Source organism: Budorcas taxicolor, chromosome 5 (genome assembly GCF_023091745.1).
Source record: "Budorcas taxicolor isolate Tak-1 chromosome 5, Takin1.1, whole genome shotgun sequence".
NCBI lineage: Eukaryota > Metazoa > Chordata > Mammalia > Artiodactyla > Bovidae > Budorcas > Budorcas taxicolor.
This window is the reverse complement of record NC_068914.1, coordinates 156,483,689-156,551,206: the sequence shown is the minus strand read 5'-3', so window position 1 is coordinate 156,551,206 and position 67,518 is coordinate 156,483,689. Positions and strand designations below refer to the sequence as shown.

Below are 67,518 nucleotides of genomic sequence, written 5' to 3'. Positions count from 1 at the left end.
AGGCTCAGAGACTTGTGAGATACCATGCAGCACAGACAGGAGAAGAGAAAGGGTGGAAGGATATAGAAACAATGGATGAAAACGTTGCATATTTGATGACTAATCTACACATCAAGGAGCTCAACAAACAACCAGCAGGGTAAAGTCAAGGATCCATATGTCAACACATCATAATCAAACTCTCAGAAGACAGTCTTCCCTGGTGGCTCAGCAGTAAAGAATTTACCTGCAATGCAGGAGACCCAGGTTCAACCCCTGGGTGGGGAAGATCCCTTGGAGGAGCAAATGGCAACCCACTCCAGTATTCTTGCCTGGGAAAAAAATCCCATGGACAAAGAAGCCTGGAGGGCTGCAGTCCAAAGGGTCACAAACAGTCAGACAGGGCTGAGCGACAGACCACACCACATGTCATAACCAGAAGATAAAGGGAAAATTTTGAAAGTCAGACAGAAGTGACTCATCACATACGAGGGAATATACTTCGAGATGAATGAGAATGAATATGAAACACCAAAAATACTAAAACAACATACTAAAGCTTATGGAGTCAAAGTAATAACCAGAGGGAAATTAATAGCTATAATTTGCCCATATTAAAATCAGTGAAAAGACAACCTACACAATGGGAGAAAATACCTGCAATTCATGTATCTGATAAGGGACTTGTATTTAAAATATATTAAGACATTGTAACTCAATAAAAAGGCAACCTAATTTCAAACTGGGCACAGGATCTGAATAGACATTTTTCCAAGGAAGATATGCAAACAGCCAATACTCACTAAATGTAAATGAAAACAGCAGTGAGATACCACTTCACCCCAAAAGGATGACTGGAAAGAGTCAGATAATAAGTGTTGGCAAGGATAAGGAGAAACTGGAACCTTCAAATGCTGCTGGTAGGAATGTAAAACCATATGTCAAGGGACCCAGAAGCCTTACCCATCCATGCATCAGGTAATAGGCATAGACTCCAGTCCTGACTGTAGAAAGTGGCCTCTGAACTGGCCCCAGTCCCTCTCAGCCACAGTCTGGGAGACCCCGGAGAATGAACGCTGTCTTAAGACAAGCACCCACAGACGGGAGAGCCTTTGTGGACGTCTAGGTTTCTAGTGGAGAATTTCCAGCGCACTGCTGCAGAAAGGCAACAGTAGTTTGGACACACTGGAGAGGAAAAGAGGAGTCAAAGTAATAACCAGAGGGAAATTAATAGCCACATCACCCCTCCCCCAAGGCAGCACAGCTCTGCCCAGGGAGGCGTTCTTGGCCCTTGATTTCTCCCACAGGGGAAGCGTGCGGGCGCACACCTGACGTCCTGGCTGTGCCGAAGAGGCACGCTTCTCTCGCTCCACCCAGAGGCCAGGGTCATGGCTGCCTGAGGCGGGGGCGGGAAAAGGCTGGGAGAGGGGCTGATAGGACTCGTGGGGGGCCCTAAAGGATGCAGATCCCACTACCCGTGCTGCAGGCTCCACGGAGCCTGCTGTGAGCTGCCGGGGACTCCCTGCCTGCAGGCCCCGCACCCGGCTCATAGGCCGCCCACCCCTCAACGCACCCCCACCCCCACCAGCACCCCCACTCACACCGCTACCCTGCGGCCAGCTCTCTGTGCACACCCCTGATGGTGGTGAGTGTGGCCTTTGGCAGATGGCTTTTGAGTGCATGTAGAAAGCCAGCCTGAGTCTGTAGGCCAGGGAGAGACCACAGACTTGAGCTTTAACTCAGAACTTGGGCAAACAAAGCGGAGGCTGTCAGCTCCGGGCCTGGTGTATTTCAGACCGAGGGAAGGCAAGCAAGCTTAAGAATTCTGCCACAAGGGGGAGCAACAAGTATGGTGGCGGTATTATCCATAGAGGTCTGGGAAAGCCTCAGATTCTAGCAGCACTGACCGAAGGGATTTCTCTCCCAAAGTCAGCTGGTAAACAATCTGGAGGGGAGACTGCCACTGCAAGTGTGAAGAAAACCACTCGAGACTTCAAGTGACATGAAAAACCGAAGGAACACGACACGACCAAAGGATCACAACCGTCTTCTAGGAACTGGCTTCCCTCCTTCAAGCGAGGCTCCAACAGTACATGAACTGAGAACTTCCAGAGGTACAAGCTGGGTTTAGAAAAGACAGAGGGACCAGAGATCAAAGTGCCAACATCCATTGGATCATAGAAAAAGGAAATTCCAAAAGAACATCTATGTCTGCTTCACTGACTGTGCTAAAGCCTTTGACTGTGTAGATCACAACAAACAGTGAAAAATTCTTAGAGACAGGAATACCAGAACATCCGCCCTGCCTCCTGAGAAACGTGTAACAATACAAGAAGCAACAGTTAGAACTGGACATGGAACAACAAACTGGTTCCAAACTGCAAGAAGTACATTAAGGCTGTATATTGTCATGCTGCCTGTTTAACTTATATGCAGAGTACATCATGCGAAATGCCAGACCGGATGAAGCACAAGCTGGAATCAAGATTGCTGGGAGAAATATCAATAACCTCAGATATGCAGATGATAACACTCGATGGATGGCAAGTGAAGAGGCTGAGAAAGACTGAAGGCAGGAGGAGAAGGGGCCCACAGAGGATGAGATGGTTGGTTGGATGGCAGCACTGACTCAATGGACATGAATTTGGGTGAACTCCGGGAGTTGGTGATGGACAGGGAGGCCTGGAGTGCTGCAGTCCATGGGGTCGCTAGAGTTGGGCACAACTGAGCAACTGGACTGAACTAAACTGAACTGAAGAGGAACTAAAGAGCCTGTTGATGAGGGTGAAAGAGGAATGTGAGAGGGTTGGCTTAAAACTCAGCATTCAAAAAACTAGGATCATGGCATCCAGTCCCATCACTTCATGGCAAATAGATGGGGGAAGAGTGGAAACAGTGACAGATTTTATTCCCTTAGGCTCCAAAACCATTGTGGATGGTGATTGCAGCCACAAAATTAAAAGATACTTGCTTCTTGGAAGAAAAACTATGACAAAACTAGACGTTGTATTAAAAAGCTGAGACATCACTTTGCCACAAATGTCCGTATAGTCAAAGCTATGATTTTTCCAGTAGTCATGGATGGATGGGAGACTTGGACCATAAAGAAGACTGAGCCCCAAAGAACTGATGCTTTCAAACTGTGGTGTTGGTGAAGACTCTTGAGAGTCCCTTGGACACCAAGAAGATCAAACCAGTCAGTCCTAAAGGAATTCAACTCTGAATATTCATTGGAAGGAATGATGCTGAAGCTGAAGCTTCAATGCTTTGGTCACCTGATACAAAAAGCTGATGCAAAAATCTTTTCAGTGGAAAAGATCCTGATGCTGGGGAAGATTGAGAGCAGGAGGAGAAGGGGATGACAAAGGATGAGATGGTTGGATGGCATCACTGATTCAATGGGCATGAGTTTGAGCAAACTCTGGAAGATAGTGAAGGACAAGGAAGCCCGGCATGATGCAGGCAATGGGGTGGCAAATAGCTAGACATGACTGAGTGGCTGAACAACAACAATAACAACTCAAAGGCATGGAGATCTGCAGTTTACCTGATGGAGAATTCAAAATAGCTGTTTTAAGGAAGGTCAATGAGTGACAAGAAAACAGAAAGGCAATTCAGCAAGGTCAAGAGAACAACACATGAGTAAAATGAGAAGTTTAATAGATAGAAATCATTTTTAAAAATAATCAACAGAAATTTTGGAGGTGAAGAATACAATGAATGAAATGAAAAATTCAATAGAGAGTGTCAGTGGACCAGCAGAATGATCTCTCTTCAAGTAACTGGTGTGGTTTCTGATTCCTGGCTGGACCTTAACAAGTACCCAGGGAGCCTGGAACTGGCCATTCAAAGATCCACGTGAGAGACAGGAAGACAGGGACGGGAGTGATTATAGTGAAGATGAAGAAAGAGGGACTGGCCAGACCCCCATGACTGAGTGGCAATGGACAGGAGACACTGGCGGTAAATAAAGACAGAAGTGTTAGGGAATGGTTGAAGATTCCTATTTCATAACACTGCCTCTAGCAACAGTTTAACATTTCTAGACTCCCCTGATAAAAACAATAAAACTGGATTCCTGTTTAAAGAAACTCAACCCGTTTTCGGAAACTGTTTCCCCATACAGTCCCTGGAGAGGCTGTACATGGGAGGGGTCCTGCAAAGACTGACCTCCCAGCTGAAAGAGATCCTATACTGCCCAGGTTGGAACAGAGGTTATTTATACTGAGTCAGGATGTGCAATATAATAAACTAGGATGATTTGCCTCACTAAAATGGACTGTCTAGTTTATAGAATGAGAAAAAAGTTGCATATGGTGATTTAGTTATATATTCTATTTCTAGATCTAAATCTTGGCTCCACTTACAGCAATCTTAAACAAGTTAATTTCTCTGTGCTTCCACTTCCTCTTCTATGAAGCACGGCTGTTAATAGTTCCTACCTCGTAGGATTGTGCTAGAGGATAAAATGAGATCATTCACGTAAAGCACTTTAGAAGGGCACCTGAATAAGTCATTATTTAGGCCTGACGTTTCCACATTGTGGTTTTTGCCACTAAGGCCAGAAGAGCTCTGTGGGAAGCCTTGGGAAGTGACAGGCTCTCGCTCTTAATGGGTTTCCCAGTTCTCATGTCTCCCCTCATCCCCTTTCTCAAAAGAGCAATTTTAGGCTTACTGAAAGATCGGGAAGAGAGTTTCCATACACCCTCTCTTCCCTCAGGTCTCCTGCAGTATCTTCACTGTTGACATATTGCATTAGTATGGTGCATCTGTTGTAACTGATGATGACATTGATGTATACAACTAGCTAAAGTCCTTAAGGGAATTTCCTGGTGGTTCAGTGCTTAGGTGCTTTCACTGACGTGACCAGAGTTCAATACCTGATTGGGGAACTAAGATCCCAAAAGCTGCATGGTGTGGACAAATTTTTAAAAATAAATAAAAATAAAGTCCATAATTTACATTGGAATTCACCTTCTGTGTTGTACATTCTATAGGTCTTGACCTGTAGCCACCATTACGGTCCTGCACGAAAGTTTCACTGCCCTAAACTCCTCTGTGCTCCATTTACTCATCCCTCCCTACCCCCATCTCAGCCCCCAAACGACCCATTTTTTCAGTCTCCATAATTTTGGCAGTCTTCGTAATTTTTCCTGTTCCAGAATGTAGAGAATTGAAGTGACTGCAACTATGTGGATATTGAATTTTTTTTAATGGATTGGGTATCCATTAAAATGGATTTGCTCAGCTATTTACATTAATGAGCATTTAAATTCAATAGATATCATTTCAGGTGACAACATGAATGAATAAAAGTCAATGCAATTGGATTTTTTTTTGTTTGAAAAAAAAGAATTGAAATTATACAGTATGTACCCTTTTCAGATCGACTTCTCTCACTTGGCAGTTTGCTTCAAGGTATGCTTTCATGGCTTGATAACTCATTTCCTTTTATAGCTGGAAATATTCCATTGTATGGATGTACCACTGTTTATCCACTCGAATACTGAAGAACAGCCATCCGGTTGCCTCTGTATCTTGGCAATTACGAATAAAGCTACTATAAACATTTATGTTGAGTTTTGTGAGGATATAGTTTTTCAACTCATTTGGATAGATACCAAGGAGCTCAATTGCTGGATCATGTGGTAAAAGTATGATTAGTTGTTTTTTATTTGTAGGGGTTTTTTTCTGCCAAGTCATGTGGCATGCAAGATCTCAGTTCCCCGACCAGGGATCAAGCCCAAACCCCCTGCATAGAAGCACGGAGTCTTAACCACTGGACTGCCAGGGAAGCCCCAAGTATGTTTAGTTTTATAAGAAACTACCAAACTGTATTCCAAGTGGCTATGCTATTTGTATTTCTACCAGCAAATGAATGGATGCTTCACATCCTTGCCAGCATTTGGTATGGACAGTGTTTTCAATTTTAGCCATTCTAATAGATGTGTAGTTGTAACTCATTGTTTGAATTTGCAGTTCCCTAGTGGGAAACCTGTATACAGGTCAGGAAGCAACAGTTAGAACTGGACATGGAACAACAGACTGGTTCCAAATAGGAAAAGGAGTACGTCAAGGCTGTATATTGTCACCCTGCTTATTTAACTTATATGCAGAGTACATCATGAGAAACGCTGGGCTGGAAGAGGCACATGCTGGAATCAAGATCGCCAGGAGAAATATCAATAACCTCAGATACGCAGATGACACCACCCTTATGGCAGAAAGTGAGGAGGAGCTAAAAAGCCTCTTGATGAAAGTGAAAGAGGAGAGTGAAAAGGTTGGCTTAAAGCTCAACATTCAGAAAACTAAGATCATGGCATCTGGTCCCATCACTTCATGGGAAGTAGATGGGGAAACAGTGGAAGCAGTGTCAGACTTTATTTTGGGGGGCTCCAAAATCACTGCAGATGGTGATTGCAGCCATGAAATTAAAAGATGCTTACTCTTTGGAAGGAAAGTTATGACCAACCTAGATAGCATATTAAAAAGCAGAGATATTACTTTGCCAACAAATGTCCGTCTAGTCAAGGCTATGGTTTTTCCACTAAGAGTTGGACTGTGAAGAAAACTGAGCGCCGAAGAATTGATGCTTTTGAACTGTGGTGTTGGAGAAGACTCTTGAGAGTCCCTTGGTCTGCAAGGAGATCCAACCAGTCCATCCTGAAGGAGATCAGTCCTGGGTGTTCATTGGAAGGACTGATGCTAAAGCTGAAACTCCAATACTTTGGCCACCTCATGTGAAGGGTTGACTCATTGGAAAAGACTCTGATGCTGGGAGGGATTGGGGGCAGGAGGAGAAGGAGACAACAGAGGATGAGATGGCTGGATGGCATCACTGACTCGATGGACATGAGTTTGGGTGAACTCCAGGAGTTGGTGATGGACAGGGAGGCCTGGCGTGCTGCGATTCATGGGGTCACAAAGAGTTGGACACGACTGAGCAACTGAACTGAACTGAATGACATATGATGCTGAGCATCTTTTTATATGCTTATTTGCCATCCGTATATCTTCTTTGATGACATAGCTGCTCAGATCTTGTACCCATTTTCTTTTTGGCTGTGCTGGGTCTTCATTGCTGTGCACGGGTTCTTTCTAGTTGTGTCAAGTAGGGGCTACTCTCTTGTTGCAGAGCACAGGCTCCAGAGTGTTAGGGCTTCAGCAGTTGTGGTGCACAGCACTTGGAAGATTCCACAAGATTCCGTGGCAGGTGGAATCCTCCCAGACTAGGGATCTAACCTGTGTCTTCTCCATTGGCAGGTGGATTCTTAACCACTGGGCCATCAGGAAAGTTCCTTCTGCCCATTTTTAATTGGGTCATTTTTCTTATTGTTCAGTTGTAGGAATTATTTCTATATTTTGGATATTAGTCCTTTACCAGATGTCTTTTGCAAATATTTTCTCCAAGTCTGTGGCTTTTTTCATTTTCTTAACAGTGTCCATCACAGAGCAGAGTTTTTTAATTTTAATAAAATCCAACTTAACAATTTTTTCTTTCATGGATAGTGATTTTTGGTGTTGTTTCTAAAAACTCTTGCAAAGCCAAGGTCATTAGTTGTTCTCTTATGTTATCTTCAGGAGTTTTATAGTTTAGCATTTACATTAGGTCTTTGATGCACAGTGAGTTAATTTTTGTAAAATATCTGTGTCTAGATTTTTTTTACACGTGCATATCCAGTTTTTCCAGTGCCATTTGTTGAAAAGACTGTCTTTTGCCCACTGAATTGTCTTTCTTTTTCAAAGATAAGTTGATTACATTTGTGTGGTCTGTTTGTAGGCTTTCTATTCTGTTTCATTGATGTTTGTCTATTCTTTCACCAACACCATACTGTCTTGATTATTGTAGCTTTATATAAAGTCTTGGAGTTGGACAGAGACAGTTTTCCAACTTTGTTGCCGTTCTTTGTTATTGGATTGGCTGTTACTGGTCTTTTGCTTCTTCATATAAAATCTAGGATCAGTTGGTTGATATCGACAAGATAACTTGCTAGAATTTTGATTAGGATTATGTTGAATCAATAGACCAAATTAGGAAGAACTGGCATCTTGACAACATTGATTTTTCCTATCCATGTACATGGACTAGTTTTCTTACTAAGACTGGACCATAAAGGCCTTCCTGGTTGGGGCATCAAAACAACACAGGGGAGGCTTCCCTGCTGGGTGGTTCAGTGGCTAAGAGTCCGAGCTCCCAAAGCAAGGGGCTGGGGTTCAATCTCTGGTCAGGGAACTAGATCCCACATGCTGCAACTAAAAGATCTTGCATGCAGCAACTAAGACTCAGTGCCATGAAATAAATAAAGAAGTATTTTTTAAAAACCAAACAACGCAGGCATCCCCTTCTTCAGGAAGCCTACAGAGCCAGCTCAAGCTGGCCAGAACTCCTCCTCCAAACCCTGTGCAGACCTCTATCAACTGCACTTTTGTCTGGAATTGGAAGTGTCTCTCTTACTGGTCATCAGGTTAAAGCCAGGAGTCTATGCCAGAATTAGGTCTAATGGAGAAACCCAAGCTTGAGCAGAAATATTTCTAAAATAGTTCCTATACTGAGGTATGCCAAGGCCATATCAGAGGTCTGAGGACCAGGGGAAATAAGACCAGCAGAGCAAGGCAACAGGTCTAGACAACCTCCCCGGGGGGACCACACGGAGGGCGCAGTACCTACCTGCTTCCACCTCACATTTTAGGGGGGGTGGAGTCCAGGATAAGGTGGACACTTGGGAAATGTAATGAAATTATCTATCTCTGGAGCAGTCTGTGTAGTCCTCAAGATCAGGCCGTGTCAGATTCCTTAGAGTACAGGACTGGCAGAAAGCAGCCTCAGTACATACTGAAGCTGAACTGATCCTTAGTGAGCTCATGGCAATACAGTATGGGGCAGTACAACAAACAAGTGGTCACTCCACAAGCTCTCACATCAATTTACTCTGGCCTGCCTCTCCACGGAGAGTCAGAGAATAGGCTTCCTTGACTTGCACAAGTGCTCCATCAAGATGATTCAGAGACCTCAGCACTAAGACCCAACTCTCTGGGAACCAGACAAGTGCGGTGCCCACCCTGAAGCTGAGAGCCTGGGTACATCCAAGCTGCCCTCCTGGGAACCCCCAAGGGACCAGCACCAGGAGATGCATGTTAGCGATGCCCTCAGAAACGGGGAGAGCCAGGGCCACGGCCGAGGTATGCAACAGCAAGCAGGCTTTAATCGAGGGTGTCTAAGCAGGTGACCCTAGCCTCTTTGGTTCCAGCGATTTCTCTCTTCTGCTCGGGTCAGAGGCAGGAAGAAGACCTGTTTTCTAAAGAGAGTCAGTCTCCATCCCCAAGCTGTTTTATGTGCCACTTCACAGCTCTCTCGCTCTAGTTGGCTTGCAGTCTGTTTTCAAGCATCTTCCTTCCTTGAGAACAGGAGTCATCTTCTCACCTTCATCTATGTTTTGAGGCACTAGGTATAAAGGAAGGCACCTGGAATTAAGCTGCCTTTACACTAGCCGTTCCCTCTGCCTCGGGCACTCTTCCCCAGATATCTGCATGGCCACCTCCCTCATCTCCTTCACCCTTCAGATCGTTACTGAAATGTCACCTTCTCAACAAGATACAATCTGCTCCCTCTGCCAACCCCCAGGGTTCCCAATCTCCCTTACTTTGCTCTATATTTTTCACAGCTCTCAATAAGTTCCCTGTCTTTGCTTTTTCTGCAGGTTGAATATGATATGCCTAGTTATATCATCACATTACATAACATATAATACATATAGTATATATACATATAGACAGTGTTTCAGTATTACTAGAATGTTAGCTCCATAAGAGCAGGAATTTTCGTTCATTTTGTTGAACACAAAGCGCACAGAGGGCTTCCCTATTGGCTCAGTGGTAAAGAATCTGCCTGCAATATAGGAGACTCGGGTTGGATCCCTGGGTTGGGAAGATCCCCTGAAGAAGGAAATGGCCACCCACTCCAGTATTCTTGTCTGGGAAATCCCATGGACAGAGGAGCCTGGCGGGCTACAGTCCATGGGGTCTCAAGAGTCAGACACGACATAGTGACTAAACCACCACCACCAAAGCTCTCAGAAATGGCACACAAACAGCACTCAACACACGAGCGTGGGAATGAAAAGGGAAACCCAAGTTCAGATCCTGCCCTGTCAGTTATTAGCCGGCTGTATGCCTTTGGCAATTTGCTTCTCCCTCAACCACAGTTTCTTCATTTATGAGATTGGAGTCCAAGCACCCACCTCACCGGATTATGCATGTGAAGTGCCTGCCAGGATGCTAGGCATGGAGAGATAGTTAAAACCATTTTGGCCAATTGATATAATCACTGCCTCTCAGACTCTTCAGCTTTCATCTGTTATAGGTACCTGTTACTCAGGGCCATCACAGAGGCAATTAATGCATCGGGGCCTTCAACTCTGAGGCTGTGATGAGGGCAGGAGGGCGTGAGGCCATGCATAGCCAAAGAGCGCGGGATTCTCTTTTTCCTAGGCTACTTGAGCTGACTCAGGGGCAGCTGACCCCGGATTCTCAGCTCTCAGTCACATGGCAGCCACAGATCTGGAGCCAGCCTTCTGGTCCTGTGAGGAATCTGAGCCCTCCTCTGACCTGCTAAACCACCTCTGACACACTCGATTTTCTAAGCCCTCTGATCAAGTCTGCAGCAGGGAAAGGGACTCCGCTCACCAGGACCTCACAGGTATGTGGAGAAGATCAGGCCACGGCGTGCACATGAACAGCTCATACCACTTGACACCTGTGGGATGAAAAGGAGATGCTCAAAAAGCAGTTCCCAAGTCAGAGGTTAGGGTCCTATATCCTGCCTCCACCGCTCAACAGTTGGGATTCTTTGGTTTCCTAAGGTCTCCGAGCTTCATCGTGCTTAGCAGTAACATGAAGACAGGAGCACCTCACTGGATTGTTACGGTGAGATACAGTTCTGAAGTGCTTTAGCATGTGCCTGGCGCCTCATTATGTCATCTTCAAACACCAGATGAGTTCTATAGGAACTCATAGGAACTCTATAGTGGCTCACCAGTGGTGGCTTAGGCCAGTAGGAAGCACACAAACTATGGCTGTGGGATAGGAAGGAGGGAAATGCATCATGCCTTCAGGACTGTTTAGCTCAGTTGACCAGAGAGGGAACAGCTTTCTCCAAAATCTGAGAAAATAATTTTTTTGTTTGTCAGTTTATTTTCTAATTTCTAATTGGGGTGTAGTTGATTTACAATATTATATGTTTCAGGGTACAACATAGTGATTCACAGTTTTTAAAGATTATACTCCATTTGGGAATTCCCTGGTGGTCCAGTAGTTAGAACTAGGCACTTTCAAGGCCAGGGCCCTGGTTCAATCCCTTCTTGGGGAATTAAGATCCCACAAGGCGTGCAGCGCAGCCAAGAAAAAAAGAAGATTATACTCCACTTATAGTTATGCTAAAATATTGGCTAAATTCTCTGTGCTGCACAGTATATCCTTGTAACTTATTTTATACATAGTAGTATGAACCCTACCCTTATCTTGCCCCCTCCCCTTCCCTCTCCCCAGTGATAACCACTAGTCTGTTCACTATATCTGTGAGTCTGTTTCTTTTTTCGTTATATTCATACTTTGTTTTATATTTTTGTTTTATCTTTTAGATTCCACATATGAGTGATATCATACAGTATTTGTCTTTGTCTGACCTAATTCACTTAGTATAATATCCTCTAGGTCCATTCATGTTGTTGCAAATGGCAACATTTCATTCTTTATTATGGTTGGGTAGTAGTCCCTCGTGTGTGTGTGTGTATATCACATCCTTTTTATTCATGCAACTGTTGATTGACACTTAGGTTGCTTCCATATCTTGGCTATTGTAAATAATGCTACTATGAACACTGGCATGTGTATATCTTTATGAAATAGTGTTTTCGTTTTCTTCAGGTAATGAAATTTCAGGAGTGAAATTGCTGGATCATACGGTAGTTCTACTTTCAGTTTTTCGAGGACACTCCATATGGTTTTCTAGAGTGGCTGCTGCTGCTGCTGCTGCTGCTGCTAAGTTGCTTCAGTCGTGTCCGACTCTGTGTGACCCCATAGACAGCAGCCCACTAGGCTCCCCCGTCCCTGGGATTCTCCAGGCAAGAACACTGGAGTGGGTTGCCATTTCCTTCTCCAATGCATGAAAGTGAAAAGTGAAAGTAAAGTCACTCAGTCGCATCCGACTCTTAGTGACCCCATGGACTGCAGCCCACCAGGCTCCTCCGTCCATGGGAGTTTCCAGGCAGGAGTACTGGAGTGGGGTGCCATTGCCTTCTCCTCTAGAGTGGCTACACCAATTTATATTCCCACGAATAGTTTATGAAGGTTCCCTTTTCTTCACATCCTCACCAACACTTGTGACAAAGTCTGAAATTTTAATTTCTTTTTAAAAAATATTTATTGATTTGGCTGCACCAGGTCTTAGTTGAGGCATGCAAGATCTTTGATCTTCATTGTGTCATGTAGGATCGTTAGTTGCAACATGAGAACTCTTATTTGCGGCATGTGGGATCTGGTTCTCCAAGCTGGGATGGAAACTGGGCCTTCTGCACTGGGTGCCTGGAGTCTTAGTCACTGCACTGGACCACGAGGGAAGTCCCTGAAATTTCAGTTTCTAATCCTGTCTGCCAAGCAAAACTGATTCTGCAAATTATAATCTTCAGTTGATGACCAGAACTCAGGGAGGTATGAATGTGTTGTATGTGTATATCGTAAACCAAGAAACACAATTTATTCACGTCTTTATTCACTCTAGGAATGTTTATTCACCCACTCTATGCTGTGCCTTCTGCTAGGGGCCCCTGCAATGAGATACAGGCTCTGCTTTCAAGGAGCTCACAGGTTATGGAGGAGATGAGCACACAAACGATCCCAATAAGACTGGCACGGTATTTCACGAGAAACACTCCAGGTTACAATACAAGTTCAGCAGAAGTGCAGTTATCCTGGAGGGGGTGTGTGTGTATGCGCGTGCACGCACACGCACACAGGCGCTCAGTTGTGTCCGACTCTTTGTGACCCTATGGACTCTAGTCATCCAGGCTCCTCTGTTCATGGGATTTCCCAGGCAGAACATTGGAGTGGGCTGCCACTTCCTACTCCAGGGGATATTCCCAACCCAGGGATGGAACCTGTGTCTCTTGTATCTCCTGCCCTGCAGGTGGATTCTTTACCGCTGAGCCACCAAGGAGGCCCAGTTAGGCTAGAAGAGGAGCTCAGAAAAAGCTCGTCTGGGCTCTTTTGAAAGATGAGTAGAACATGCAGAGAGGGAGGAAGAGGCAAAGGTCATGCGGAAGGGCTAGATCGTGCAGGGCCTTCAGTACTAAGGAGTATAATGTGCCAGTCTGGGCATACTGGCAGTGCTATTGACATTCCCCTTGTGCTACTGACATTCCCCTTGTTTCCTAGACTCATACATGACTCAATGCTGGTAACTTACAGAGGATCTTTTTTTATTTTAAAAAAGTTATTACTTTCCCCCAAATTTTTAATTTGGTGTGTTGTATTTTCATTTTTATTCAGTTCAAGAAATTATTTATTTATTTTTTTGGCCAAGTGGCATGCAGGAGCTTATTTCCCTGACCAGGGATCAAACTCATGCCCCCTGCAGTGAAACCGCTGGTCCATGCCATAGCATGGACATACTATAGTTTATTTAATATTTACTATTAACAGACATATAGGATATTTTTAATTCAGTGCTGTTAGAAACATTGAATGTAATGAAATCTTCCCACATTCAACTTTGTGCACATGTGGAAGTATTTCTTCAGTTCAGTCATTCAGTCGTGTCCGACTTTTTGCGACCCAGTGGACTGCAGCACACCAGGCTTCCCTGTCCATCACCAACTCCCAAGCTTACTCAAACTCATGTCCATCAAGTTGGTGATGCCATCCAACCATCTCATCCTCTGTCGTCCCCTTTTCCTCCCGCCATCAATCTTTCCCAGCATCAGGGTCTTTCCCAAGGAATCAGCTCTTCACATCAGGTGGCCAAAGTATTGGAGTTTCAGCTACAGCATCAGTGCTTCCAATGAGTATTCAGGGTTGATTTCCTTTAGGATTGAATAGTTTGATCTCCTTTCAGTCCAGGGGTCTCTCAAGAGTCTTCTCCAACACCACAGTTCAAAAGCATCAATTCTTTGGCACTCAGCTTTCTTTGTAGTCCAACTCTCACATCCATACATGTCTATTGGAAAAACCAGAGCTTTGGCTAGATGGACCTTTGTTGGCAAAGTGATGTCTCTGCTTTTTAATATGCTGTGCAGGTTGGTCATAACTTTTCTTCCAAGGAGTAAGCGTCTTATAATTTCATGGCTGCAGTCACCATCGGCAGTGATTTTGGAGACCAATAAAATAAAGGCTGTCACTGTTTCCATTGTTTCCCCATCTATTTGCCATGAAGTGACGGGACTGGGTGCCATGATCTTAGTTTTCTGAATGTTGAGCTTTAAGCCAACTTTTTCATTCTCCTCTTTCACTTTCATCAAGAGACTCTTTAGTTCTTCACTTTCTTCCATAAGGGTGTTGTCATCTGCATGTCTGAGGTTGTTGATATTTCTCCCAGCAGTCTTGATTCCAGCTTCTGCTTCATCCAGCACGGCACTTCTTGTGATGTACTCTGCATATAAGTTAAATAAGCAAGGTGACAATATACAGCCTTGATGTACTCCTTTCCTGATTTGGAGCCAGTCTGTTGTTCCATGTCCTATTCTAACTGTTGCTTCTTGACCTGCGTACAGATTTCTCAGGAGGCAGGTCAGATGGTCTGGTATTCCCACCTCTTTCAGAATTTTCCACAGTTTGTTGTGATCCACATAGTCAAAGGCTTTGGGGTGGTCAATAAAGCAGAAGTAGATGTTTTTCTAAAACTGTCATGCTTTTTAGATGATCCAGTGGATGTTGGCAATTTGATCTCTGGTTCCTCTGCCCTTTCTAAGTCCAGCTTGAACATCTGGAAGTTCACGGCTCACATACTGTTGAAGCCTACTTGGAGAATTTTGAGCATTACTTTGCTAGCATGTGAGATGAGTGCAATTGTGAGGTAGTTTGAGCATTCTTGGGCATTGCCTTGCTTTGGGATTGGAATGAAAACTGACCTTTTCCAGTCCTGTGGCCACTGCTGAGTTTTCCAAATTTGCTGGCATGTTGAGTGTAGCACTTTCACAGCATCATCTTTCAGGATTTGAAACAGCTCAACTGGAATTCCATCACCTCCACTAGGTTTGTTCATAGTGATGCTTCCTAAGGCCCATTTGACTTCACATTCCAGGATGTCTGGCTCTAGGTGAGTGACCACACTATAGTGGTTATCTGGGTCATGAAGATCTTTTTTGTACAGTTTTTCTGTATATTCTTGCCACATCTTCTTAATATCTTCTGCTTCTTTTAGGTCCATACCGTTTCTGTCCTTTATTGTGCTCATCTTTGCATGAAATGCTCCCTTGATATCTCTAATTTTCTTGAAGAGATCTCTAGTCTTTCCCATTCTATTGTTTTCCTCTATTTCTTTGCATTGATCACTGAGGAAGGCTTTCTTATCTCTCCTTGCTATTCTTTGGAACTTTGCATTTAAATGGGTATATCTTTCCCTTTCTTAGGGATGGATATTGAGTGAAGCTGCTAAATCAAGAGTAGAAATATTTTAAGTTTTAAAAGCTACTTGGGGAAGCTTCCCTGGTGCTCCAGTGGCTGAGACTGCACACTCTCAACACAGAGGCCCCAGGTTCAAGCCCTGGTCAGGGAATTATATTCCACATGCCAAAACTAACACTCAGTAGAGCCAAATAAATAAATATTTTAAAAAGAAATGGAATGGCCCAGTGAGACCAAGTTACTATAGTTCTCATTGCAGTACAACTTTGAACAGGGTTGAGAGATTCCAACTCATGCTGAAAGAACTCTGTGGCCACACACCTGAATATTATTGGTCCATGGGCCTTGGTTTTAGATCTGCAAGAGGTGGGTTCCTTTACTAGAAAAATACAGAGTCCAGAAACCCAGACCATCCCTTGCCAGCTGGGGCTACCTTTGTGCAGTGATTTTCATGGCAGCCTACACCAGTTTCTCACTTGGATGGATGCCACTCACAAGCAGTTTGTAACAAGGAGCATGGAAAAAGGCCCAAGGTGGAAGTCATCTCATCGACTGTCTCAATCTTTTTAATGCTTCTGAATCTTTAGAGATAAAAATTGTTTTTCATTTCAAGTTTCATTTATCTAACACAAGTCAAGTTCAACATCTTTTCATGCTCCTTGGCATGTGGAATTTTCCCAAGGATTGAACCCATGTCCCCTGCATTTGAAGGTGGACTCCTATCCACTGTGCCACCAAGGAAGTCCTCAAATGTTTCTTGAGGCTATTGCCTCAGTTAATTGAGAATTCACATCTTTTTCCATATTTTCTTTTGAGTTGATTTGTAAAGTTCTTCTTATACGTTGACTACAATTATTTTGTTTAATATATACATTGGCAGTTAGTTCCTCCTAGTCTAGTCGGAGAAGGCAATGGCACCCCACTCCAGTACTCTTGCCTGGAAAATCCCATGGACGGAGGAGCCTGGTAGGCTGCAGTCCATGGGGTCGCTAAGAGTCGAACATGACTGAGTGGCTTCACTTTCACTTTTCACTTTCATGCATTGGAGAAGGAAATGGCAACCCACTCCAGTGTTCTTGCCTGGAGAATCCCAGGGACAGGGGAGCCTGGTGGGCTGCTGTCTATGGGGTCGCACAGAGTCGGATACGACTGAAGCGACTTAGCAGCAGCAGCAGTCTATTGCCTATCTTCTAACTTTGGTCATACAGAAGTTTAAAATTTTGATATAGTCAAATTTATCACTGTTTTCCTCTATTGTTTCATTGTTTTTGGTCTTCTTAAAGAAGGCCTCCCCTACCTTTAGATGTCATTTTCAATGGCTGCACAACATTTCATTGTATAATTTGTGAAATTCTCTCTTACTACTGAAAATTTAAGTTGTTATATCCTTTCACTAATATAAATAATGCTATGTAAGTGTTCAACTTGATTTTTAAAAAAATTTTGGCCATGCCACATGGCATGTGGGATCTTAGTTTCCCAACCAGGGATCAAACCCATGCCCTTTGCATTGGAAGCATGAAGTCTTCAGTTCAGTTCAGTTCAGTTCAGTTCAGTCGCTCAGTCGTGTTCGACTCTTTGCGACCCCATGAATCACAGCACGCCAGGCCTCCCTGTCCATCACCATCTCCTGGAGTTCACTCAGACTCACGTCCATCGAGTCTGTGATGCCATCCAGCCATCTCATCCTGGTCATCCCCTTCTCCTCCTGCCCCCAATCCCTCCCAGCATCAGAGTCCTTTCCAATGAGTCAACTCTTCGCATGAGGTGGCCAAAGTACTGGAGCTTCAGCCTTGGCATCATTCCTTCCAAGGAAATCCCAGGGCTGATCTCCTTCAGAATGGACTGGTTGGATCTCCTTGCAGTCCAAGGGACTCTCAAGAGTCTTCTCCAACACCACAGTTCAAAAGCATCCATTCTTCGGCGCTCAGCCTTCTTCACAGTCCAACTCTCACATCCATACATGACCACAGGAAAAGCCATAGCCTTGACTAGACGGACCTTAGTCGGCAAAGTAATGTCTCTGCTTTTGAATATACTATCTAGGTTGCTCATAACTTTTCTTCCAAGGAGTAAGCGTCTTTTAATTTCATGGCTGCAGTCACCATCTGCAGTGATTTTGGAGCTCCCCAAAATAAAGTCTGACACTGTTTCTACTGTTTCCCCATCTATTTCCCATGAAGTGATGGGACCAGATGCCATGATCTTAGTTTTCTGAATGTTGAGCTTTAAGCCAACTTTTTCGCTCTCCTCTTTCACTTTCATCAAGAGGCTTTTTAGCTCCTCCTCACTTTCTGCCATAAGGGTGGTGTCATCTGCATATCTGAGGTTGTTGATATTTCTCCCGGCAATCTTGATTCCAGCTTGTGTTTCTTCCAGTCCAGCGTTTCTCATGATATACTCTGCATATAAGTTAAATAAGCAGGGTGACAATATACAGCCTTGACGTACTCCTTTCCTGATTTGGAGCCAGTCTGTTGTTCCATGTCCAGTTCTAACTGTTGCTTCCTGACCTGCATACAGATTTCTCAAGAGGCAGGTTAGGTGGTCTGGTATTCCCATCTCTTTCAGAATTTTCCACAGTTTCTTGTGATCCACACAGTCAAAGGCTTTGGCATAGTCAATAAAGCAGAAATAGATGTTTTTCTGGAACTCTCTTGCTTTTTCGATGATCCAGTGGATGTTGGCAATTTGATCTCTGGTTCCTCTGCCTTTTCTAAATCCAGCTTGAACATCAGGGAGTTCACGGTTCACGTATTACTGAAGCCTGGCTTGGAGAATTTTGAGCATTACTTTACTAGCATGTGAGATGAGTGCAATTGTGTGGTAGTTTGAGCATTCTTTGGCATTGCCTTTCTTTGGGATTGGAATGAAAACTGACCTTTTCCAGTCCTGTGGCCACTGCTGAGTTTTCCAAATTTGCTGGCATATTGAGTGCAGCACTTTCACAGCATCATCTTTCAGGATTTGAAACAGCTCAACTGGAATTCCATCACCTCCACTAGCTTTGTTCATAGTCATGCTTTCTAAGGCCCACTTGACTTCACATTCCAAGATGTCTGGCTCTAGATTAGTGATCACATCACCATGAAACCCCTCAACTTGATATTTTTAACATATATCTTAGTTCCTAGCAAACTTAGGATAATGGATGTTTCTTGAATTGGAGAGGGGAAAATGCAGAACAGTTTTTCCAAACTGACTCAAGGCATGTTTAAAAAAATGTAATTTTTAAAAAAATGCAGCCAATGTCAACCAAATTGTTGGTGAATTAGCTGTATGAATGTACTTCTCCTTTAGCGCATCTAATCAAGAATTGGTGGTGGTGGTGGTGGTGGTGATGGTTTAGTCACTAAGTTGTGTCTGACTCTTTGCAACCCCATGGACTATAGCCTGCCAGGCTCCTCTGTCCATGGGATTTCCCAGGCAAGCATACTGGAGTGAGTTGCCATTTCCTTCTCCCAGAGGATCTTCCCGACCCAGGGATCAAACCTGCATCTCTTGCATTGCAGGCAGATTCTTCACCAACTGAGCCACCAGGGAAGCCCAATCAAGAACTGACTTGGCCTCTAAAATCTAGGCATGGAAGTAAAGCTTCATCTTCCCTCTAAGGTTGCCCTTCCAAAGGGTATGACAACTACCTGGGATGGGACTTCAGCCACCTACCTGAGTCTTCCTTCTTACTGTAACTTCAGTTTTAGGGTGCCCTTTGCTTGGTGAATCTTCAAGATTTAACTCTGAGAAGGTGGTAAATGGACCTGAGAAGATGAGGTAGAGGGAAGAGAAGTCTCCTGCTGAGCTGCCACAGATCTGTGAGAGGCAGCTGTATTTCCAGCAGATGGAGGTTCATATGCTGGGGGTAGGGCTTCATTTCCAGCTGGTGGGGCTCCATATCCTGCAGGTGGGGCTCCATATCCCCCAGGAGGGGCTCCATATCCCCCAGGTGGGACTCCATATCCCCCAGGTGGGACTCCATATCCCCCAGGTGGGGCTCCATATCCCCCAGGTGGGACTCCATATCCCACAGGTGGGGTTCCATATCCCCCAGGTGGGACTCCATATCCCCCAGGTGGGCCTCCATATCCCATAGGTGGGGCTCCATTTCCCCCTGGTTGGGCTCCATATCCTTCCTGTGGAGTTCCATATTCCCCTGGTTGGGCTCTATATCCTGGTGGTGGGGGTCCATAGATCACAATTGGATATGCTGAGAAGGAAAAGAAAAAATCAGTTACTCATTTTTTAGAGCAGACAAGGAATAAGTAAGAAAGAGGTGGAAGATAAAAAAAATACTGAAGCAGACTGACACAGGAAGAGAATTCAGACAGAACAATGCAAGAGCCTTATCCTTCAGTCATCACCAGTTGGATGCTTTAACATTTCCTGTTGTGGAGGAATCCAAATTAACATGAAAATAACCTATAGTTAAATCTCTACATACTAATAGTTGTACACAAATACATACTTAACTCAGTAAAGTTTGATTTGATAATAAAAAAAAATGCTCAATGAGGAATATGTATTTGGGAAATAGAGAAGAGATAAATTTTTAAAAGTCATCTATAATTTCATCATCAAAGACAAAAATTTATTATTTTGGTATATTTATAGGTAGGATCTCTGTTAATATTTTTTATACAGTCATGATTATGACAATCATATAATTTTTAAAAATCTGTCTCTTTTTACTTGACATTGTGAGAATGCTCTTTATATTATTTTTCTCTTTTTTTCCTGGCTGCTCTGCATGGCTTGTGGGATTCTTAGTTTCCCAACCAGGGACTGAATCTGGCCCTCAGCAATGAAAATGCCAAGTCCTAACCACTGGACTGCCAAGAAAGTTCTTTATATCATTAAAGTATTTCACAGATTAAAATCTGGACAATATTTTATCATATGGATAAATGCTACTTATGATAAGTGCTACCTGATTGTCAGAGAGTTATGTTGCTTCCAACTTTCCAATTAATATTATAATAAACATGGATTTTATTTATTTCCTTGGCTACTGCTACTGCTACTGCTAAGTCACCTCAGTTGTGTCCAACTCAGTGCGACCCCATAGATGGCAGCCCACCAGGCTCCACTGTCCCTGGGATTCTCCAGGCAAGAACACTGGAGTGGGTTGCCATTTCCTTCTCCAATGCAGGAAAGTGAAAAGTGGAAGTGAAGTTGCTCAGTCGTGTCCGACTCTTCACGATCCCATGGACTGCAGCCTACCAGGCTCCTCCATCCATGGGATTTTCCAGGCAAGAGTACTGGAGTGGGGTGCCATTGCCTTCTCCGTTCCCTGGCTACATTCCCAAAATTATTTAACTGTGTCAACATGAATGGATAACTGTCAAGTTATTTTTCTATAATCCATATTTAATATTTATGCTATCCAGAAAAAAATCAAAAGAATCATCATTAAGATGCTCAAAGAACACAAGGAAAAATGTATAAAAGTCAAGAAAAGTGATATATGAACAAAATAGAAACATCAGTAAAGAGACAGAAAACATAACAGGAAACCAAAACAAAGTTCTGGAGCTGAAAAGTGCAATAACTGAAATGAAAAATTCACTAGAGGGATTCAAATTCATATTTGAATAGGCAAAACAAAGAACCAGTAAACTTGAATATAGAACAATAAAAGCTGTAGATAGGAATAGAAAGAAAAAGATTGACGGAAAGTGAACAGAGCCCAAGGGACCAGTGGGACACTACCAAGGAGACCAACATATACATTGTGGAAGTTTCAGAAAAAGAAGAAAGAGAGAAAGATGTAGAGAAAGTATTTGAAGAAATAAAGACTGAAAACTTCTCAAACCTGATGAAACACATGAATATAAACATCCAAGAAGCTCAATAAACTCCAAATAAGATGAACTCAAAGGGATCCACACTGATACATTATAGTCAAACTTACAAAATAGAGACTCTTGACAGCAGCAAGTTCAGTTCAGTTTAGTCGCTCATTCGTGTCCAACTCTCTGTGACCCTATGAACCGCAGCATGCCAAGCCTCCCTGTCCATCACCAACTCCAGGAGTTCACCCAAACCCATGTCCATTGAGTTGGTGATGCCATCCAACCATCTCATGCTCTGTCGTCCTCTTCTCCTCCTGCCCTCAATCTTTCCCAGCATCAGGGTCTTTTCAAATGGGTCAGCTCTTCACATCAGGTGGCCAAAGTATTGGAGTTTCAGCTTCAGCATCAGTCCTTCCAATGAATATTCAGGACTGATTTCCTTTAGGATGGACCGTTTGGATCTCCTTGCAGTCCAAGGGACAGCAGCAAGAGAGAAGTGAATAATTACATACAAGAGATCCTCAACAAGAGGATTAGCAGATTTCTCTTCAGGAATGTTGGAGGCCAGAAATAAACTATCCAACAAGAATCCTATATCTGGCCAAACTCCTTTCAGATAGAGAAAGAAAGATGTTTCCAGATAAACAAAACCTGAGGGAGTTAATTACAACTAGACTTGTCCTGCAAGAAATGCTTAAGGGAATCAAATGAAAGGACACTAGATAATAATTTGAAGCCATATGAAAAAATACATATCTCAATAAAGGTAAATCATTGAGCAATTATAAAAGTCAATATTATTTTAACAAAGGTTTGTAATTTCATTTTTGTTTTCTACATAACTTAAGAGACTAATGCATTTAAAGGAAATATTAGATTATGTGTTTGGGGACACTGTATAGAGATATAATTTTGTGATATCAACTAAAAGGAGTGAGATGGAGGGCTTGTAAAGGTACAGAATATGTGTATGTTATTGAAGTTAAGATTGTAAAATTCAAATCAGTGCTATAACTTTAGGATGTTAAATGTAACCCCCATGGTAGGCACACCCAATATAAAGCTATACAATATAAACAAAAGGAAATGAGAAAGGAATTCAAACTTTTCACTATCAAAAAATCAACTAAACCACAAAAGAAGACAGTGATGCAGAAAATGAGGGGCAAAAAAGCTATAAGGCATATAAAAACCAAATAGTAAAACAGTAGAAGTACTTTGGCCACCTCATGCGAAGAGTTGACTCATTGGAAAAGACTTTGATGCTGGGAGGGATTGGGGGCAGGAGGAGAAGGGGACAACAGAGGATGAGATGGCTGGATGGCATCACTGACTTGATGGACATGAGTCTGACTGAACTCCGGGAGTTGGTGATAGACAGGGAGGCCTGGCGTGCTGCGATTTATGGGGTTGCAAAGAGTTGGATATGACTGAGCGACTGAACTGAACTGAAGGCTCCCATCATCAGTAATTACTTTAAATGCAAGTGGATTAAATTCCCCAATCAAAAGACAGAGATTGGCAGAATGAATGAAAATTCATGATTCAACTACATGCTATGTGTTTAAGAGACTTGTTCTAGATACAAAGACATAAATAAATTAAAATTAAAGGATGAAAAAAGATATTCCATGTAAATAGTAACCAAAAGAGAGCAAAAGTAACCATACTAATATCAGACAAAATAGACTTTACATCAAAATAGACTTAACATCATTAAGAAATAAAGAAGAAAATTACATGTTAATAAAACGTTCAGTACAGCAAAAGAATATAACAATTATAAACATTTGCACAGCTGATAACAGACCATCACATATACAAAGCAAAACTGACAGAATTGGAAGAAGCAATTTTACAGTAATTGTTGAAGACTTCAATATCCCTCACTCACACTGATGGATAGAACAACCAGAGAGAAGATAAATAAGAAGTAGAGGATCTGAAAAAGCAAGCCAACTGGATCTAACAAACATAGGACACTCTACCCAACAACAGAATGCACATTACTCTCAAATGCTCAGTTGATCAGCCGTGTCCAACTCTTTGTGACCCCATGGACTGTAGCCCACCAGGCTCCTCTGCCCATGGAATTTTCCCTTCTCCAGGGGATCTTCCTGACCCAGGGATCGAACCTACATCTCTTATGTCTCCTGCACTGGCAGGCGGATTCTTTACCACTAGTGCCACCTGGGACCCTGGTACTCTCGAGGACACATGTGATATTTTTCAGAATAGACCATATATTAGGCAACAAATTAAGTCTGGATAGATTTTAAAAGATAGATGTCATACAAAGTAGCTTCTCTCATCACAAAGGGATTAATTTATAAATCAACAACAGAAGTAAAACTGGAAAATTCACAAATTTCTGGAAATTAACCACCACACTTGGGCTTCCCTGGTGGTGCAGCGGGTAAGAATCCACCCGCCAATGCAGGTGACGTGGGTTCAGTCTCTGGCCCAGGAAGGTCCCACATGCTGCAGAGCAACGAGGCCTGTGCCCACACTCTCTAGGGCCCGTGCTCTTCAACAGGAGAAGCCACTGCAATGAGAAGCTGGCAAGGAAGCACAATGCAAAAGCAAGTGGCCCCTGCTTGCTGCCCAAGAGCAGCAACAAACACACAGTGTGGCCAAAAATGAATAAAATAAATATTTTTAAATGGGCAAAGGACTTGAATAGATACAGCTCCAGAGAAGATACACAAATGGTCAACAAGCACATGAAAAGAAATTCAATACCATTGGTCATTAAGAAAATGCAAGTTAAAATTATAATGAGATATCACCTCACCTCACTAGGGTGACTTTAATATAAACAACTAGCAAAAAGAAAGGAAAATAACAAGCCTTGACAACGATATGGAGAAATAGGAACTTGTACATTGCTGGTGAGAGTAAAAAAACAGTGCAGTTGCTGTGGAAAAAGAGTTTGGTGGTTTCTCAAACAAGTTAAACATTGAATTACCATATCACCCAATAATTCCAAACCTAAGTATGTACTCAAGAGAAATGAAAACTTATGTCTACAGAGAAACCTATATATAAATGATTATAACGGCTATTACTCATAATAATCAAAAGGTGGAAACAAGCCAAATGTGCATCAATGCACGGATGAAAAAACAAACTCTGATATAAACAGTGGAGCACTAGTCAGACACAGAGAGTGAAGCACTGATACATGCTACATCTTGGACGAGCCTTGAAAACATCATGTTAAGTGAGATAAGCCGAACACAAAGCCACATGTTGCTTGGCTTCTTTTATGTGATATACACAGAACAGGCAAATCCAAAAGGACAAAAAGCAGATTAGAGGAAACCAAGAGACAAAGGAGAGGAGACAACGAGGAATGATTACTTCGTGGTATGGGGTATTCTTATGGAGTAATGGAAAAGTTTTCCATTTGGTTTGTTTGTTTGCTTTTTGACTGTGCAGCACAGCATGCAGGATCTAAGTTCCCCGACCAGGGATCAAACCTGCACCCCCTAAGTGAAAGGGCAGATCAACCACTGGACTGCCAGCGAAGTCTTGGAAAAGTTTTGAAACTGGAGAGAGCTGATGGCTGCACAGCACTGTGATACACTAAATGCCATTGAATTGTACGTTTTAAAATGGTTAATTGTATGTTACACAAATTTCAACTTAAAAACATTTTTATAAAACCTTACCAATACTTACTTCAAAATTTTGAATGTCAGTTGATTAACACTTAAAGATTAAGGTAGCTACAAAGGCCAGAAATAACTACCCATCAGTTGTATACAAACTAAATGCTGATGGACATGCATGTCATGCTCCAAGGAAAACCCAAGAAATGGCCTGCATCTGGGGGTCTGTTGGCAGCCTGTTAGGAGACCTTTCGTTGTCCACCCACACACTGTGAACCACACTTGAGAGCTCTGATCCACATCTCTGGGGAACATGACTCAGCATCTGTGGACAGACACAACTGTTGCAGGAAAGAGTACAGGTCACAAAGCCCAGGATTGGAGTCTTCAGTGAGGACGAAGGGCGTGGACAAGCGTGATGGCTGTGCTTGTATGAGAGAGGAATGCGGAAGTATCCAAGAGCACACATTTCTGCTCAGGTTGTAAGCAGAAGTGACTTCCTACTGATGAGAGTTGCCCAATATCCCCCATATTTGTACATCAAAGTAAGCCTGAAATTGACGCTTTTGAACTGTGGTGTTGGAGAAGACTCTTGAGAGTCTCTAGGACTGCAAGGAGATCAAACCAGTCAATCCTAAAGGAGATCAATCCTGAATATTCATTGGAAGGACTGCTGCTGAAGCTGAACCTCTAATACTTTGGCCACCTGATGCGAAGAGCCAACTCAGAAGAAAATACTCTGATGCTGGGAAAATTGAAGGCAGGAGGAGAAGGGGATGACAGAGGACGAGATGGCTGGATGGCATCACTGACTCGATGGACATGAGCTTGAGCAAGCTCTGGGAGCTGGTGAAGGACAGGGAAGCCTGGCGTGCTGCAGTCCATGGGGTTGCAAAGAGTCGCACATGACTGAGTGACTGAACAACAAAGTCTGAAATGGAAAGCCGGTCACTTACTGGCTTGCCACTGGGTTTGAATCTGGAAATGAAATCATGGACTCAACTATTTTCCAACCTCCAAAACTCCGCTGCTTCTCCTGCAGCAGAGTTGGAGGCAAGCTATCCGTGATTAGATCTGTGAGCTCTGGGCACACCTTTCCACCTCCCAGGAAGAACCTCCCTGCCATACCTCACCTGGACAAGGTGTCTGTGAGGAGCACACTGCAGCCCCTGGGACAGTAATTATGTACAGTCCTGAAGTGTCAAACCAGTAATTTACACTTCCACGTGGAATTCCTCTGGCAGCTGAGAAGACAAATTTGGCAAAATAAGGGCTCTTTAATTCTTTTAAGACAGATATACAGCAACTATCAACCAAATAATTAACAGAGTTTTAACCAACATGTTACATGAGTGTCCGGCAATGCTCCCAGGATACAAGATTTAAAATATATTCTGTCCTTGTCCTCAACTGCATGCTTCCTGAAGACACTGATTGTGTACATTTTCCTGTGCTTATTGAAGGCCTAGCATAACACCCACCATAATAGGGATTCAGAAAAAATTTTCAAGTGAAGATTCTATCAAGTTGTCAAGATAACTCCATTAAAGGCCAACATAATGGCAGTACCCTGCAGGTGGTGACTGCAGCCATGAAATTAAGATGTTTGCTCCTTGGAAGAAAAGCTATGACAAACCTAGACAGTGTTTTAAAAAGCAGAGACATCACTTTGCCAACAAAGGTCTATATGATCAAAGCTATGGTTTTTCCAGTTGTCATGGATGGATGTGAGAGTTGGGCCATAAAGAAGGCTGAGCACCCTTGAAGAATTGATGCTTTTGAACTGTGGTGCTGGAGAAGACTCCTGAGAGTCCTTTGGACAGCAAGGAGATCAAACCCATCAATCCTAAAGGAAATCAACCCTGAATATGCATTGGAAGGACTGATATTGAAGCTGACACTCCAATACTTTGGCCACCTGATGCAAAGAGATGACTCATCGGAAAAGACCCTGATGCTGGGAAATGTTGAGGGCAGGAGGAGAAGGGAGCCACAGAGGATGAGATGCTTGGATGGCATTGACTCAGTGGGCATGAGTTTGAGCAAACTCTGGGAGAGAGTGAAGAACAGGGAAGCTTGGCATGCTGCAGTCCATGGGGTCATAAAGAGTTGGACATGACTTACCGACTGAACAACAACAATGACATTACCAAAGAAAGCTTCTGTTGGTCTCTGCATCTCTTTTATAAGGACACTTTAATGGTATTTAGTATTTGATGGTATTTGAGTAATCTAGAGTAATTCTCTCATCTCAAGATCCTTAATTATATCTGAAAAGCCTTTTTTTTTTTTTTTTACAAAGTAACATTCAAAGATTCTGAGGATTATATTTTCAGAACCATTGTCAACCTGCCACACTAATTTCTGCCCTATGGCATATGACCAGAAGCAATGTACACAGCTTCCGTGCCTGGCCCATGAAAACATCCCAGGTGAGATCTTTACTCTCTTCCTCACTCTGCTGACCACCCAAAGAGGCTGTGGAAGCCATGTGTTAATGATGAGACTCTACTACCCTGGGTCCCTGAAGGGCTGTGTGGAACAGAGGTCCCTTTAACCCCTGCTGATTGGCCTCTTTTTAAGGTTTATTTTGATGGGAGCCATTTTTAAAGTCTTTATTGAATTTGTTGCAATACTGCTTCTGTTTCATGCTTTGCTTTTTTGGCCCTGAGGCATGTGGGGTCTAAGCTACAGGCTAGGGATAGAACTCACACTGTCTGCGATGAAATGGGAAATTTTAACCACTGAACTGTCAGAGAAGTTCCCAACTGGCCTTTATATAAGCAGTAATATCTATTACCTTATTGTTGTTTGTTTAGTCGCTTAGTTATGTCTGATTTTTTGCCACCCCATGGATTGCAGCCAGCCAGGCTCCTCTGTCCATAGAATTTCCCAGGCAAGAATACTGGAATAGGTTGTCATTTCCTTCTCCACCACTATCTTAAGTCACTGATAATTTGGGGTTTATCTGTTTCAGTAGCTAGCATTATCTTAACTGGGTGGGATGTGCTCAGTTGTGTCCAACTCTTCGTGACCCCATGGACTGTAGCCCGCCAGGTTCCTCTGTCCATGGGGTCTCCAAGGCAAGAATACTGGAGTGGGTTGCCATTTCCTTCTCCAGAGGATCTTCCCAGCCCAGGGATCAAATCCACTTCTGTATTTCCTGCATTGCAAGCGGATTCTTTACCTCTGAGCCACCAGGAAAGCCCACCGTAAGATAGGATAATGTATTATTCTTGCATATGTCTATTTCCACCAGACCATGTGCAGCTTAACTAGACTGGAGTTGGTGGTGGAAAGCAAGGGAGAAAGAAGAGCATTCCAGACAGAGCAAATAGCCTGAAGGCTCAGAGATGGGAGAGCAAGGTACAAAGAAGTCCAGCTGGATTGGAATACAAAAACTGAGAGAGTGAGGGATACAAAGTGAAGCTACATTGAATTAAAAGATTACTTGTATTCTAAGTTTGAAAAGAGTCCTCTGGTACATCTATTAGATCAGTGCTGCAGGACTTGACAGTATCTCTTCCCATGCTTTAGTCCCGTGAAAAATGAGAATTAAACCCAAGAAGAGCAAAGCTATAGCCAGAGAGAAGACAAGAAGGCATGCCAGAGGAAGAAGAGCCAAGGTAACTCCACCAAAAACAAGAGTATTCAATGATGCAGCCACTTAAACGGACAAGAGACTATCCGAATGATTTACTAAGGTAAAATCACTCAGGTGTCTGACTGTAAATTCCCACTAGATTGTGAACTTCTTCAGGTTATGTTCCTAGCATGTAGTAGGGTACTTGGTTCATAGTCAGTAGGCTCAGGAAATACCCACTGAATACATGTGAAATGTGGAGAAGGAAATGGCAACCTGCTTTAGTATTCTTGCCTGGGAAATCCCACGGACAGAGGAGCCTGGCAGGCTACACAGTACATGAAGTTGAAAAAAGTCAGACACAGCTTAGCGACTAAACAACAACGTGGGGAAATACCACCATCCTGACCACAGAGGGCAGAAGTCTTCACTAGTTAACCATCCTATTCCAATTGTACAGGCCCCCAAATCCCAAAGAGCTTGATATCTTTACCAGCATCACTCACCAGCAGAGGCAGCTTTTATCATCAGTTGGGCAAATTCGATGGCACCTCCTTTCCTGAAGGATAACTTAAAAACAGCTTGTCCTTCCCAGCCACCTGGGGGGAGAAATGGCAGACACTCACTAAGAGGCTGGCACGCTGGTAACAGAAGCACTGCCAAAAGCATGGAGAGAAGCACCACCCAGTGGAGTCTGAATCTTAGACCTTCTATAAGCTTTTGAGAAAAAATACACTTCTGAGGGGGATACTTACCACCCGGAGCTGCCTGAATGGTTCCTTTAATGTAGTTGGGGGCAAAAATCGGTTGTTCAATGGTGCAATCACTCATCAGGTCAAAGGGCATCATAAAAGAAAGCATGGGGTCATTGACTAAATGTGAAGTCACGAAGACCACCTAAGAAAGGAAAGAAACTTTGGGAAAGGAATGCGATTCGTCCATGCGTTGAGACATAGAAGAACAATTCTAAAGTCGAGGCTGCTTTGGCATTCTGGCCTAATTGAGAAACATCACAGATTTTCTTCCATCACTCTTCAACAAGGAAAATCTCCAAGTGGTAACGTTTCAAAACATTTTGAAAGTCAAGGTTTAACCTCTCTCCCTTTTAAGGGAAATAAACGTAGAGTTAATTAGATCAAAGGAGAAGCAGAAATTACCTGTTATGGGACTTTCCTGGGGGTTCAATGGTTAGGAATCTGCCTGCCAATGCAGGGGACATGGGTTCGATTCCTAGTCCAAGAAGATTCCACATGCCACAGGGCAACTAAGCCTGTGTGCCACAACTCCTGAGCCGAAGTGCCCTAGAGCCTGTGCTCCTGAACAAGAGAAGCCACTGCAATGAGAAGCCCGAGCACCACAACTACAGAGTAACCCCAACTCACCACAACTAGAAAAAGCCCGGGCACAGCAATGAAGACCCAGCACAGTGAAAAAAATAAATAAATAAAATAAATTAGATTAAAAAGAGAGAAATTACCCGGTATGAAGTGAGAAACAACGTTCCTTTCTTTGTGCCATTAAAGAGATGGGATTCCACTGGTTTCTGCAGGAAGCAGAGGTCCACATCCTCACACTGCTTCAAGACACTGCAGAAAAGAAAGGCGGACAGCACGCAGTTTAGGAGTTATACGAAAAGACACAAACAAAGCTCTCGGTGCAGTTTCTAGCCTGGAGGGAGGTTATTGGCTGCTACTGGTGCTACTGCTACTATTTTATTAAAATAGAAAGGAATTAAAATGATCTTATTCTCTGACAACTCACACCTGTCTTCCTCTTTATCACTGGGTTCTTTTTTTTTTCTTTCTTAGCAAACCTAATTCTATTCTTAAAGTCCACTAATTCTTATACTTCTTGTGCATTTTATATAAAGCACTGTGTTAATGAAACTGTTTCTTGGACTCTGGTAAAGAAGGTGAGACATATGAAGTGAGCTACAGGATCCTCTGACATGTCTGCCATGTTCTCCCTTCACTCCTAACCTGAAAACCCTGGACCCATCCTACTCTTACAGAATCCTACTGGGGTTTTTTCTCTTTCTTAGTTATATATATATATATATATATATATATATATATATGCTATTAATATTTATTGAATGAATGAATGAAAACATGGATATAAGTAATAATGCAAGAAAAACATGATATGCATCACATAGGCAGAACAAAAATATCATGGCAGGTAGAGATCAGCTCTTGATAGAAGTAATTAGGAATGATTTTATAGAAAAATTGAAATTTGAGCTGATTCTTAAGAGATGAATAGTGTTTCACTGGGCAGAAGTAAGGGTAGGGGACGGCCATGATGGGATGCAAACAGCATTAGTGGAAAGAACACTGTATACTTGGGAGTAGCCTACCTGCGTGAATTTATCAAAACATCATGGAAGTGTGATTAGGAGGAATAGTGAGATAAAGCTGGGCCCGTGCTGGGACCAGAGCTAGAGACATCATTCAACAGGCAAGGCAGAACTGTGACCTGCAGCTGTCTCAGCAGGTAGGTCACATGATCAAGGAAATGGTGATATGTCAGAGGGATCCATTTAAGAACTAACATAGTCCTGATATGAGGTAATAAGAACTGGAATTAGGGTGATAGTATATGGCTAAAAAGTCCTTCTTAAAAGAGTATGAAAAAGTGGATGTCAGCAACAATAGTGGAACAGGGATCTCTAAAAGCCAGTCTAAAACTCTAGAATCTAACCAAAACTTATAGCAACCAGGGGAATGTTTAATCAAGAAAAAAAATAAGAGCGTCAAGAAGAGCTTCGTGCACTTCAACTTAGGCCAGTACTCCTCCACTCCCTAGCTTGGCACAGCTCTGAAAACAGCAACCCACATTCTCAGTATAAGTACAAAGTGCTGGGGCGAGGGGAGAAGAACAGACGTTACTGTGGTTTTCTGCTTTGACCTGTCCAGGGGTTCCCTGGAGGACTAGCTCAGAATTCTCTCAGGATTAAGGCAGCTACCAAGGGCACGTTTGTTAAACAACATTTCAAAATGTGTGAGAGCTGTTAAGTGGGGCAAAAGATGATTTTGGGGGGCAAACAATAAAAAACTTAAAAGACAGGAAGAAAAGACTGGGGAATGAGATGCTTTGAGAAATAAAGGCTTTGAAAACCTCTAACATGTTCATGGGAATCTAGAAAGCATCACAGACTGGGTGCTTTCACATATCAGGGCTGGGTTCATGCTCAGAAGAAACCTGAGAAGGCTCTAGAACAGTTACCTCTGGCTGACAATGAGGCTCTGCCCAATCAGGAAGTAAAAATTAAGACAGTTTTACATTGCCTGACTGAGTCACAAAGACTGGCTCACACACACACACACAGCCCATCTAGGATATATAAAGAACTCATACAACTCAGCAACAACAAATCTAATTTAAAAATGGCCAAGGGGTAACCAACAACGACCTACTGTATAGCACATGGAACTCTGCTCAGTGTTACGTGGTGGCCTGGATGGGAGGGGAGTCTGGGGGAGAATGGTTACATGTATATGCATGACTGAGTCTTTTTGCTTTTCACCTGAAACTATCACATTGTTAACTGGCTATACCTCAATACAAAATAAAAAGTTTAAAAGAAAAAAATTCTTTCAATGGACAGAGGATTTAAATAGACATTTCTCCAAAATAATATATAAATAGCAAAAAAAAAAACCAGAAGATGCTCAACATTATTAATCATCAGATAAGTGCAAATCAAAACCACAAATGAGATATCACCTCACACCTATTAGGATGACTACTATTGAAAAAGATATCCTAGGTGTTTGTGGCCTAGAATATTGACAGGTTGAAAATTCTGTGCACTCTTGGTGGGATTGTAAAGTGGTTCAGGCACTATGGAACCGTATGGAGTGGCCTCAAAAAATTAAAAATAGAATTACTCCATGGTCCAGAAATCCCACTTCTGGGTATATGTCAAAAAGAGTTGAAAACAAGGTCTCAAAAAGATATTTGTGCACTCATATTCATAATAGCCAAGAGGAGGAAGCAATCTAAAAGTCTATCAGTGAATGGAGAACCAAAATGTGGTATATACATACAATGGAATATTATTCAGGCTTAAAAAGGAAAGAATATTGTCACATGCCACAACATGGGTGAACCTTGAGGACACTGTGCTAAGTGCAATAGCAGAGACAAAGACAATTATACGATTTCACCCACATGTGGAACCTAAAACAAAATCAAATTCACAGAAGCAAAGAGTATAACAGTAGTTATTGGGGGTTGAGGGGATGAGGGAAATGGGGAAACGTTAGGCAAGGATACAAATTTAGAGTTATGTAGGATGAGTAAATTGAAGAAAGTAGGGAAAACCACTAGACCATTCAGGTATGACCTAAATCAAATCCCTTACGATTATACGCTGGAAGTGACAAATTGATTCAAGGGACTAGATCATGATAGAGTGCCTGAAGAACTATGGATGGAAGTTTGTAACATTGTATAGGAGGCGGTGACCAAAACTATCCCCAAGAAGAAATGCAAAAAGGCAAAATGGTTGTCTGAGGAGGCCTTACAAATAGCTGAGAAAAGAAGAGAAGCAAAAGGTAAAGGAGAAAAGGAAAGATACACCCTCTGAATGCAGAGTTCCAAACAATAGCAAGGAGAAATAAGAACACTTTCCTAAGTGATTAATGCAAAGAAACAGATGAAAACAATAGACTAGGAAAGACTAGAGATTTCTTCAAGTAAATCAAAGATACCAAGGGAACATTTCATGCAAAGATGGGCACAATAAAGGACAGAAATGGTATGGGCTTAATAGAAGCAGAAGATATTAAGAGGAGGTGGCAAGAATACGCATGAGAACTGTACAAAAAAGATCTGAATGACCCAGATAACCACGATGGTGTGATCAGTCATGTAGAGCCAGACACCCTGGAGTGCAAAGTCCAATTGGCCTTAAGAAGCATCACTACGAACAAAGGTAGTGGAAGTGATGGAATTCCAGCTCAGCTATTTCAAATCCTAAAAGATGATGCTGTGAAAGTGCTACACTCAATATGCCAGCAAATTTGGAAAACTCAGCAGTGGCCACAGGACTGGAAAAGGTCAGTTTTCATTCCAATCTCAAAGAAAGGCAATGGCAAACAATGCTCAAACTACGGCACAATTGCACTCGTCTCACACGCTAGCAAAGTAATGCTCAAAATTCTCCAAGCGAGGCTTCAACAGTACCTGAACCAAGAACTTCCAGATGTTCAAGCTGGTTTTAGAAAAGGCAGAGGAACCAGAGATCAAATTGCCAACATCTGCTGGATCATTGAAAAAGCAAGAGAGTTGAAAAACATCTACTTCTGCTTTACTGACTACCCCAAAGCCTTTGATTGTGTGGATCACAACAAACTGTGCAAAATTCTGAAAGAGATGGGAATAACAGACCACCTGACCTGCCTCCTGAGAAACCTGTATGCAGGTCAGGAAGCAACAGTTAGAACCGCACATGGAATAATGGACTGGTTCCAAATTGGGAAAGGAGTACATCAAGGCTGTATATTGTCACCCCGCTTATTTAACTTCTATGCAGAATACATCATGTGAAATGCCGGGCTGGATGAAGCACAAGCTGGAATCAGACTGCTGGGGAAAATATCAATAACCTCAGACATGCAGATGACAACACCCTTATGGTAGAAAGTGAAGAGGAACTAAAAAGCCTCTTGATGAAAGTGAAAGAAGAGAGTGAAAAAAGATGGCTTGAAACTCAACATTCAAAAAACAAAGATCATGGTATCTGGTCCTGTCACTTCATGGCAAATAGATGGGTAAACAATGGAAACAGTGACAGACTTTATTTTTGGGGGCTCCAAAATCACTGCAGATGGTGACTGCAGCCATGAAATTAAAAGACGCTTGCTCCTTGGAAGAAAAGCTATGACCAACCTAGACAGCATATTAAAAAGCAGAGACATTACTTTGCCAACAAAGGTCCATCTAGTCAAAGCTCTGGTTTTTCCAGTAGTCATGTATGGATGTGAGACTTGGACCATAAAGAAAGCTTAATGCAGAAGAACTGATGCTTTTGAACTGTGGTGTTGGAGAAGACTGTTGAGAGTCCCTTGGACTGAAAGGAGATCAAACTAGTCAGTCCTAAAGGAAATCAGTCCTGAATATTCACTGGAAGGACTGATGCTGAAGCTGAAGCTCCAATAGTCTGGCCACCTGATGTGAAGAACTGACTCTCTGGAAAAGACCCTGATGCTGGGAAAGATTGAAGGCAGCATGAGAAGGCGTCAACAGAGGATGAGACGATTGGATGGCATCACCGACTCGATGGACATGAGTTTGAGCAAGCTCTGGGAGTTGCTGATGGTCAGGGAAGCCTGGTGTGTTGCAGCCCATGGGGCTGCAAAGAGTCGGAAACGACTGAGGAACGCAACTGAACTGAAGATAAATAAGTCTAGAGATCTAATATGCAGGCGTGAAGACTATATTTAATAATACTGTACTGAACACTGGAAATATGCTAAGAGAGTAGATTTGAAGTGCTTTCATCACACTAAAACAAAAAGGTAATTATTTGAGGAAATGAAATGTTAACTAACTTGACTGCAATAATCATTTCACTGTGTACGTTACATTATTGTTATATACTTTATATACAATTTTTATTTTTTAATGGTTAAGATAGTAATTTTTGTTATGTGTTTTTACCACACAAAAATGATTGAACAAATTAGCCAAAAAGTGGAGGATATTTATGAACCAAGAAAATTCACCAAATACATATATAGTCGATAACCATAAGACAAAAATAATTTCATTAGCAATAAAACTTTAAAAAAAGATTTCATTATTTGGATTCCATTATCAGACTAGCTTCCCTGGTGGCTCAGATGGTAAAGTGTCTGCCTGCAACACGGGAGACTTGAGTTCAATCCCTGAGTCAGGAAGATCTTCTGGAGAAGGAAATGGAAACCCACTCCAGTACTCTTGCTTGGAAAATTCCATGGATGGAGGAGCCTGGTAAGCTACAGTCCATGGAGTCGCAAAGAGTCAGACATGACTGAGCAACTTCACTTTCCTTTCCTTTCCTATCAGACTGGCAGAGCTATCAAAGATAAACATTCAGTGTTGGCAAGGTGAAATTGGACACAAAGTATTAAAAAGAATGTAAATTGATACAGTTCTGTAGGGGGATTTTTCCAGTGGTCATGTATGGATGTGAGAATTGGACTATAAAGAAAGCTGAATGCAGAAGAATTGATGCTTTTGAACAGAGGTGTTGGAGAAGATTCTTGAGAGTCCCTTGGACTGCAAGGAGATCTAACCAGTCCATCCTAAAGGAGATCAGTCCTGAATATTCATTGGAAGGACTGATGCTGAAGCTGAAACTCCAATACTTTGGCCACCTGATGCGAAGAGCTGACTCATTTGAAAAGACCCTGATGCTGGGAAAGATTGAGGGCAGGAGGAGAAGGGGTCGGCAGAGGATGAGATGGTTGGATGGCATCACTGACTCAGTGGACATGGGTTTGGGTGGACCCCGAGAGTTGGTGATGGACAGGGAGGCCTGGCATGCTGTGGTTCACAGGATCGCAAAGAGTCAGACACGACTGAACAACTGAACTGAAACTGAAACCGTAGGGGGAATTTGCAATAAATATATTTCCATTTATAAATATGTTAAATATAAAATATGTGTAATATTTAAAAATATTTTTACAAGGATTTTTATATAAATATGTAAAAAAAAAATTTTTAAGTCTATGTCCTCTGGGGACTTCCCTGGTGGTCCAGCAGTTAAGACTTTAAGCTCCCAATGCAGGCCTGGGTTCAATTCCTGGTCCAGGAACTAGATCCTGCACACCAGAACTAAAGATCCCACAGGCCACAACAAAGGTTTGTGTGCCAAAATCAAGACTCAACACAGCCAAATAAATAAAAATAAATATTTAAATAAATAACAAATAATTATTTTTTAAAAGTCTATGTCTTCTGACCCCACAATTTCACTTTCAGGAATATGTCTGAAAGAAACATTTTGATAGGTGAACAAAAATAAATCTTTAAGAAATTCACTGTGGCAATGTTTATAGCAATGACAAATTAAAACCAGACTTATCCCAGATAGTGCCTTGAGCAAAAATGTCTACATATTGGAGTACCAGACATCAAAAGTAATGATGTATTAATAGATGCCAATACTGCAAAGCATTCTCAATACATCAGTAAATGAGGAAAACAAATTACAAAGCAGTCTGATAGGGGAAGGTGTGTATTTCCACAGGGGGGATGTGCAACAGGATACATATCAAAATATAAAAAGCACTTCATGTAAGAATTTGGAGTAATTAAATGTTTCCCAATTTTTCTAAATGGTATTACCTGCACATTTTAAAATATGGATTTTTTTTTAAAAAACAAAACTCAATCAGTATCTTCCTTTTTACCAGTACAGTCTGGCTCATACATTTATGACTTTTCAGCTGGGATCAGAAAAAAAATCTCCACATAACACAGCCAAGCTGTGATGAATTTCTTAACTGTGTATTGTGAATAGTCAGGAGAAGTCAAAATATAACCAATCTTCTTCCTCTCAAGCTATTTCTGTAAAGTAGTTTCTATCCGAAAAGGTAGAGCCCTGACAGAGCTTTGCTTGCAGAGGAGAAAAAAAGAGACATAGTTCTTTTCAAGGGGCAGCCAGCGTAGAGACATGAATACACACTACCAAAATTCAGAGCTCTCCCACATGCCTGACCATATGATTTTAGGCAAATTACTTTTTGTTTCAGTTTTTCCACCTGTGACATGAAGAAAATCATACTGATCCTCATTGCAGATAGAGCAATTATAAACATAAAGCCCTTAGAACAGTGCCCCAATAAGGCGAACCATTGGAGAGCACAGAAAGGACTCCACAAAGATAATTCACAATATTTGTTATACTTTTTTTAAGACCACGCTTCATTCCTTGCCTCTAGCACACAAACAGAAAAGCAGAGAGACAAACTCGTAGCCCAGCTGAGAAGACACCCAAACACCAGATTAGAAGTGGCTTCCAGGCACAGAGCCACAGGCACACAGGTCTCAGTTCTCCAGGCCAGCGTGCAGGGCATCCGCATGGTGGGCAATCATCTCACTACTAGGAAAACTGAACAAAACAGCAGCCGTCCTTCAGGGCCAAGGGAGGATGTACGGCCTTCAGAGTGTATAAATCTGTCAAGAAAATATTCTGGGGAAGGAAGCATAGAAAAAACAGATCTGGACATCAGCACGATGCACTGTCTTAAAGGATCTTCCTGATAGATGCATTCAAAGCAATCTGGGTGTGTTTTGCCTCACCTGAGCACTGCATTGGGCTTCAGAGTCTCACAGCTAGGTGAGAGCAAAGGAAAACGAGGGCCAATCTGAGCAGAGAGAGGAGCATATTTAAGAACTGTTGGGGAGTTTGAACAGGACTCTTAACAGCCTGGGCAAGGGATTGAGGAGGGGAGTGAAGCAGGGGCCGAGGTATTGGGTTCAGTTCAGTTCAGTCGCTCAGTCGTGTCCCACTCTTTGCGACCCCATGAATCGCAGCACGCCAGGCCTCCCTGTCCATCACCATCTCCCGGAGTTCACTCAGACTCACGTCCATCGAGTCCGTGATGCCATCCAGCCATCTCATCCTCGGTCGTCCCCTTCTCCTGCCCCCAATCCCTCCCAGCATCAGAGTCTTTTCCAATGAGTCAACTCTTTGCATGAGGTGGCCAAAGTACTGGAGGTATTGGGTAGGGAAGTAAAAATGGGCAACTCTGGGCTGAACCTGACGAGGCTGGAGGAAACAGGTGAACGGCAGGCACTGCTAGCACCACAAAGCCATGGGCGCAAACCCCAGGGCCCCCACGGGAGATGACAGAACATCACTCTTCCCAGACGTGTCTTCTTGTGGTCCCCATCTTTTCAAAAAAGTAAGACCAGCCATCTCCTTGATTGGGGACGAAGAAGAGAGGGGGCTTTTTGAAGTTCTGAGGGTGAAGAGAGGCCCTGGACAGTTTAGGATCTTTCTAGAAAGAGCCACACTCGTGCCTTTTCTACCTCCCAGAAGCCTGGGACCTTGTTGCCGTCACTCCACAAAGGTAGCTGACTCCTAACGGCACGGCACGCCACCCCGAGGGTCGGTGTGACTTCCCTTTCCTGCCACTGCACTTCCAACTTTTTTCTGAGGCAGCACACGGCTCACTCCCTGGGCACATGCCCTTCACACGTGCGACACCCCTATTCCCGCCTCCGCCACATTCACATCCAGAACACCCGCGAGGCAGCGCCGGCTCTAATGGTCGGGGAAGAGCTACGCTTGCTATGAGCGCAGAAAAGGCGGGAAAGTCTCTGACTGGCTGAGAGTTTGTGCACCGCCAATTCTCCTGGCCTCTCCTCCCTCCGACAGCTCCACAGGCTTCCTTTCAGGCACCTTTCGCCAGTGGAGATGAGGGCCCCACGACGGCTCTCGGTGTGGCTCTGGTTCACTGCCATCCTGCCCAGGCCCCCTCGGGCCGCCCCGCAGATGGGAAGGGGCGGGGCCTGCGCCAAGCTGTTGGGCGGGGTTCTGAAGGGGAGGGCGGAGATTATGGCGCAAGGACCCGGAGTGAGTGAATGCGGCAGCTGGTCACGTGAGGGGCCTCCGTCAGAGGACCCAGCAGAGTCAAGGTTGAGACAGCCGTGAGGGGAAAGCGGGCAGGTCCAGGGGCTTGGCTCCGCCCCCAGAGCGCCGAGGAGTAAGGGATGAGGCGGTGATCACCACAGCCAGACCCAGTCTTGGCCGCTGCTTTGTCGCCCCTGCCTAGCTGCCCCGCTGCCCACGAGTATGGACTTGAATTGGTCCTGTCAGGAGTCAAAATTAAAAGCGGGATTTTCCTATGCCCTTCCTGACCCAGGTCAGAGAACTGTTGCCCTTTGGAGAAAAAGTTTGAAATGATTCCTCACTTCTCCTGAGGCGAGCAGAACTCTCTTCCCCCAGAGAAAGACTGAAATCAGAGCCAATTTTTTGTGAGGCAGCGTCCAGGAAATGGCGCAAGAGCTGGGTGAGGAGATCCAAGAGGGGATTTCGACCCTGAGTGAGTCCGTTCCAGCTCCAAGATGGAGAGAGCCTTTTGTCTCTGTGTCTCCCATCATACCTGCCCTGCCTCCTCCAAAGGGTGATTGTGAGGATCAGGTGATACATTTTATCAGAGTTGCTTTTAAGACTAAAATGTTGTGTGTTCGTTTATTTCCTTGAACTTCACCAATAGCACAAGAGGTCTTCCAATAAAAGGATGTTAATATCTGGATTACCTACCATATATTTCATCAAATTTAAGATGTTGTCAGTTATAAAATAGGGGTTTCCCAGGTGGCTCAGAGGTAAAGACAGCCTACCAAGCAGGAGACACTGGTTTGATCGCTGAGTCAGGAAGATACCCTGGAGAAGGAAATAGCAAGCCACTTGAATATTCTTGCCTGGGAAATCTGGACAGAGGAGCCTGGTGGGCTACAGACCATGGGGTCATGAAGAGTCAGATACAACTCAGCAACTAAACAACAGTTATAAAATGCACCATTTTAAAGTGTAACTCTTAAGGGGGAAAAGCTGCTAAATCTACTGACATCTGTTGTAAGATGTATCCTGATTTCAGAAATATATATGTATACATATATTTTTAATTATGACTACCATAGGAATGGTGTGAAGCAGTGGAACAAACATCACGCATTGCTCTCTAGGTCCTGTCCTGCATTGTTAACTAAGTATATAACCTTGGGCAAGATGATCATGCTTCCTAGCCTTGTTTCTTTATCTGTTTGAAGAAAGAAGTAGAAGAACTCTTAGGTTTCTTTCAGCTGTAATATTTTATGTTTGCCAAGAAAAGAAAGAAAGTGAAGTCACTCAGTTGTGTCCAACTCTTTGCGATCCCATGGACTGTAGTCTACTAGGCTTCTCTGTCCATGGGATTTTCCAGGCAAGAGTACTGGAGTAGATTGCCATTTCCTTCTCCAGGGGATCTTCCTGGCCCAGGGATCGAACCCAGGTCTCCTGCACTGCAGGCAGACGCTTTACCCTCTGAGCCACCAGGGAAGCCCAACTGTCTCTCAAATCTTCTCACTTTTCTTCTCCTTGTGGCTCTAGTTCTGGCCCTCATCATTTAACTTGAATGACTCCAAGAGCACACTGACCTTGCTTCCTCTAGTCTTGACCCCTACCATTCGTTTATACCTTGAGATCAACATACAGAACGTTGAGGATCCAAACACAACTGCATATGGTTGTTGTATTCAAATTCAGAGAAATAATGTGCAGGTAGAGTTGTGTTATTTGCTGGCTATAGAAGACAGTGTAAACCGCATAGACAGGGAGGACTGACTTAAGTTCAAAAAAGGTAAGAGAAAAGCTAGTGCTTTAAGTTTAAAAGTCTTCAGCGCAAAATAGGCAGGTTTCTCGCAAGATGGATCCACTCCTCTCACAGTTTTGGTTTCATGCCTTTGGAAAAAGGAGGAGAGAAAGCTCGGAAATTAATTGAATGAAAATAAGCATCGTCTCCATTGGAAGAAACAGGCTACATAGAGTACCACATCCCTCAAGGTCGTGTGAAAGATCTATAACTTATTTTGGATACAAAATTCCAGAGAATAATGCCTGGCAACCAATTTCTTGCCAACTGAAGATGAACAAAAATTTTCCATCTCTAATTTCTGTGTCTGCTTCTTACCAACATGGTCCTATCTCACCCTCCACAGGAGTGAGATGATGTAATAGCTAATTTGGCCAAGGATTGAGGAGCACAAATAAAACACAGTTCAGACAGTTATTGTTCAAACAGCAATGTTTAGTTGTACAACACATAAAGTCTAGCAACATTTACACAACCAGTTTGAGTGTCTGTTGGCTTACTTTCAATTGGGAAAATTAACCGTAATGTCACCAAAAGGTTGGCTGGGACTGGTAACATTTAAGAAATGGGTCGTTCTTGCATCCCCTAGGCTTGGGCCTCTTGCTCCATCAGGACTTGGTTGTAGATGAATGGCCCACAAGTCACCAGCCTTTGAGCAAGTTGTGTCCAGGTGGAAGTGGTCGGGCAGTGGGCAACGGGTAATCCATAAAGACTCAGTGCAGGGGTGGGCAGTGGCAGCCAACATTCGCAAACATTCATGCATCTGGTGGGAGGGCTTTGCCCTCCACTGGGGATTTTCCACCAGCCTACAGTGACCGACTGTGGCCAGGCTAATTCATTACTCACATTAATGGAGTGGGGGCGGGGTGGGGTGTAGGAGTAGCCAGGGTAGGTGGGAAAAGATTCCCTCTTATTGCTAAGTGGACAGAAGGGTGCTTTTCTTCCTAGAGTTCACATCTCGTGAGCTTCTGGAATTTGGTGTGTGTGTTTAGTTCTTATTTAAAATCTAAGGATAAGGAAGTCAACTCCAGGAATGTCTCTTCAGGAAAACCACCATTCCTAAATGGCTGCTATATGGGGTAGGGAGGGTGTGTGGCTGCACTCTGGGCCAGTCACCAGCGGTGGTTTTTTTTAAAAAGTGATCCTGGCCCTTGCTCCCCCCCATCTGGAGTGACCCATCCTTACAAATAAGCTTTAAGCAATGAAGGAGACACCCTTGTCCCACGTTGGGGCTCACACAGCTGACGTCAACAAATCCGACAAGCAGAAAAGTTGCTTTCTTGACCCTTTAAGGAAGTCAAGAGCAGCTCATGCAGATGAATGGACAGGGAGCAACGCCATATCCCTTGGAGATGGTTACAAGTAGCTGATATGGGTTTGCAAGGGCAGAAGAAGCTCTTGATGAGTTCTTTCACCCTACGGATGGGCTAGGACCGGCTGACACAGACGATGGAGGAGGGCAGTGCTGGCGGGAACTCCATTCCACTGGGAGGAGAGGGGTGGTGTGGATAAATGGAAGCAGCAACTGTCCTAAAGAGGCAGCTGGCCGCCCCCATCTGCTGAGGGCTGAGAGGGGCTGTGGTGGTGGGCCCGACACGCACAGCGCTAAAGAGCGCGTGGCCCTGCAGCAAGAAGAGCTGAGCGGAATGGAGGGAGGAGCGGCGCCTGGAATGGCCTTCATTCGGCAGTGGGGCAGGGGGTGGCTGGCACAGGTGGAAGGACAGTGCCCAGGAGGCCTTCTCCCTGCAGGGGGGTTGAGAACGGTTGAGGGTGTGGAGACCGGCAGCTGACAGCAGGCATACAGAACAGCTCCTCCAGGGAGGCTGAGATCACGGTTGAGGAGCCCCAGGCATCATTCTCCTATTCTCTTCCTCGGCCTCGCCGGGGCCCCCCATGCCCACCCCAGACCTTCCCTGTGAGGCCAAGGTGTCCAGTCCCACATCTTCGTATAAGCCAGGGGTCCCTCTTCTGTTGAAACTTAGCAACCTCTGGATTCTAACCCTGCGCTATTCTGCTCTGACTGGTGCCTAACCTGGGATAACTGTGTGGGTGAGGGAAGATGGAGGTTGGAATGGTAATAAGCTTCCAGAAAAGATTGGAGACCATGAGTTAGGGGCCACTAGCAATCTGATCACCCACCTCTTTCTCCTGGTCTGCTGAATCTTGGTCTTAAGTCTATATGTTTTCCTAGCACCTGAGTGATAAGGGCCTATAAATGCTGGGATTTGTAGAAGGCCAGTAAAACACCTCGGGCTGGACCAGGAGATGAAACAGGAGGTTGTAAGAGGTCACTGTAAACTGTATCAATTTTTCCCCTTGCCTGAGGCTAAATTGTTTCCCCAGCTTGAAATTTCAGCCACCTTACAGACTAAAGGAGAAAGAGTAACTTGTGTGTCAAACAACATGGAAAATATATGCATTAATAAATACAGGGCTGAAGGGGAAGGCAAGAAAAGGCTACTTGTAGGCTTGTGAGTATCATTGGGCATGTCTACAGGGGTGAGGAAGAGGAAGTGCAGAAAGCTGAGAAAGACAGACAAAAATGCAAGTAGCTTCAACACGAGAAAGAGAATAGAAGAGAAGGAGAGGGAAGTCAAGTATACACAAGAAGGAGGAGAAACAGAAGCCAGCTTTAAGGAGGAAGAGTCCTGATGGACAGGAGGGAGATGAGGTTCAAAACTGTCTCTGAAGCCAAACAACCAAGAAAGACAAACACTGTATATTGTTCTTGATACTTCTTTAGACTCAGTTCTGCTAGGACCTGACACCTAAAACAAAGGTTGTCTCACTTGACCAGCACATGTGTTTCTTTAACCAGACACTGGGAACCACAGAGCTCCCTGTGTCCTGTCCTTTGCAAGGCTGCCCACAAGCTCACGGCCGTTTTCATCGCTCGACTGCAGAAACTGTGTTTCCCATGCTTCTCACAGATCTGATTTCCCTTGTAATCTCCTTTTGTACTGTCCTGTGATTTTACTGGGGATGTTAAGTGGCCTAAAGTCACTTTTGGAAGTAACCTGGCCATAAATCCTAAATATAGAAGTGCAGCTCAAGTGGATTAGGCTAAAAGGAAACGAAAGATGTCAGAGGGGGCAGGACAAAGGAAGGAGGGAAAGGGAAGAAAGAGAGAAGAGGGGAGCAGAGGAGAGTGAGGCAGGGGGCTGGCGGTGGGATATGTGGAAAGCAGCAGTCTGCGACAGAGACAGGTGGTAGCTTCTGGACAGTGAATGCCACACAGACCGAAGGGTGGAGCTCTCTCCTCCACTTGTAGGCACTAATTCTGCAGGAGCCCAGCACTGGCCAACTTCTCTGCTCTCCCTAATCTTTCTTTTCCCCAAAAGTCCTAGCCTCACAACAGACCACCCCGGGCTTACAGGGAGGTTAAGTCCTCAACTCCCCCCACCCCACCATCCCAGGTCGAGCTCCACAGACCATCTTTGGAGAATCTCTGCGGTCCCTGCTCACAGGTGGGTTCAGAGATAAGAAAGCGTTACCTGAGGCTCACCTGCTCCCATCATTTTTAAATGAAGCCTCCCCCAGACCTCTTGAGTGAGGCACACGGCCTTGTTCTGGGACACAAGGAAAGGAGACAGATAATGGACAGCCATGGAGGAACCAAGCTTACTAGGAACTTTCCAGGGAGGCAGTATAAATACCTCAGCCCTGCACAGGCGCACACACATACACACATATGCACGCACACACACATACACACTCTCTCTCGTACACACACAACACACACACACACACTGTAGACAAGATGCTCCACAATTACCAGACAGGCCTGTGGGACAGAGTAGAAAGGAAGAAGGTGGTGGGTGGTGGTCTGAGGATGTGTGTGTGTGGGGAAGTGGGTATGTATGATGATACGGAGAAAGGGCAGTCATGGGTTACTGCCGTGGCCTTCCTCTGTGTCCACGCTCACCGGGGGGAGGCCTCCATTGTCATTAAGACGCTTGGCCCTGTAGGTCTCATAGTGGATGTTGTGTGTCACTTCCTTGAGGTCCTGGAGGTGCGTCCTGAAGGACACAGGGCAAGAGAAAGAGGGATGATTAGGGGCAGGACGAGGGAGAGAGGGCCCACGTCTGCGGTCAACACATGGCTTCCAGGGTCTGGACCCGGTGACTGGGACCAGAGAGCCAATGACACCTCTTGAGCCCCTTGTCCTTCAAGATGGGAGTGGGGACTGCGGCAGAAGCTCTGTCAGAGGGACCTGGGGACCGAGGAAGTGGATCTGAACAAGTGGCCTCTGGACCCCAAATAATTAAACCTGCCATCGGATGGGAGGGGTGCGTCTTACCTGATGACAAAGTCTCGAAGCAGGGCAAACTCACAGTGGTTGAGGTTTTCCACTGTGAACAAACAAACAACAAAAACAGGTGGTCATTCACTAATGCAGATACCAGCAGGTGAACTTCTCTTCAGGTCATGGACTGAGCCATGGGTCGGGCATTTGCCACCTTCCAGAGTTGTGCTCATCTGGGCACTCAACTGCGCTGGATTTTACTCATTGAACAAGGATTCATGAAGCAGCGACAAGGGCACAAAACTACTCTAGACCCTGTGGAATAATAGCTCATAGGTAGTATTATATTCCCCATTTTATAGGAAAAGAAACTAATACACACGGAGTCTAAGAAACTTGCCCAAGGCTGAAGACACAATTTCCATCTTTAAGGAGCTTCTAACCTGATTGGAAGACAGTAAACACACAGAGAGAATAATCGAGCCATCTTAAAAAGGTCAGGATGGCTTGGTAAATCTAATTCAATATAGATCAAGTGCCTACTATTTGCAAATCACTTGACAAAGACGATGGAAGCTGAAGAGAATTAAGTCATGAGCACTCTTTCTCATAGTCTATGGGTAGGACAGATGTTCTTATAATTTCATTCAATTCAATTGATGAGAAAAATGCTATTTTTTAAAAAATCCCAACAAAAGATAGAAAAATAAGAGACAACAGGATATAATGGGATAAACTTGGTTTTGAAATCAAAATATCCAGGTCTAAAATCCAGGTTTCACCACTAATAAGTCATGTGATCTTGGGCAGGACACTTAACCTGAGATCCAAGTGCCTCAGCGAGGATGATCTGAGAACAGGGATTCCATCCCTACCCTGCCCCCCTCCGAGGGTATCATGATGAATTCATCACCTAAGTGATTCTCTGAGAGCTCTCAGAATCACTGTGACCTTCTCAAGGTCACATCATTCCTAATAAAATGAAAATGGTAACATCTGACAACCCTTCAGCAGCTTTTCAGATCATGCCTCCTTTCATGTGAAAACCTTTCTCTGGTTTTTCTGATCTTTATTAATCTCTCCATGTTCTGAACTCCTTTGACCCTCAAGCTAGTGCCTCCCGGTCAGGTGCTAAATCCATCTTTTATTTCTTCCTGCTCATGGGTCTCAGCTTCTCAATTAGATTGTAAGCCCCTTACGGCAGGGTCTGGCTGGCTCTGGCTGGCATTCATTTTATATCTTGCATCCTAGGACTGTGCCTTGACCTACAGATGCTTAATTAATAAGCATAATTGACTGGCAACCAGTTCTTCAAGAAGATGCATTGAATTACCTTCAATGATGCCCCAGGGAGTTTTTCTGCCGAGGACCCGCTTGCCATTCACTTGGTACTCCTTGTCACTTCCCACCACAGCGAAAGGCATGCTCTCCTGCTGACAAAGCAGACACCCGCGCATGTCATCCTTCTACTCTTTGCGCCTCCAAGGGTAGGATGGCATACAGTCCTGGGCCTCTAACCTTGAACTGCACATTTCTGAAGCTCATTCAGTGATCCCACTGATGGCAGAAGCCAGGCTCTTGTCTCTTAAAAAGAGCACTGGACTGGGAGTCTGAAGTCCCAGGGTCCCAGACCTGATTGCTCCCCTGCCTGGCTGGTTAACCTCAGTAAATCAGCTTTCCCACAACTGGCGAATGCTTTGTATTCTTTAGCCCTTTTAACAGGGTTTGGTTTGATTTGGAACAACTCTGTGAGCTAGCCAAGAAAGACAGACCTCTTAGACGACACCCACCCAATGGACAGCCAAAGTAATGAGTTTTACGTGGTCTCCCGCACTGGCAGAGGCCCATGCCTGCTGCCCTGCCAGAGTTCAAAGGCCACTTTCTGATGTACCTAGGCTCCTCTGCTCCAGCAGGTGTCTGTTCCCAAGTTGATCTGCCTGGTGTGTACCGTTACTGCATTTTGATAAACTAACTATTATATAAGCTGAAGACATATCAGTGTGGAGATCTGTTTCTCTGAAAATGAGATGTTTCAGAAAGACTTGATAAAAGTGAGTTCCTTTTGCATTAACAGTGGATTTAGCAGGACTTCCCTGGTGGTACAGTGGTTAAGAATCTGCCTTTCAATGCAAGGGACATGAGTTTGATCCCTGGCTAGGAGACTAAGATCCCACATGCCACAGGGCCCAAGCTCCTCAATTAGGGAGCCTGCATGCTGCAAATTACAGAACCCATGTGCTCTGGCCCCAGCTAAAGAGGAGCCCCAAAGCTGCAATGAAAAGCCTGGATGCCACAACTAAGACTAGACATAGTAAAAAAACGTATTTTTTTTTAAAAAAAAGCACTGAATTTTTAAAAAGAGTGGACTTATCTCCAAAGAAGAGGCCTTGTCTCTACATAAAAAGAACATTTAATGAACATGATGGGTTTTTGATATTTTAATTTAATAATTCAGTAAAACATCTATTTTAAAACATTTAAGATTTGTATGTTTCATTTTTTAAATGATTTCTTCAGTTGATTTTTTCAATGAACTACCTGTCTCAACTACATCAGGTGAGGGACTCCTCCTAGGTTACCACACTTGATGAGAAGGAGACTCAAGGCCTAAGTGAGGGATGTGTCCCAGGTTACAGTGATTAAAAGACGCTTACTCCTTGGAAGAAAAGTTATGACCAACCTAGATAGCATATTCAAAAGCAGAGACATTACTTTGCCGACTAAGGTCCGTCTACTCAAGGCTATCGTTTTTCCAGTGGTCAGGTATGGATGTGAGAGTTGGACTGTGAAGAAAGCTGAGCGCTGAAGAATTGATGCTTTTGAACTGTGGTGTTGGAGAAGACTCTTGAGAGTCCCTTGGACTGCAAGGAGATCCAACCAGTCCATTCTGAAGGAGATCAGCCCTGGGATTTCTTTGGAAGGAATGATGCTAAAGCTGAAACTCCAGTACTTTGGCCACCTCATGAGAAGAGTTGACTCATTGGAAAAGACTCTGATGCTGGGAGGGATTGGAGGCAGGAGGAGAAGGGGACGACAGAGGATGAGATGGCTGGATGGCATCACTGACTCGATGGACGTGAGTCTGAGTGAACTCCGGGAGATGGTGACGGACAGGGAGGCCTGGCGTGCTGCGATTCATGGGGTCGCAAAGAGTCAGACACGACTGAGTGACTGAACTGAACTGACTGACTGACAGTGATTAGTGGAAAAGCTCAGACTAGAACCCAGGATTCTGATGAGGAATCACAGAACAGTGGAAGTTTAGAATTGAGAGAGATCTCGGAAATCATAAAGGTCAAGGGTTTCCCAGCCAGGTTTCATGAAGCCTTAAGATTCCCAGAAAACATCTCAGGGGCTGCTCAGAAGTTAGGATTGAAAAGACCCTGATGCTGGGAAATATCGAAGGCAGGAGGAGAAGGGGGCAGCAGAGGATGAGATGGCTGGATGGCATCATCAACTCAATGCATGAATTTGAGCAAATTCTTCCGGGAGATGGTGAAGGACAGGGAAGTCTGGCGTGCTGCAGTCCACGGGATCGCAAAGAGCTGGACACGACTGAGCGACTGAACAACATACTGGAGTCTGTCTGACACTTAGCTTTTTAGAAAGGGTTCTTCCAGGGGAGCAAAAGAGCCAATAAGCCACTCATCTAGCCTGATCTCTGAATTTTAAAGAAGGAGAAACTGAGGAGGAGCTCTGCCTGAAGCTTTTTCTGCCTATATCCTTCCATCACCCCATACTCTGGTTTTGCTTGGCCTGGTAGGGGAACCAGCAGCTTCTGTTGGCTCTGGGGATGAACAGGAGAATCTGGCTTTCTGGGTGCAGGGTTCACAGTCACAGCAAGGGCCCCCAGTCCTCTTCCTCTCCCATGCCACTTCTGGTCTGGGTCAGGCAAGGTGGGGCAGGGAGTTTGGAAAGGGGAAAGCAGGAGGAAAAACAGAAGTGGTACATGATACATATCCCAGGGGGACCAATGTGGGCATCTATGTGATGAACAGAGTCCTAGGCACCTACCCGGATTTTGTCATTCTCTGTCTTATCCTCCAAATCCTCATCAAATTCCTTCTGGGGGTAGAATTCAATGCCGTTCACTTCAAGCTCCTTCCGAACCTAGAGGCGGGCGGGAGAAGCATGGTAGCCAAACGTCAGGAAAGAGAGAGGGCTACGTGTGTGTGTGCATGCTTGTGCAAATGTGTGCATACTGAAGCCAGAGGGGTAAATGGCAGTCATCTTTGAACTCTGAGGCCCTGGGCAGCAGGAGGATCCTGAATGAATGGGAGCCCCAGCCCTGCAGTTACCCCTGCCCACCGCAGCCTGCCACAAGGAAGAATCCGGGGGTGCAGTCTGTTTCTCTCAGGGTGTGTAAGATCAGGATCCAGACAAGCAGGACCGCTCAGAACAGACTCCATGGGGGCAGTGCTCATGCCTTACTTGTTTCACTCCTCTTGGCAGGGAAGAGAGGTCCAGCTCGCCACCCCCAGCCTCTCCCCATTTGTCCTCTTTCAAAGCTCAGCTTAAGTCTCCTCCTCCAGGAAGCCACCAATGCTTTTCAATAATCTCCTTGATGAAGTTTCTTAAAGGCAGCAAACGTCTTTATACTTCTCCGGCATTTCCCCAACCCAGTCCCCTGTGTGTCCAGCACAGGACAGAGCTTATGGAAAATAACGATAAAGACCAGTGGGTGGTTGATTAATTAGTCTCGTCCTTCAAGCAACCTAACAGTGCGGAATGGTTTCTCACGTTGGAGGTGATTTATGCATTTAGTGGTGTTTGCAGGTACGTTGCGAGAAGGCTGGAGCCGCACTAACTTCTCTTCTCCACCAGCCTCGCCTCTCTAACAGTTGAGTAGGAGCCAGGTGGGAAGTGGGGTAGGAGGTGGGTATAGTAATAGAGGATAGATGAGGGCTTGGACCAGAGGGGGAGAGGCAAGCATGGGGACAGGAAAAGGAGGAGGGGCCTTCTCACCCTTTGCTTGAATTCAGACTTCTCCTCCAGGGTCATGGTGTCAGCCTTAGCAATGACGGGAATGATGTTCACAACTTTGCTGAGGTGTTTCATGAACTCCAGGTCGAGAGGTCGCAAGCTGGGGCCCAGAGGAGGTGGGGTGTCAGAGCCACCATGCCCTCCCCCACTCAGCCACTGCCACCACTCCAGGGGCACCCTTGGGACAGGAGGACTGGGCTGAGAACTGGCTGAGGTAGCCACCATCTCCTGTCTGCAGAACAGAACTCAACTCTCTACCCACACATGGTCCACCAACTCCCTTTCTCTCTCCCTTGGCTCTGGGGTATATCCTGGCTTTCTTTAAGCCCCACTCAAACCACTCCTTCACAACACCTTTTCTGACCTGAGATTTCTTTCTCCTGGGAACAGCCATGGACTGTTGTCCCTACCCACGCATCCTCGTATCTTGGTTATACGTGTGTCTATTCTGCCTACGGGGCAGCACTTTTGGACAGGCCTCCCCCTGTCCCCAAGTATTCCTGCAGGGGTCCAGCTGGGGCCTGGCCCCTCCCCTACCCGAGGGCCTCTGGACTCTGGGGCCCCGATCTGGCTGTAGTTTGAAGTCCACCAGATATTTAAGGCAGGCTGCCTGCTGGCCTTCTCTGACCTTGGGTCCAGGCTCTAGGGAGGGATAAACGCTAGCTTTCCTGCTGAGTTCCTGAGCTGCACCGTTGAAAACCTGCTGAACGTCTGGCTCCTTCAAAACTGGGGGCCTGCTGCGCTTGTGCCATCATCTCAAGAATGAAATTCTTGCCTAGTCACTGGGCTCAGGGACAGTTAGGAGACCTCCCTAGCAGGAAGGTGGCCTGCTTGTCCATTTGGATGGCTCCATTCTCCAGGGGCACTCCCTATCGTTCAGCCTTGCCTGATGCTCACAACCAGAGTTCCCGGCATGCCCGACGGTTGTCAGCCTTCATTGCTGGACACCTGGCTCCTCTTGCTGGGCTGGCCACCCTCCAAATGCCTACAGCTGGGTCCCCCCTCCCCACCTCCACCTGAACACCAGCCCCAATCCAGTAGCCTGGGCCCTTCCCATCTCATCCTTCTTGCTGCCCCTGACCCCAGACCTCTGCATAGCATGTATCTGTTGAACAAACGAGGAGCCCTTTGCTCACAGCAACCAACTTCTGTCCGCTGGCACAGTGGTGCTATGGCGCTAACACACCGATGGGCAGCATGGGGGCTGATGGTGAGCTTCTCTCTCCTGTCAAGGATCTCTGGGGGACTCCCAGGGCCATGACTATGCGGGGGCCCACCTGACCTCCCCAGCTGAGTCTAGATATCGCCCATTCACTACAGGCTGGGATCAAATGATGCAAACCAGAGGCAGGCGCGGGGACGGGGGCGGGCCTGGCACATACGAGTGTCCGGTCGGAGAGATGAAGTAGAGGCAGCAGTGGACGCGGGTGTCAGGGATGCGTTTCTTCCTGGCGATGTTCACCTCCTCCTTCAGGAACTTCTCGTACTGCTCGTTGACGTACTTCTCAATGGGCTCCCAGCTGGAGGAGGGGGAAGAAAGCAGATGGAGGCCCAGAAGGACACAACCCGGGAGCTCCTCTCACCAGGGTCAGGAGGCAGGCTCTCACCTCCATCTCACTCACTGCCTCCCGAGGGCTCTCGGTGACCTGTTGCCTATTGTCTCTCAGCCCCCATGGGTGGCTTTCCCTGTTAGCAAGGGCAGAACTCCTCTGTGGTCCGAGTCCTCTGATTGGCCTGTGGGAACCTGCAGAATCCCACCCTACTCCTGACAGCGGTGCACTTTCCCCACATCCATCACTTACTAGCTGGGCCACTCTGGGGAAGTCTCTGCCCTTCTCTGAAGCTCTTTTCTCATAAGTGAAAAGAGAGTAACAACAGGTGCCTGGAGAGAGTCATGTAAGAATTAGGACAGAGGTATAATACTGAACGGGGCTTCCCTGGTGGCTCAGTGGTAGAGTCCTCCTGCAATGCAAGAGATGTAGGTTCGATCCCTGGGTCAGGAAGATCCCCTGGAGAAGGAAATGGCCACCCGTTCTAGTATTCTTGCCTGGGAAATCCCATGGACAGAGGAATTTGACGGGCTATAGTCCAAGGGGTTGCAAAGAGTCGGACACGACTGAGGGGCTAAACGACAACAACATAGTTCTGAACAGAGAAATGGTGCAGAGAAAGCACTCAAGCCTGGCGCTGTAATAATCATAGCATAAGCACAAGCATATATTAACCCCAGCGCAACAATTCATCCTTATCATGCTGTTGCTATAATAGTAACCTTTCCCTGTCTAGGAGTGTGTGGACAGCCAGAGAAGAAGGTGACCAGCCACTTTCTGAGATCAATACAGCAAATTCCAAGGTGTGTTGTTGAGAGGCCCTGTCTGGCTGGGGCAGCCCCAGGCTCCCTCACAGAGGCACAGCTGTCTTCACCCCTGTCTGGGAGCAAACTTCTGCCCAGAGCCTTCTGTAAAGCAAGGAGTGTCACTTGCCATCTGGTTTTACAAGGATTAAGTCATTAGCCACTGTAGTCACTGACCTACAATATATCCTGGAAGGAATTTGGGACAAAGAACAAGATAAGGCTCTCTGCGCTTTAGGGAAACAGGCCCTTCAATAGTTGTATTTCAGGAAAAAAAATTTTGGACCCAAATTCTTACACTTTCCCATACTTAGAAAAGCACTAAAATCATTAACAGAGATCTCTGTTCCTCCTAACTGGCAGTAGCCTTCTGCTGAGATGTATGCCTGGCTGCACGTATCCCCAGTCAAAAAGCACAGGTATACTGGCCTCCGCCCACCTTTTCAGAGCAGGTCCTCCGAGCCATCTGGGAGGCTGACTCAGGCTACAGTCTTCAGTGTGTGCGTGTGTGCTCAGTTGCTAAGCCGTTCCGACTCTTTGTGATCCCAAGGACTGCAGCCCGCCAGGCTCCTCTGTCCGTGGGATTCTCCAGGCAAGAATACTGGAGTGGGCTGCCATTCCCTTCTCTAGGGGATCTTCCTGAGCCAGGAAATGAACCTGCGTCTCTTGTGTCTCCTGCATTGGCAGGCAGATTGCTTACCTCTGAGCCACTTGGGGAGCCCTCAGTAAGACAGTGAATAAGACCCGACTTAGAACTCTTACACTGTGCTGCTTCTTTTTTTTTTTTTTTTTTTTTGGCTGCACCATGAGGCAGGCACTGTGCGTTCTGTTCACAGCCGACACTTCCATCCTCACCTGGGCAGTGTGCTTCCCCCATTTTGGCTGGATGCTGGATCCCCAGAGGCTCTCTCCTCATGGGAACCGCCCTCCCCCGTTTCCCTCCTGCCCTCTCTTTGTCCAGGTGGCCAACACCTGGCCCTCAGGCCAAGCCATCTGCCACAACCTCCAGGTCCACCTGGGTTTGCACCCCAGCTCCCCCTGCTCCGTTGCTCCAGCTCCTGACCCACTCCCATCTCCAGGCAATGCCTCGGCTGACATTCCCTCTGCTCTGTCCCCCTCTATCCTCACGCCTGGGCCCCATTTGGTCCTCTCCACTTGCTTCCTGACAACCCCCCTCCCCTCTTTCAGCAAGTCTTGCCATTTGAGCCCTCAGCATGGAGGGCACAGATGGTTCTCAGTTTGAGTGAATCTACTCCACATTCAGTGTCTGCCTGGCAGTCTTTAGGATGGAGGTCTCATACACGGGCAGACATACCAGTTTTCATTGTTGATCTGGTCTCCAAAGCCCGGGGTGTCAATGACAGTCAGCTTCATCTTGACACCACCTTCCTCGATCACTGGGGAGGGAACAGAAAAGGCACCCGGAGGGTCACTCCTCCAGCTGATGCCAGGTGCCCCACTGCCTACCAGCTGGGGGAGACCTGGGCTCCTTACTTCTACAGGACCAATGATTGGAAAAATCAAGTTCAGGGTCCTCAACCCTTCAACACCTTTGTTCATGCCGTTCCCTGCACCTAGAATGCCCTCCTTACCCCTCTGTCTGTCTAAATCTACCCAGTCTTGGGACTTCTCTGGTGGGCCAGTGGCTAAGACTCCATGCTCCCAATGCAGGGAGGCCCATGTCCAATTCTTGGTTGGGAACTAGGGTTGCAGACATGAACACTTTGCACGCTGCAAAGAGTTCTCGTGCCCCACTGAAGATCCCTCATGCTGTAACTAAGACCTGGTGCAGCCCAAAAAAAAAAAAAAAAGAGTATTTTTTTTTTTAATGAAAAGAAAAAAATCCACCAGGCTTTATCATCCCACTCAAGTCCTACTTCATTCCTCTCTAATTCCCACACCCCCTTTTCTGGACTTACAGTCGAAAGACCTGGCTCCATCTTGTTCAAGGGCTTAATTCTATTCCATCTTCAGGTTGTCTTTCATTTGTCTCACCCCCCAGATGCCCCATTCTTCCCCTATTCTGGCAGAGGCCCTTGGGACAGTGCCCATCAGGGTCCCTGCTGGGTCCTCACCATGCCCAATAGCTTTGATCTCCACTGTCTTGGGAATCTTCTCCTCCCGGTTCCAGCTGGAGGCCTTGCGGCTCACTTGGGATTTGAAGAGGGTGTTGACCAGTGTTGACTTGCCCAGTCCACTCTGACCTGCAGCGAGACAGGAAGGGGATGAGAAGGCAGGAAGACTCCAGGCCCAGCTCCCAAGCCTAGCATCTCTCCCCTGAGCTTACAGAATTCTAGAGCTGTGATCCAAGTCCTTGACTGACCACTCACTGGAGAGGCTAGAGGCTGAGCAGGGAGAGCGAGTGGGTGGGAATGCTTTCCTACTTGCTGGTGAAGGACCTGGGGAAACATCAGTCGAATTGCACATTTTCTCCTTCTGGAGCCCTGGGAGCACTGGGAAAGGGGCAACCTCTGCACTTGTGTACTGGTTTTCTGTTTCATTTTTGCTTGACCTAAGTCTTTAGTCCTTAATCACACTTAAAGATGGAATTACTTTGCATACTGACTTTACGCTTCTGAAGATTTCATTCCAAGGAAGAGCTCCACAACTAAAAGATAGGTGAAAACCACTGGTCTGAGCAGAGTGTTTCTCAAACATGCACAAGAATCACAGGATAATAACCAAGGCTGAGTGAAGAATCAATGCTTTTGAATTGTGGCTCTGGAAAAGACTCTTGAGAGTCCCTTGGACTGCAAGGAGATCAAACCAAACAAACCCAAAGGAAATCAACCTTGAATATTTATTGGAAGGACTGATGCTAAAGCCAAAACTCCAATACTTTGGCCACCTGATGCAAAGAGCCGACTCATTGGAAAAGACCCTGATGCTGGGAAAGAAGGCAAAAAAGAAGGGAGTGATAGAGGATGAGATGGTTAGATAGCATCACTGACTCAATGGACATGAATTTGAGCAAACTCTGGGAGACAGTGAAGGACAGGGGAACCTGGTGTGCTGCAGTCCATGGGGTTGCAAAGAGTAAGACATGGCTTAGCGATTAAACAACAACAAAGATGCTACATGGGAAGTGGTAAGAGATGAGTGGAGAAGTAGCACCAGGCCAGGCTAGGAATTCAAACCCTTCAATTTATGAAATATTGTTAAGTAGGATGAGTTTTGCAGGGTGGAAAAATTATTCAGTCACTGGTAGACAATGGATTGAAGACAGGGAACCAGGAGAAAAATAAGTAATGTCATCATGCACGCTGTCTAGTTTAGCCAATATTTTTTAGAGCAAGACGTTCCAGATGATTTACACTCTGGCCCAGACATATGAGCAGCTCTGAGTCAGGTGGACGTGGTAACCCAGGGTAGTAGCAGGGTGCTGGCAGTGGAGATGGAGAGGGTAGACAGACTGGAAGAGATATTTGTGAGGTAAAATTGACAGTATTTAGTGACCAACTGGATTGGGGGATAAAGCAGGAGGAAGAAGGATGATTCCCAGACCCCAGTTTCAGCAACTGAGAAAATCTGTCAGTGCGATCAAAGGCAAAGGTCCCTTCCTGCTCTTACATTCTGTGGCCCAGTGACCCTACTTAGTGACCGATGTCCTGAAAATTCTCTTCAAGCTTGAAAGCACTATCAAAGATCAGAAAGAAGACCACCCTTCCTCTGACCCTCCCCCAACTCTTGAAGGTGAGGAAGAACAAGGGTGATGCTCCCAGGCCTTGAGCACAGCTATAAGGCTGCCTGTGTACAGAGAGGGGGGTGAGGGGGCCAGGTTGACCATCGTCCATCCACATCTCCCACCCTCAGATCAGCCAGCCTTGTGGGAAGAAAGGAGTAAGGCCTTTGTGATCAGCACGCTGAGATCTTTCCTCTGAGGAAGAGCTCGTTCTGGAGAAGCCAGGGCTGAGGCCATTCTAAAGAAAGAAGTGGGGTCCTAAAGGGCGCTGCCTGCCGCCAGGGTCTGCAGGGAGCGCACGGCCTCCGTACCGACCACCATGATGTTGAAGTCGAAGCCGGTCTTCATGGTCTTCTTGCGCATCTGCTCGATGATGGTGTCGATGCCGATGTAGCCCAGCAGGTTGGGGTTGATGCCCACGGGCTTCATGGGCACTGCCGGTTTAGGCCTGGGCTCAGGCACCAGCTCTGACATGGCTGCGTCCGTCCTGGTCTCCGGGAGCCCTGCAAAGCCAAGGTGGGAGGGGCGGGCTGAGGTCACGTGGACACCACAGTATTAGTCTCTGGATATACAATCATACAGAGTTAGGCCTGGATGGGACCGTGGATGTCCTCCAGTACAGGTCTCCCATCTCATAGATGTGGAGACTGAGGCCTGGGGGTGGGAGGCGGTGGTAAGGGCTCGCCTGAGAACAAAGAACAAGTCAGATGGAAAATCTGGACCAGTACCCAGACCCTCCAGTTGCTGGGGTACTTTCAAATGCATCTCGCTGCCCCAAAGCACCACATCCGTGTCTCTAACCCAGGGGTTTCTTCGCCTTGGCACTGCTGACATGCTAGGTCAGATAATTAGAGTAGGGAGCTGTCCTGGGCATTGGAGTCCATTTAGTGGCATCCCTGGCCTCTACTAGACGCCTGTGCACGCTTAGTCACTCAGTCGGGTCTGACTCTTTGCGACCCTTCAGACTATAGCCCACCAGGCTCTTCTGTCCATGGTATTTTTCAGGCAAGAATACTGGACTGGGTTGTCATTTCCTTATGCCAGAACTAGCTCCCAATTTAATGACCAAAAGCATTTTCAGACTATGCCAGATGTTGGCTGGCACTGCCAACAGTTGAGAAGCACTGACCTAAGAGATGTCTGGGGTTATTCCAACCTGAGTCCTGCCTCACCCAAATAAAGGGCAAAGCAAAGACCTTTTAGGATTCTGGACCTAATGTCTATTGACTGCCTGTCCCTGCCCTAGTTGCTTCGTCTTTTAGAAACCCATGGGTCTGGGACTTCCCCGGTGGTCCAGTGGTTAAGAATCTGCCTTGCAATGCAGAGCATGCGGGTTTGATCCCTGGTAGGGGAACTAAGATCCCACATGCTGAGGAACAGTTAAGCCCATGCACTGCAAATAGAGTCCATGAGCTACAACGAAAGATCCAGCATGCCACAACTAAGACCTATGCAACAAAATAATCTTTTTAAAGAAAGAAGCACATGCTGCTAAGTCACTTCAGTCTTGTCTGACTCCTAGCAACCCCATGGACTACAGCCCACCAGGCCCCTCCATCCATGGGATTCTCCAGGCAAGAACACTGGAGTAGGGTGCCATTGCTTTCTCCTCTAAGAAGCACATGGGGCTATCTCAACTCAGCAGAGCGAGCATCAGTCGTGTCTCCCAGTCTGTGTCCCCTCTGTTCCATGAGCACTGGTGCAAAGTAGGAGTCTCTGTGCCCTGAGGATCCCCAGACAGCCTCCACGCCTTATTATCATTTTTTAAGTCATTTATTGCTTTCAAATTTTTTGTTTGGCTGCACCGCACAGCATTCAGGACCTTAGTTCCCTGACCAGGCATCAAACCCATGCCACCCGCAGTGGACGTAAGAAGTATTAACCACTGAACCACCAGGGAAGTCCTCTCCAAGCCTTAGTTTTAAATCTGAGGAGGAGTAAGTCTCCCCTGCTGACCAATGAGGAGAGGATGAGGCCCAAGTAGGGGCAGTCACAGGCCTAAGATGACATGACACGCTGTGTTCTTGGCATGGTGGGTAACAGGAGAAAGGAGAGCCTGAGATCACAGCCCTTCCCCAGTGGAGAACAGCAAACACCCTTCTGGGTCTGGCGCATCATGGGCACGCTCATACACATGAGAAATCTGTGTTCCCCCATCAGGGCACTGTCCCTCCAGGGTGGGGTTCAGGACATGGCCTCCCCATAAGACGGGTGTATGTGGTGACGTGGGAAGGGCCTGGCTCTGTGACTTGCCTTCTCTGTGGCCTCGGGTGAACCGCCTGCCCCCATGCACCCGCCTCCTCTTCTGTAAACTTCTCAGGATAGTGATGAAGGCTGCGGGGAGCCCCGCACGTGAGACGCACCCCCACTCTGCCTCACTGCTGCAAACCCTCTTGGTCCTGCCCCTTCTCAGTTCCCAGTCAGGAGGGGGGATGAAGTGGTGTATGTGAAAGCACTTGTTAAAGGGAGGTGCCTGAGATGCTGATTCCCCAGCGCAGTCACTGGACTCCATGCTCTCTGGAGGCCCCCTTCCGGCCTGGCCGTTCTAGAATCCTATGGCTCCTGGTTACCACCCTGCAGGGTCTCCGGCCCACAGGGAGAAGTGATGGAGCTGCAGATGGGGAAGACAGAGAGGGCACGGAGCCTCCCTCCCCACCCCCGAAGCCAGCCAGGAGTCTGTTCTTGCTCCCCCACCACCTGGTCCTTTCCCCTGGTCCTGGCATGACTCTCCTCTCTCTCTCCACTGGAAACCGTTCTTTCCTTGTCATCCGCGGGCACAGCCAAATCTGACAGAGTCTCGGGACCTCCCCAGGGCCTGGCGTGGTTCCCTCCTGCTTCCCAGGGAGTTGCCAGCCAGGCGGCTCCAGAAGGCACCCAGATTGGCCCAGGCCTGAAGCAGCTGACTATCAGCAGCCTGGCCTGAGCCTCCACTCCACACGTGGTTCCCGGGCCCAACTCAGCACACCTGCACTGGGGCCAATGCCCTGATTTCCCTGTCCAGCTGCTCGCCAGGCCAGTCCTCTCCATCCCCCGGATGCCTCTACGGCCAGCCCACTGGGTCACCACAACCACTGTTGTGAGATGGAGCCGTCTGTGTACACGTGTGTGTTTTGAGGGGGCAGGGTCTTACTCTGCAGACCTGGAAAATGAGTCTGGTATTTATTTATTTATGAGTCCTTGCCTCATACTGTCTGGTGAGGAGACCTCCAGAGCCCAGGGCGTACGCAGCTCCAAAGTTAAACTCTGTAGCTCCCTCCTCTGCCCCTGCAGCCCCTCCAGGTCTGGCCATGCCAGCTCCAGACGGGCAGCTGGCCCATCCTCGACTCCCAGGCGGATGGCCTCCGGGAGCCTCAGTGTTCTCAGGAAGACAGGGACAGTCCTGACCTCACTGGGTTGCTTTGATGCTTACACAAAAGTGTGGGCATAAACCTGGCACCGAACACATGCCAGTTGCCACCCTTCTTCAGGACAGGAGCCATGTCTTATGGATTTCTGTGCCCCAATGTACCTAGTATAACAAGGCACTCAGCAATGAATGAACGGATGCAAGCCTCACTGAGTAATGAATGAATGGATGCAAGCCTCACTGCAAGGCTGATGTTACTCAGAGTCATCACCTTTCTCCTCCTTTGGATGCTGCTCCCTTGGTGGAGCAGCTGACCTCCAACCCAGCAAATGGCTCTTGGGTGGGCCCCAGGCTCGGAGATAGACTCTATTATGAGACCTTCTCCCCATGCCACAACAGGGATTGGAGGAGGGGCTCCCCAGGGGTGGGGAAGAGCTAGGGATGGGCTCACAGCCGGATGTAACTGAAATATGCCATCCTGCCTACACGGTTCCTGGGGCTCCTTCTGAGCTCCCAGCTTTCTCGGGGCCCTGCCTGCAGCACCTCCTGCTGGGAGCCACCTGCCCCAACCGTGCTCCGGGGAAAGACCCTGTCCGTCCCCAGCTCAGCTCTGGCTTAGTCCCCACAGAACCTGCTACCCCCTGCCCCGCCCCCACCTCCCTGCCAAGCAAGAGCCCTGGTGCTTTCTTTTACAGGGAAATGAACGGGCTTTGTCTTTGCCCGACCCAGGGACACCACCCCTCTGCTGGGAAGGTGGCCGCAAAGGGAGGGGACCTTTCCAGAATAGCACCTGCCTTCCTGGCTTCGTGGGGATCCAGGGGGTGGGGAGGCTCTTCCTTCCGGAGCCGGAGATCATTCCCAACCCCCAGACCCCAGCAGTCTTTAAGACTCCACCCCCACCCGCAGAGGCAATTTCAGTCCACCCCTAGCTCCAGCCCCTGGCTCTCGGCGGAGAAATCACAAAAGATATCTTAGTACTTTCCCATTCACAGAAGCAAAGGGCGCTGAGATATATACCCCTTCCTCCATCCCAGTCCTCTGGAGGCCAGCGAGTTCCCTTGGAGACCACCAGCTGGTGCCTGTCTCAGCGTGCGCCCGCCCGCCGCTGTGTGTGGGGGAAGGGGTCTGTGTGTCAGCGCACAGGTCTCTGAGCCCGGCTGTAGGTGGTCCCGATACCTGTGCGTGGTGTGCGTGTGTGCTCGTCTTAGTGTGCTCCAGCGCGCATCGCGGTGCCCGCTTGCGTGTTCGGGGGTCTCCGTGCCTCTCCGCCTTCCCGTCTGTGCATTTCTCCAGGCTTGGGCATCTTGGGAAGTGTGCCACCGTGTGTGTGTCCGTGCACATATGTCACCGTGCGTGGGCTCCTCCGCGCTTCAACCCTCCCCCGGTAGCATCTCCAGCTGGGCTGGCAGGGGCCGCAGCCTCCGCCTCCTGGCGCGCGCCGATGGCCCGGCCGGCCTCCTTACCTTTGGACATGAATCCTCCTTTGTCTCCGTTTCCTCCGGGAAGATGCTCAAGGGCGCGGGGCTGCAAGGCTGAGCGGGACGCGGGCTCCTCCTGGGCCGAGTAGCCCCTGCAGCCGGGCCTCGCCCTTCGGCGTTCTCCGCCCACTCGCCCGGCCCGCGGCCCGGCCGCGCCGCCCCAGCGCCCCGCGCCGCCGCGCCCGCCCGAGACTTCGACTCCGTGGCTCGGCGCCGCGCTGCCCCTGCCCGCGCGCACCGATGCCGCCGCCGCCGCCGCCACCCGCACCACGTGACCCGCGCGCCGCCCGCCCCGCCGAGGGCCCCTCCCCCTCCCACGGCGCCGGCGCCCGCACCGGCTCTCCGCCCGCCCGCCCGCCCGCCCGCACGCCGGAGCGCGGGCCCCCAGCGCCGGCTGAGCGGGGGCGCTGGGCCTCGCAGGCTCGAGATGCCGGGCGGGGGGCGGCGCCCCGACCCCATCCCTCCGCCTGGATCCCTCTCCCGGCCTTTAACTCTCTAAGGCTGGGGTGGGCCGGGGGCGCGGGGGACCGGTGACAGCTGCGGGATGCGGCGCGCTAGCGTGAGTCACGCGGTGGTTGGGATGTTGGGCTGATTCCGTGGGGTTCTGCCCAGGCGTGGGTGCCGGTAGAACCCTGCCTGATTCAGGAGCCCGGGTTCCAGGCCTGGCTCTGGGATGACGAGCCCTATGACCTTGAACTGGTCAGGAACTTTCTTTCCTGGGCCTCAATTTACGGGTCAGAAAAAAAAAGAAAATCTTTCTTGCATTTAATCCTCATGAATGGATAGCATATTGCCAGGCCAGGTGGACATAGGAATGAGGACCATTCTCTTATATCCTCAAAGAGCTCTGGGTCTGGTGGGGTAAGACAGAACGCTGGACCGTCCTAACACAGGGCGTGCGGTGTGCACAGGGAAACTGCGGGTGCAGGGAGGTGGGCACTCTGGGAAGAGGGGGGTTTGTAGGATTTCCTGGAGGGGGTGGGGCCAAGATGGAAAAGCAAATGTAGGTGGGCGGGAAGAAGGGAAATCGTTCCATGGAGAGAGGAGGTCTGCGATGAAACCAGAAGTGAGAGCTGCCTGGTGCTGCGGGCAACAGAGCTCCTGCGCGCAAGGAAGCAGGGAAAATTCCAGACGGATACAGAGCAAAGAGGCTGGAGAAGTCCACAGCCTTGGGAGTCAAGCTAAGGAGGTGGACTTTAAAAGAAGGTAATGGTGAGTCACCAACAGCTGTTAAGCAGAAAGTGCTCCCATGAGATGAGTCCCTCATCTCATGCCAGTTGAAGGGGGAGGGTGGCCTCACAGGGGCAGAGGGATGGAGAGAAAGGGACACAGAGCCTAGGACTGAGGAGGCTGGGCCACAGAGTTGGAATCAGACTGACTGGGATGAAGGAGAGAGAAAGAGGAGGGTGCCTGGGTCTCTAGTGGGGTGGGGCCTGCAGCCCTGGGAATGCGATCAGGGAAGGCAGAAGTCAGGAAGAAAAGGGCTGCCTCTGGGCCTGCCTGGGAGCTGTCTGGGTGGAGGGGTCCGGCAGGCCGCTGGCTGTCCACACCTGCATTTCGGAAGAGAGGGCTGGGCTGAAGATGGAGAGAGAGCTGGGGTCCTGGAGGAGGGAAGACGAGAGCCTGAGTGGGCTCCCCCAGACCGAGTGTGCAGAGTGCAGTGGGAAGGGGGCTGACAACCCCCAACCCCAGGTAAGCCACAGGACCAGATGCTTTCTGAGCATCTGTTCCAGACCCAGAATCTCTGAGCCTTTGAAAGGCTGGGAATGAGACTGCCAGAAGAATTCCAATCGCTGGGTCCCCGTTACCTTGCATGAATGCATGCTAAGTCGCTTCAGTCGTGTTCGTCTCTTTGAGACATCTATGGACTATGGCCCACCAGGCTCCTCTGCCCAGGAGATTCTCCAGGCTCCTCTGCCCATGGAGTGGGTTGCCATGCCCTCCTCCAGGGGATCTTCCCATCCCAGGGATCAAACCCGAGTCTCTTATTGTACGTCTCCTGCACTGAAGGCAGGTTCTTTACCACTGCTGCCACTTTAGACATGTCAGCTCTATGATTTAGGCAAGTCACAGCCTCACGAAGACCAAATGAACTTCTGGCCCTTGTGTTGACCAGTTTATAGTTCGTGTAGGACTTCCAACATACAAGTCTCCAACTCACCCTGTAGGACTACAGCGCTGGGGCTAGGGAACCAAGAGAGATTTCCAGGTAAGACACCTTTTAAGCAACAGCTGTCAGGGCTTCCCCCCAGTGGCTAAGACTCCGAGCTCCCAATGCAAGGGTTCTGGGTTTGGTCTCTGGTTAAGGAACTAGATCCCACATGCTGCAACTAAGAGTTAAAATCTATAACTAAGAGTTAAAATCTTCCCTCTCAGGACTTCCCTGGTGGTCCAGTGGTTCAGAATCCACCTTCCAATGCAGGGAACATGGGTTGGATCCCTGGTCAGGAAACTAAGATCCGCATGTTGCATGTACTGCAACTAGAAAAATTCCACAGGCCATGATGAAGATCGAGGATCCTGCATGCTGCAACTGAGACCCAGTACAGCCAAATAAATAAACTTTTTAATGTTAAAAAAAAAAAGGAAACAGCAACAGCTATCTTCCTGAAAGGCTGAATGGGAATGATTTAGGTCTCACTAATAGTGTGAGATCACTGTTCACATCTGGAAGAGCCTGGCAGTGTTGACTGTTAGACAAATCACCACTTACTGAAGTGCTGGTCTACATTCTCATGTAGGTGGGTTGCTTTCAAGCTGGACTCACCTATAGCTCACCTGATTATTTTAGGTCTTCGGGGAACAGAGAGATAGTCATGGAAGATGGCAAAGGACAAACACGGCATAACTGCTCTCCCACAAATTACACCTGCAAGCCTTTCTTCTGAAGGCTTCCCTCAGCTTGAACTCTGACTGGCAGTTTGGGACCCAGCTCAGGCTGCCTCTCTTGTGTCCTGCCCCTCAATCCCATCCCCTTCCCCCAGCTCATTCAACTCTGACCTTAAAATCTTCCCTCCCAGGACTTTCCTGGTGGTCCAGAGGCTCAGAATCCACCTTCCAATGCAGGGAGCACGGATTGGACCCCTGGTCAGGGAAGTAAGATCCCACATGTTGCATGTGCCACAACTAAGACCCAGCACAACCAGATAAATAAACTAAATACATAGAAATTAAAATAAATGGCATTCTCACCTTAAAAAAAAAAATCTTCCCTCCCTTTCCAGATCTAGCCAAGCATAACCTCTCTCCAGGCCCTTACACCCCTGCCCGCCCACCCTCAGCAGCCCAGTGCCTCCCCAGCCCAGCTCTTTGCGTTTACCTTTGGTTTCTCTGGCCCGGTCCAGCTCTGCGGCCCAGTCCGTAGCAGCATCTGCTGTAGGGTGGCCCAGGGCTGCATCTGTGCTTCGGCTCAGCATTGATGGCTGGGTGGCAACGTCTGATGTCGCCAGGTTGATGACACCATCCAGTGTGGTCTCACCAGCAGCCGGGTCTGGGGTGACTGGCACAGCTGGACCCATGGCTATGACCAACCTGCTTATATCCACAGCTGGAGAATTCGTAGTCACACCCAGCTTGGCTGTGTTCACCAGCATGACTGTGTCCGGCCTGGCTGTGCCCAGCTTGACTGGATCTGGGGCTGCCCGTTCCATGGCTGCACCCCCTGTGGTGGATTTTGGCTTGGCTATGCCCTCTGTGGCTATGGCTTTGCCCACCTTGTCCGGGTCTGGAGTTACCGAGTCCATGCCCCTGCCAGGCTTGCTTGTGCCTACTGTAGCCCCATCCACGGCCGAGCCCAGATTGGTATCCAGATCAGGGGACTCAATGCCTGTGTCCAGTCTGGATGGATTTGGTGTAGCCAAGTTGACAGTCAAGCCGGGTCTGTTGGTGGTCCTTGTGGATAAACGGCTGGCTGTGCGTGGCCTTGTATCCAGAGCAGCCAAGTCCATGGCCATCGCGGGCCCTGTGGTAGGGGAGGCCCTTTGGAGATGGAGCCGGGGTCTTGGAATACCCCTGGACCGGGGTTTGCCTCTTCCTGGAGAAGCTCTGGCAGGAACGTGTGCAGTCACTGGAACGGGGTGCCTTGGACCCACTGAGCCTGGCCCCGCAGGACCTGGTGGACTCGGAGCCAAGCGGGACTGGAATGGTAGGGTCAGGTACGAGCTCACCAGGGGCTTCTCCACTGTGGGCATCCTGCTGGGTTTGGCCAGACCTGGGTTCCCTGGGCCCTCGGAGTGGACCCTGTCCCCTGGCACTAGGGTCACTGATGACGAGCCAACTGTGGGCAGCCTCCTTCCTCCGTGGGTGGCTGCCTCCCTGCCCGGGCTGGACAGCTCTTCCCAGTGAGAAGGCAGGGGGCCCAGGGGCCGTGCCTGCCTGTGCGGATGGACTGTTAAGGAGATGGAACTGAACTTCCTGGATGCCAGGCTCTTGCCAGTCTCCTGGGAGGACTCGCTCCAGGCCCTCGCTCCAAGGCCCGGTCGGCTGGAAGCCTGTGGGATGTGGCTTGGGGAGAAAGCATCCAGATGGAAGGTCTTCTTGAGAACAGGGATGAGAGGTGACACCCCGCCGGGGAGCTTAGAGGGGCGGGCTGGGCGGCCCAGCAGGTGGCTGCGGGAGGAGTTTCCGGGGCCGGGGGCCCCATGCGGCTGCATCTCAAAGTCGTGGTCCATCCAGGTCTTCCACTTTCCCCTGATCAACAGAGCAAAGGGGCCAAGCAGGGGTGAGGTGGTGGAGCCTGGAGGTGCCGGCCCTCCCCAACCTGACCAGCCGCTAGCCCTCCTCTGAAGGGGCCTTGTTTGGAGGGGGTGGTCAGGTCCTCAGTGGGGTACACGCACCCCCTTCCTACAGCTCCCACCGCTGCATGCCTACACACGTCACACTCACACACCTACCTGGACACCAGGTGAAGGCGGTACCCAGTGAGCAGGCTGCCTGGCGTGATGGATGAAACCTCTCTCTTTACCTGGGCCCCTGTCTCTGTGGACAACTCCGTGGAGGTCGCATATACATGTCTGAGGACCCCAGGGGGAGACAGTGGTTATGGGGGCCTGTCTGCCTCTTCCATAAGGGGCCAGAGGACTCTGGGTTCACACCCACACCCCCCAAAATAGGAATGCCAGTGTCCAGGTAGGAGGCTGAGTGACGACCCCTTTGGCTTGGGAACAGGGTAAGATCTGGAGCGCCTCCCAGAACCAGGGAAGAGCCCTAGGCTGCCTGCTGCTGGAGCCGAAGTGGAATTGGAGCTGAAGAAGGCCCTGGACGAGGGGAGGCGTGGGAAGTGCAGCAGTAACAAGCATTCATGGGGGACTCGTTCGGTGAACGCACCTCTGTCCCCGCTCCTGTCCCCAGAGTCACAAGCTACATCAGAGGTGAGCCCTGTGGCGGAAGCATTAACTCAGCCTTTGGGGTTCAAGGGCGGAGGCTGACCTGGGGCTGGGGGAATTCATACGGAGGGTCCAAGGGCAAGAAGACATGGCGTCTTTGTGAAAACCCTCTGTGGGGCTTCCAGGCTGTGTCTGGGGGAGGAGGAGACCAGGCTGCAGGTGTGCTGAGACCCAGGCCAGGCCACCACGTTGCTCGGGCCCTGGGAGGGGACCTGGTGGGATCTTGCAGGTGGTCACTCTGTGGCTATGTGGCAGAGAGACCGGGGGAACAGAGGAGGAGGCAAAAAGGGAGTCCTCTGGCGTCTGATGGTATGCTTTCATGGCTGTGGCCCCGGTTCAATCCGATCGGGGGGAACTGAGATCCCACAAGCTGCGTGGCAAGGAGAGCCACCACTCTATGGGCTGGGGTGGGGCTGGAGAAGGCTGAGCAGCACAGAGGAAGAAGCAGAGGGACCACCTGGTCATGGGGAGCTGGGGCAGGGGTAGGGGGCTGTCCAGGAATCTGGCTGGTGGTCTGCATGGATGAGCCATCCCCCGAGGGGAGCTCCCGAGTGCCCAGATGGCCAGCTGGTGCACACGCTGGGCTCCGTGGAGCCCTCCTTCTGGAACAGTTATTTCTGTTGCTTTCAACACAGCAGACAGGGATGTGATGCTGGGGGGTGGCTGCAGGGCTGGTAGCAGGGTTCACGGGGGAGTGTGACCCTGTGGCTAAAGCCCTAAAGTCTGGTGCAGGGACCAGGCAGGACATCAAAGGGTCTTCATCATCCCTCACAGCAGGGCCCCAGCCCCTCATCCCCCTCCAGTCGCATATTTGTCCCCAAGGCTGTCCTGGCCTTTATCACCTCCCTACTTGGCATGTCCCCGCAGCCCTGCTTGTGGGCCCTTACTCACAATGATACACCCTGGGCACAGGCTCACTTACCCTGCACTTAACCACAAACATCTACCCTTGGTGTACACACACACACACACACACACACACACACACACACACAGAGCTGGCCAGAGGACAGAATTTCCGAATCTGTTCTAACGTCCCCAGATCCCTTCCCTTCACTGAGCCTCCCTCCGTGCCCCATCAATCACTTGGTCCTGTCCTCCCCCCAG

The 67,518-nt window shown here is 47.2% G+C and overlaps 2 protein-coding genes across 2 annotated transcripts; both read right to left on the bottom strand.

Annotated features, from left to right (window-relative positions):
* Positions 1-19,325: 19,325 nt before the first annotated feature.
* On the bottom strand, positions 19,326-39,047 carry WBP2NL (WBP2 N-terminal like). Its single transcript, XM_052640644.1, has 6 exons — positions 38,986-39,047; positions 30,058-30,166; positions 29,336-29,477; positions 29,087-29,179; positions 26,131-26,241; positions 19,326-19,798 (listed from the first exon to the last, which is right to left on the bottom strand). Exons 1-6 carry the CDS (start codon positions 39,045-39,047, stop codon positions 19,326-19,328), a joined length of 990 nt encoding a protein of 329 aa, XP_052496604.1.
* Positions 39,048-42,616: 3,569 nt separating this feature from the next.
* SEPTIN3 (septin 3) lies at positions 42,617-65,697 on the bottom strand. Its single transcript, XM_052640180.1, has 11 exons — positions 64,347-65,697; positions 56,515-56,706; positions 54,597-54,725; positions 53,837-53,918; positions 51,551-51,688; positions 50,151-50,268; positions 49,200-49,295; positions 46,519-46,618; positions 45,240-45,291; positions 44,865-44,958; positions 42,617-42,682 (listed from the first exon to the last, which is right to left on the bottom strand). The coding sequence occupies exons 1-11, from the start codon at positions 65,695-65,697 to the stop codon at positions 42,617-42,619; spliced, it is 2,418 nt and encodes an 805-aa protein (XP_052496140.1).
* Between the last annotated feature and the right edge of the window lie 1,821 nt (positions 65,698-67,518).

Bases quoted from the DNA above. Each gene is read 5' to 3' on its own strand.
- SEPTIN3 (XM_052640180.1), bottom strand. From the start codon at position 65,697: ATGGACCACGACTTTGAGATGCAGCCGCATGGGGCCCCCGGCCCCGGA. The intron at 46,619-49,199 runs GTAGGTGCCTAG...CTGCTTTGTCAG, and splicing joins CAGAGAATGACAAAATCCGG to CAGGAGAGCATGCCTTTCGC. The intron at 44,959-45,239 runs GTAAGACGCACC...TGTGTCCTTCAG, and splicing joins CTTCGAGACTTTGTCATCAG to GACGCACCTCCAGGACCTCA.
- WBP2NL (XM_052640644.1), bottom strand. From the start codon at position 39,047: ATGGCAGTGAACCAGAGCCACACCGAGAGCCGTCGTGGGGCCCTCATC. The intron at 30,167-38,985 runs GTGCCTGAAAGG...TCTTTTCTGCAG, and splicing joins CTCATCTCCACTGGCGAAAG to TGTCTTGAAGCAGTGTGAGG. The intron at 29,478-30,057 runs GTAATTTCTCTC...TTCCTTTCTTAG, and splicing joins TGTTTCTCACTTCATACCGG to GTGGTCTTCGTGACTTCACA.